The sequence below is a fragment of the Cornus florida genome, unplaced genomic scaffold (genome assembly GCF_030987335.1).
Source record: "Cornus florida cultivar Cherokee Brave unplaced genomic scaffold, ASM3098733v1 CherokeeBrave_3.0.0_Hap2_Chr02, whole genome shotgun sequence".
NCBI lineage: Eukaryota > Viridiplantae > Streptophyta > Magnoliopsida > Cornales > Cornaceae > Cornus > Cornus florida.
Genome location: NW_026775572.1, coordinates 109,756,696 through 109,828,784, shown reverse-complemented (window position 1 = coordinate 109,828,784; position 72,089 = coordinate 109,756,696). Strand labels below are relative to the sequence as shown.

General features: G+C 36.5%; 1 protein-coding gene and 1 pseudogene across 1 annotated transcript; one reads left to right on the top strand and one right to left on the bottom strand.

Moving 5' to 3' along the window:
* Positions 1-8,501: 8,501 nt before the first annotated feature.
* Positions 8,502-9,419, bottom strand: LOC132296595 (uncharacterized). The gene has a single exon (XM_059794781.1). The coding sequence runs from the start codon at positions 9,417-9,419 to the stop codon at positions 8,502-8,504; it is 918 nt and encodes a 305-aa protein (XP_059650764.1).
* A 24,558-nt stretch (positions 9,420-33,977) lies between these two features.
* On the top strand, positions 33,978-54,601 carry LOC132295545 (protein NRT1/ PTR FAMILY 3.1-like; annotated as a pseudogene).
* The last annotated feature ends 17,488 nt before the right edge of the window (positions 54,602-72,089 follow it).

Here is a 72,089-nt window from a genome sequence, read left to right as displayed (position 1 = left end):
AACGAACATTGTAATAGTACTGTAATATATAAAGAAAAACTTACAATAATGGTCCAAGCTCGAGGTATGGCTCTGATACCAGTTACAGTTACAAACAAATGCGGAAAGTTACAAAGATAAAAATTGAGAATATTTTACAAGAGAATGAGAGTATAATAAAGAGAAAGATAGAGAAACTTCAGACGCCGAAACCTTCTATGAGCTTCAGTTTAAATAGAAAAGAAAAAGATAAGGAACAGTGCAACAGATAAGAAGAATCTTGCTTTGTACTGTTCGTAAAATTGTTGTCGGCAACTTTTACTGTTAATGAATAGTTTGTCGGCTACTTTCACTGTTGATGAATAGTAGATATGACAGCTCTTCTTGTCGTGTGCTAGATGAACTGCAGTCGATCAGAAAGAAGAGTGACAGATTATCCTTCCATTGCATTTAGGAGATTATGGAGTTCATTTTCATCAAGTGGAGGAGTTTTTACCGGTGACTGAGCATCTGCGATGTCCCAATCAAGATTGATATCATCGGCACTGATCCGGACTGTTTTCAGAATGTCAATTGTATTAGCCACTATTTCTTTTAGAAACTCTTTGGCTGTCAAAATGTGGTTCTCTGAATACTCAGGATAATACATAGTCAGAGAGGTGACGAAAAGTCTTCTTCCATCACAGCAATATCCGATTTGATCATTATTAAAAGTTCCGTTTATGATTCTGCGGGCTTTATCTTGCAGGTGTATAAGACTGTGCATTGCAAGATAATAAGGATCGATGTTGTTGGCGATTTATTCTGAATTTAGATTTTGATTATGTTCAAGGTCTACTTCTTCAATAATTTTGAGGAACCAGATCTGGAAAGGTTGAAAGAAACGAGTTTTTTCTCGTCATCCAATAGTACTAGAAATCCAGAAAGTTAGATTACGACTGTATTTCCAGTGGGAAGTAACTTTGTAGATCATTGCTTTGATCATTGCAGGGAACGCAATCCAAGAATGGCAGTCGTGAGATCAGAAAGTAATTTTGTTAATTACTCCCTAATCGACAGGTTCCATTGACCAAGGAAATCCGGGAACAATGAAAAGAGTCATTTTTGGGATTGTTTTCCCGTTATAAATCATGTCGAAAGTATTAATTTCTTCATGATTTGAAAAATAAATTTTTTTTTTTATTGTAGCAGAATGAACCACTATTTTGGAGAGGATTATTCGAAAAAGTTCAGGAGGAAAAATTTTCCTTGCTTTTTCAAGAAGATATATACGATTGATCTTAGCAAAAGTATTTTGTGGAAAATCGTGTTCTCCAACTAACTGGGCAAGTTTACGAAAACAATTTATTTGTGATAAAGAAAAATCTTTTTCCCAGTTAATGGTGAGACAGATTTGGATGCAAAGCTGTTTAAGCTCATCAGTCATAGCTGTTTGTTCAGCTATACGAGAAGTAAGAGTACTCAGGTGTTGCCTGAATTTCTTATTTGCACCAATTTTGTGAGATTTCCAAACACTATTAATTTCATTATAAAAATTGTTTGGAAGACCGAGATTATAGAAGTTGTTTACCTCTATTTGCTCCTGGAAATGTGAAAACATTTTTTGTGAAACTTTACCCACATTATAAAAGACGGTTTGGGCTTCTATAAGTGTATCATAAGCCTTAAAGCATGAGCCAGAAAATGATCACAACTATTTGTGGCAGTCGTTCCATTCGGAATAGATGCCTGGTTGGTGACCAGCAAATACCACAAACCATTTGTTAGGCTGTGATGAAGTTGGTTTATCGATTGCCTTTTTAGCAATTGTGATCCAACCATCTTTATCAGGAGGAGGATTTTTGCCTTGAAAGTTGTTAAGGAGATCGTCTTTCTGCTCTTTGCCTTTAGCTATCTGATCCCACTGGCAAAGCCAATCAAGAGCATCACCTTGCAGGGTTGCTGCAATGTGCTCAAGAAAACGATCTTTTCCCCAAGAAGCTTTCTGGTTATTTACCAAAATGGCTAAGGACTGTGCCCATTCATCTATAGCTTTGAGATGATCTTTATAGGGGACATTAGTAAGATCTAGATAAGTACCATGTTGTGAAATAGGATACTTACTGAGGTCATCCTTTCTGGTAAAGGTGGGAAAGGTCATATAATCGTAATTATAGGACGTAGCTGATGCAGCAGGTTTTGTTTCTGCAGTTTTAGAAGACTCAGTAGGTATACCTGTGGTTGGAATAGCAGTTTCTTCTGCTGGATGCATTTATTCTGTTAGAGGAAAATCTCCGTAAAATGATTGATCTAAAACAGTGACAGAAACTCTTTTTCTTTGATGAGGGGAAGATATTTCGGGCTGTGGGTCAGCTTATATTTCTTCATCGATAGATTTTGAGCTGTCAGAATTGTTAAATTCTTCAGAATCAGATTGATCAGAGAAAACATGTATTTGTTCTTCTGATTCAGTGTCACTTTCAAAGAGATTGAAATTATATCCGAAGTGTATGAGGAGAGCTTCATTTTGTATAAAAGTTTCTCGTATCTGATTAATGATATGTATGCTTTCATCAATAGATAGTTGAGGATTTATGTATATCTCTCGTAGGCAACTCAGAAAATCTACAATGATGTCATATTCCTCTTTATTGTAACTTGATGAGGGTTGCTCATTAAGTACTTTAATATCTACATAACCATAGAAAAGGGATTTGACCTTATATATGGTTTGAGTAGACGTAGACCGGTTAACTTCCATTTCTGGAGGAGTAGATTGTTTATCTACTTTATCCGGTGGATCATCAGGAGGGTAAAGATTAGATAACTTTGCTTTTTTCAGTTTCGCTAAATTAATAGTCATCTGATGAATCTGATCTTTTAGATCCTTACTGTCAGATAGAGAGATAATCTGTGTGAGAGTATCAAGCTTATTGTTTAAGGAAATTACTCCTTGTTGCAAATCATCAAATGAGGTTTCCATTTGAGAATTTGTAGATTTTAGGTTAAGTTGGAATGAGTGTTTCCAGTCATTAACCATATCGATTTAAAAGTTCATTCCAGCCCCAATTTGGTTAAAATTGAGCGGATCTGAAGTTAAATAGTGTGGTATATGACAATATTTATTTGGGTCTTTCCCTACTATATTACAGATACATCCTACAAAGGTAGATTGTGCCATAAGAAACAGTTAAGGGTTCTTAAGACCTTTTGATTCCTGTTCTGGTGCTTTTTTAACAATCATTCAGACAAACAAGCGATTACAGGACAATATGGACTTTAAACAGTAATCAAACGTATGAGATTTATAACAGTAAATAAAGCACAAATGAACACTGCAATAATACTGTAATATATAAAGAAAAAATTACAATAATGGTCCAAGCTCGAGGTACGGCTCTAATACCAGTTACAGTTACAAACAAGGGCGGAAAGTTACAAAGATAAAAACTAAGAATGTTTTACAAGAGAGAGAGAGTACAATAGAGAGAAAAATAGAGAAACTTCAGATGCCGAAACCTTCTATGAGCTTCGGTTTAAATAGCAAAGAAAAAGATAAGGAACAGTGCAACAGATAAGAAGAATCATGCTTTGTACTGTTCATAAAAGTGTTGTCAGCAGCTTTCACTGATGATGAATAGTTTGTCGGCTACTTTCACTGTTGATGAATAGTATATGTGATAGCTCTTCTTGTCATGTGCTAGATGAACTGCTGTCGATCAGAAAGAAGAGTGATAGATTATCCTTCCTTTGCATTAATGAGATTATGGAGTTCATTTTCATCAAGTAGAGGAGTTTTAACTTGTGACTGAGCATCTGCGATGTCCCAATCAAGATTGATATCATCGGCACCGATCCGGACTGTTTCCGGAATGTTAATTGTATTAGCCACTATTTCTTTTAGAAACTCTTTGGTGTCAAAATGTGGTTCTCTGAATACTCAGGATAATACATAGTCAGAGAGGTGATGAAAAGTCTTCTTCCGTCACAGCAATATCCGATTTGATCATTATTAAAAGCTCCGTTTAAGATTTTGCGGCTTTATCTTGCAGGTGTATAAGACTGTGCATTGCAAGATAATAAGGATTGATGATGTTGGCGATTTCTTTAGAATTTAGAATTTGATTATGTTCAAGGTCTGCTTCTTCAGTAATTTTGAGGAACCAAATCTGGAAAGGTTGAAAGAAACGAGTTTTTTCTCGCCATCCAATAGTACTAGAAATCCAGAAAGTTAGATTACGACTGTATTTCAAGTGGGAAGTAACTTTGTAGATCATTGCTTTGATTATTGCAGGAAATGCAATCCAGGAATGGCAGTCATGAGATGAGAAAGTAATTTTGTCAATTACTCCTTAATCGACAGGTTCCATTGACCAGGGAAATCCGGGAACAATGAAAAAAGTCATTTTTGGGATTGTTTTCCCATTATAAACATGTCGAAAGTATTAATTTCTTCATCATTTGAAAAATAAATTTTTTTTATTGTAATAGAATGATCCACTGTTTTGGAGAGGATTATTCAAAAAAGTTCAGGAGGAAAAATGTTCCTTGCTTTTTCAAGGAGACATATACGATTGATCTTAGCAAAAGTATTTTGTGGAAAATCATGTTCTCCAACTAACTGGGCAAGTTTAAGAAAACAATTTATTTGTGATAAAGAAAAATCTTTTTCCCAGTTAATGGTGAGACAGATTTGGATGCAAAGCTGTTTAAGCTCATCAGTCATAGCTGTTTGTTCAGCTATAAGAGAAGTAAGAGTACTTAGGTGTTGTCTGAATTTCTTATTTGCACCAATTTTGTGAGATTTCCAAACACTATTAATTTCATTATAAAAATTGTTTGGAAGACCGGGATTATAGAAGTCGTTTACCTCTATTTGCTCCTGGAAATGTGAAACCATTTTTTGTGAAACTTTACCTACATTATAGAAGACGGTTTGGGCTTCTATAAGTGTATCATAAGCCTTGAAGCATGAGCCAAAAAATGATCATAACTGTTTGTGGCAGTCATTCCATTCGGAATAGTTGCCTGGTTGGTGACCAGCTAATACCACAAACCATTTGTTAGGCTGTGATGAAGTTGGTTTATCGATTGCCATTTTAGCAATTGTAATCCAACCGTCTTTATCGGGAGGAGGATTTTTGCCTTGATTACTCATCTGTGCTCAGAGAAATATCTTGGTTAGATACCTCATTGTAATTTTGCTTAAGAAATCTGCAAGAAAATTGTTAGTGCCTTTAATGTGTTTAATAGAAAAGGTTATTCAAGATAAAAAGCAGCTACAGAGCTTTTTAGGAATCTTGAATTATGGCCGCAACTTTATTAAAGACTTGTCTCAAAAAGAGCTTCCTTTAATAAAGAAGCTACAGAAAGATAAAGCTTTTGACTGGACTGATAAAGACACCACTATTGTCCAACAAATCAAACAACTTTGTATCCAAATCTGTCTCACCATTAACTGGGAAAAAGATTTTTCTTTATCACAAATAAATTATTTTCTTAAACTTTCCCAGTTAGTTGGAGAACACGATTTTCGACAAAATACTTTTGCTAAGTTCAATCGTATATGTGTTCAATAGAAAATGAATACTGGGCAATAACATTATACAATTTTAACCTGCGTCCGTCTAAACAATTGTTTTTATTTATTAGAAAGTCTTTAACTGCTTGATTATCAGTACGAATAATAAAATCTTCTGGAGCAAGATACATATGAAATCTTTTTATTGCCAATTTAATTGCCAGAAGTTCTTTTTCATAAATAATGTAATTCTGTTCGTTTGTTTTAAACTTTCCAGAATTGTAACCACAAATCAATTCTTCTTTTTTAAGCTTTTTTTGGAATAGGAGTTTTGCGTGCTCGTATCTGATGATTTGTGAAAATAGCTTCATCCCACTTGTCTTGTGGAATGGCTTTTAACACACAACCCCAACAAAAATCGGAGGCGTCAGTTTCAAGAATAAGTTTATCACCGTTTTGGGGAAAATAAACTTCAGGGATATAGACCAAATCGTGTTTTATTTGTTGGACAACAGTGGTGTCTTTATCAGTCCAGTCAAAAGCTTTATCTTTCTGTAGCTTCTTTATTAAAGGAAGCTTTTTTTTAGACAATGCTTTAATAAAGTTGCGGCCATATTTCAAGATTCCTAAAAAGCTCTGTAGCTGCTTTTTATCTTGAATAACATCAAGAAAGTCACGAATTTTAATAATAATATGATCCTGTAGTTTTAAACCTTTGTGAGTTAAAACTAGGCCAAGGAAATCAATTGATTCTTGTTCAACATCTATCTTTGTTGGAGATAGAATAATTCCATGGTTTTTCAATTTTTTTAAAAGACATTGGAGATCTTTTTTATGTTCTTCTCTTGTTTTAGAGAAGACCAGAATATCATCGATGTATACAATAACAAAATCTTTAAGGTCATTAAAGATCTTGTCCATCCATCTTTGATAGATCTGAAATGCAGTATTGAGACCGAATGGCATTACAGTCCACTGATAATGACCTCGTGGTGTACTAAAAGCAGTTAATGGCTTAGATTTTTTGCGTAATTTTATCTGCCAGAACCCTGCTTTATAATTAAACTTGCTGAAGAGTTTTACTCCACGAGTTTGATTAATGAGAACATCTTTTTTAGGAATAAAATATCCGTCAAAAATTAAATGTTCATTAAGCCGTTTATAGTTGATTACCATGCGGGCTTTACCTCTTTTGACCTCACTATGGTTTCTTACCATAAAAGCAGGACTGCTATGAGGGTAGGGATGGGAATGGGGCGGGTTTAGAGCGGGTTTCCCTAAATCCCGCCCTGCCCCTTTTAATTTTTGTCAAGTCCATGCCCACCTCGAGACCCGCGATGGGTTAGATTTTCATGTCCAGCCCCGCCCCGATGGGAAATACTGTGCCCCCGTGCTCGCCCGCTAGCAAAAAAATTTCTCCCACTTTTTGGAACTTAAGGTCCTGCTATTTAAATGTAGAAAGCCTGGACAACATAAATGAAATTATGTATCCCAACAAAAATAAAAAATAAAAAAAATAACATGCACATAACATAATTCAGATAACATAATAGACAAAAATAAAAGTTTAATACAACTAAATCACAAGAAGTTCTAAGCTCTAACTTCCACCATAACCAAAACAAAAGCAAATTTAATACCAAGTTTAGATCCCAAATTAGGATTGTAAGAGATGGGTAACTAGGTAAGTCGCTAAAATAAGTTATTGATATTATATTTATATATATATATATTAAATATAGTTATATGATTAGCGGGGCGGGGCGGGGCCCCTAAGATATGTATACTGAACCCTTACCCACCCCGTAACCCGCGACGGGTACAAAATTTGTATCCATGTCCGCCTCAACAGTATAAAAAGTGTTCTCATATCCGTTATTAAAGGAGCGGGACAGGGCGGGGTCCCGGCAGGGCGGTAAAAATTGACTTCCCTAATGAGAGCTTTTGGTTCTTTTAATGAGCTTCTTTTCAAGAAGATCTTGGAGTTGATCATCAAATTCGTCGATATCCTTTCGGAGATATATCATTGGTTTTACACGAATGATGATTTGAGCGTCTTTGAGTTTTAATCTGCAAAAAATAGAGTATAACCAGTGAGAAAGATATATCGAGGACTTCTACTCCATAGATTTAAAGGATTATCTGAAAAATTTTGTCTCAAAATAGAGTATAACCAGTGAGATTCATTTAAGACAAAAAGTTCATTATTTTCTCTTTTTGGGAGAGAAAATTTTTCACTACTAACAGAAGCTAAATTTTCTTGGATCAAAATTTCAATGACGGTTATGTCCTTTAACATTAAAGAAATTGCTTTTTCATTTAACTATAAATGAAGATAACTATAAATAAAGTTACATTCTAGAATGAAATCACCATGCATATATGGAAAGCAGAGTAATTTTGGTATGATAAATTTTTTGTCATTTAACCAAATAGCAATATCTTTTGCTTTAAATTAGATGACATTCATGGGAGCTTCAGCATCAATACCTTGAACACTAATGGGATGTTTCATTTATCGCCATTTTTCTGATGGTATGGCGTTATATCGACAACAACTGGTTGTTGCTCCAGTGTCTATGAGTATACAAAGACTATATGGTTTATAGCCTTTGAAGTTAAGGATACCATTGACATAGGTATACTTTTGCTTTTTCCCTTGAGAAGGAGCAATAAGGATTTCATCATTTCTGTGTTTAAAATGAAAAAATCGTACAGATTTCATGGATTGATTAGAGCCAGGAAGGAAAAGTGCATCAACGGTAGCTTTAGCTTTGCCTTTCTCTGTCCATGTAAACCGTCGGCGTGGAGGTAGTAGGTCGGAGGTTTGAGCATTAGATGCTAGTGGGGGAAGTATTTTATCCTATCCAGATGGGCTGCTAGATATGCGCGCTGAGGCTGATCTTTGCAACTATGGTTTCTCTTTATTGGTTATATAAAGATTGGAACTAGATGCTTGAATAGTGGTAACGGTAGGTTCAACTACGCGGAGTTTAGGTTCCGGATTGATGTCTTCAAATAACTAGTTGCGGGGGATTTCCAGATCTGTCCATTTTAATAATTTTGGTTCAATTACTGAGTCAAAGGGACGAGGTTCGAACAAAGTGACTAGTTTTGAGTCAATTATAGGAATGGTGGCAGTTTCGGGTTCACGAGTAAGTTCGTAAAGAACTTTCCACTGTATCCCAAGACTAGGAGAATCAAAGACCATTTTAAGATTTGAAAGTTGAAGTTTGACTTGGAGAACTTTCTCAATGTTTGGATCAGTGAGAGAAATAAAATAATTGGGTTTAATTTGGAACCAAATTACATTGTTAACAAGAGTGGATTGAATGCCACCGATGAAGGCATCAATAGGATTATGGAATCTATTATCCATAACAAGAGCTAGAATGGGTTGATCAGTTCCTTTGCAGAATAGAGAGGTAATTTTGATCTGAACCATGCCCATATGAATATATCGTGCGAGAGGATTCTGCTGTCGCCATATAGCAACCTTGTCGTTGTTAAGGATATTGAATCCATGTTTACCAGTAGAGGTGTAATCGATAGTGCTATCACCGCTGAATTGTTCAAGGATCCTTTTTGAAAAGATGGAGACCTTGGAAGTTTCGTAGACTTCTTCTTTCTTCAGCTTCTGGAGTTTAGCGAACTGAATGAGTTGTTCGTTCATAAACTGGACTTCTTCACCAATAACACTGCTTAATTTAATGTTAAAGGATTCTTCATCTTGATGAGGAGTAAACTGCATCATACAGATGTCTTCATCGCTATCACTTGATTCTGAGAATTGACTAGAAAATTCATAAAGTATATCGTCAGAATCGGAGAGGTCGCTGCCATAAACAACAAAGAGATCTTCTGCATTAAGGCGTTTGATCATCTTGGATGCACTTTTACCTTTATTTGGGTCAATTAGGTGCAATATGACCAGGTTCATTACAAATGTAGCATTTGCAATCTTTTTTGATTTCAGGAGTCTTTTTCCCTTTTCATTTACTTTGTTTAGAAATGGGGGACGGTGAAGATGGTTTAACATATTTCTTTGATTTCTGGATAGGTTTTTTACCTTTTTTCCATTTGCGCCATCTGAAGTATTTCTTCTTCTTGTACGGACGTCATGTAGTGGTAGAACTGCTTGGTGTACAACCAACCTTCCAGGTTTCTTGAAGAATCTTGTCGCAACAATGCTGTCCAGCAAGGGTGTTGCTGATTTGATTCTTTACCTATTTTTTGGCTTTGGTTTCTAAACATTTTTCGTTAATAAGACGATAAATGAAATTGGTACGAAAACTAAGGTTATTGGTTCGTTTGATTCGAATAAGAAAATCTGGGTAACCTTTGATGACTAACTCATCCCAAGGGTTTGGTAGTTTATGGAAGAATTGGGGCAACCAATGGTCCATGGCTGTAACACCCCCACATTTTCCACGCATAAGTTGATCAGGCTTATACACGAAAAACGAGGGATATAAAAAACAATTGGCAATATACAAGCATGGAATACAAAATGATGATAATAAAAGAATTTAGACAGGAAAGGAACACTAAATAATACAACATCCATCCATCCTTTATTTAAATACAGTACTCCATTACAACTTGGAAATCCTATATCAAGGATCCCTAAATATAAACCTAAGAGTTCAACGTCAAAAGTAAATAAAAACTGAAACTGAAGTAATACATAAAACTTCTACCCTGAACTGGATCGTAAGAGTAGATGAGTTCGGATGGTGGTCCCACACTGCTAACCTCAACCTTGGAACGGGTACTGATCGTATCCTGAAATAACAACAATGGTGGGTCAACCCCACGAGCAAGTCCTCTCTACTATGACCCAAATCAGAGAATCAAATAAATTAATCATTATGAATCGGATGAGTACTATATCTGTATACATCCTAAGGGAACTATCCAATGTATAACATGACCTCAACCAGAATAGACGGTGATCACTTAGACTCACACTAGGTGGTTAAGTGTCGCCTTTCCCTACCCGGGAAATTAGCTATTATACATGGTGCACGGTACTGACAACACAGACTATAACGAACTACACAGTGATAACACCTCTCAAAGTACTGATGAATATACTGAGCATATAAATTAGGCAACACATGCCAATAATATTACTAAACATACTGAGCATGTCAATTAGGCAACACATGCCAATAATATTAAACCACATACCCCGACAGCCACACATCTGTCTATAGCAACGAATGCATAAGGTATAAATGAGTCTAAACTTATTAGCCAGCTCACATGGTTCTATATGGCAACTCATCCATATAATATAAATGTGACATAATTAAACAGTCCATTTATTTCCTGAAATGCACACAGAATAATAATCATAGTTGATAAATGATTAACAGTATAAATATCCCATAATATATATTGGATAATTTATATGACTAAAACATGGCATTATTTAATTTAACAGTAATGTTTGATACTATTTAATAAGATATTAACACTATTTATCTTTAACAATGTCATTAAATAAATCACATTAATATCCGTACCGTAAACGAGCCAATAGATGCTTAGAAAAGATTAATTGGCCATAAGAATAATTAACGGGTATTAAAATAATAATTTCGTGGCCCGTTAAACCCGTAAATACCAACCCAGTATATAAAAATCCAAGTTTAAGGTTCTGGAATTTACAAAACAGGCCCTAGGGGTATTCTGGTAATTTCCAGCAGCTGACAGGGCCCCTCACGCGCCCCCACACGCCGCCCTAAGCTTCCCCACGCGCAGCCCAACCTTCCCCACTCTCCCACGCGCCTCCACGCGCTCCCACGCGCGCATTAATGCATCCTGATGACGTGGCTCGTCCTAATTCGTTGGCTGCATCATCCTACTATGGGCGCGCTACACTGAATCATCTCACCCTCTCATCACTCAATCCTATGCTCATAGATTCGAGTGTACCGCGGTAACATGGACCGCGATGCACCGGATCAATCAGCTTCATCTAAGGCCCAGGATGCGCGCGCACACCCTCCTATGGTGCGCCGCATCACACCGGATCACTCCGGTCATCTCCCCCATTGCCGGCGACCGGAAAACTCGCCGGAGGGTCGCCGGAAAATACAGAAAAATTCCGAAAATTGCCCAAAAATTCTAGAAAAAATTCTAAAGCCTTAAATAACAATTTCCTAAGTTTCAAATAATTACCTAGGCTAATAATAAATTATTTAACCCTTAAATAATTAATATCACATTATTTTAATAAATTAAATAATTAATTTTTTTCATTGTCCTAGCATGGTTTCTAACCTCAAAAAAAATAGCCGAATAAATGTAGTGAATAATTTATGGACTCAAAGGGGAAAAGTAGATAATAACTTGCCTTTTTGGATTTAAAATAAATCCGTCGGTTGCGCGTAATCGGGTAAATTCCCTACACCAGTCCAGGCTCCTTTCTTTCTCTCTTTTCCTTTCGGTCTTATCCAAGAACTCACTTTTTTTTTATTTCCTTCTTCAACTTATGTGAATCCTCAACTAAATGGCTAACTTCTATATATAAATAACTTATATAATTTAAATATTACAAATATCTATTTTTGCATTTAATTAACCACATTCCCAACCATAAGGCTTTAAGGCTAGCAAGCCAAGTCAAGCAAGATGTCCTAAGGTAAATCCTATCCTAAGATTTAATTTCTTCATCATTACATTGATTTAATACTATTATTATTTATTATAAATATTATTATTATTATTATTATAAATAAACTATTATAATAATTATTATTATTATTAATAAACTATTATAATTATTATTATTATAAATATTATTATTATTATATTATTATTATTATTATAAGTATTATTATTATTATTATTATTATTCAATACTAATTAAATACTTTAATTAAATAATAATAATTAATCTAAAACATAACCAATAAAAATTTCAAAACTAATCATTATACTATATAGAACATAAAAATCAATATTACATGCACAAATAAATAAAATTAATTAACTAATTTAACATATATAATTACAAGGTGAATAAATCTACACATTTAAAGAATTAACCTAATACAAAATTAATTTAAATAAATTCTTTAAAATTACGGGGTATTACAATGGCATTTGGAGGAAGATGCCTAAAATATTTGCTAAATATCTTAACGTATTCTGGAAAACGGCATATGTCGCATAATTCGATTTTAGAAAGAGCAAAATTTGCATCATCGGAAAGAAGTACTTCACCAGTATGGCCAATAAGTTCTTCTTTAAAGATTTGAACAAAGCCACGTAAAATTTCATGTATCTCGTGAAAGTTGTTAAGGAGATCGCTTTTCTGCTCTTTGCCTTTAGCTGTCTGATCCCATTGGCTACTTCTATAATCCCTGTCTTCCAAACAATTTCTGTAATGAAATTAATAGTGTTTGAAAATCTCACAAAATTGGTGCCAATAAGAAATTCAGGCAACACCTGAGTACTCTTACTTCTCTTATAGCTGAACAAACAGCTATGACTAATGAGCTTAAACAGCTTCGCATCCACATCTGTCTCACCATTAATTGGGAAAAAGATTTTTCTTTATCACAAATAAATTGTTTTCTTAAACTTGCCCAGTTAGTTGGAGAATACGATTTTCCACAAAATACTTTTGCTAAGATCAATCGTATATGTCTCCTTGAAAAAGCAAGGGACATTTTTCCTCCTGAACTTTTTCGAATAATCCTCTCCAAAATAGTGGATCATTCTGTTACAATAAAAAAAATTTATTTTTCAAATCATGAAGAAATTAATACTTTCAACATGATTTATAACGGGAAAACAATCCCAAAAATGACTCTTTTCATTGTTCCCGGATTTCCCTTGTCAATGGAACCTGTCGATTGGGGAGTAATTAACAAAATTACTTTCTCATCTCATGACTACCATTCCTGGATTGCATTCCCTGCAATGATCAAAGCAATAATCTACAAAGTTACTTCCCACTGGAAATACAGTCGTAATCTAACTTTCTGGATTTCTAGTACTATTGGATGGTGAGAAAAAACTCGTTTCTTTCAACCTTTCCAGATCTGGTTCCTCAAAATTACTGAAGAAGCAGACCTTGAACATAATCAAATTCTAAATTCAGAAGAAATCGCCAACAGCATCGATCCTTATTATCTTGCAATGCACAGTCTTATACACCTGTAAGATAAAGCCCGCAGAATCGTAAACGGAACTTTTAATAATGATCAAATCGGATATTGCTATGATGGAAGAAGACTTTTCATCACCTCTCTGACTATGTATTATCCTGAGTATTCAGATAACCACATTTTGACAGCCAAAGAGTTTCTAAAAGAAATAGTGGCTAATACAATTGACATTTCGGAAACAGTCCGGATCAGTGCCGATGATATCAATCTTGGTTGGGACATCGCAGTTGCTCAATCACCAGTTAGCACTCCTCCACTTGAAGGAAATGAACTCCATAATCTCATCAATGCAATGGAAGGATAATCTGTCACTCTTCTTTCTGATCGACTGCAGTTCATCTAGCACACGACAAGAAGAGCTGTCACATCTACTATTCATCAACAGTGAAAGTAGCCGACAAACTATTCATCAACAATGAAAGTTGCCGACAACACTTTTATGAATAGTACAAAGCAAGATTCCTCTTATCTGCTACACTGTTCCTTCTCTTTTTCTTTTCTATTTAAACCGAAGCTCGTAGAAGGTTTTGGCATCTGAAGTTTCTCTATTTTTCTCTCTATTGTACTCTCTCTCTCTTGTAAAACATTCTCAGTTTTTATCTTTGTAACTTTCCGCACTTGTTTGTAACTGTAACTGGTATCAGAGCCGTACCTCGAGCTTGGACCATTATTATAAGTTTTTCTTTATATATTACAGTACTATTATAGTGTTCGTTTGTGCTTTATTTACTATTATAAATCTCATACGTTTGATTACTGTTTAAAGCCTATATTGTCCTGTAATCGCTTGTTTATCTGAATGATCGTTAAAAAAGCTTTGTCACAGGGAATACCCGATTTTAGGCACCAGAACAGGAATCAAAAGGTCTTAAGAACCCTTAATTGTTTCTTATGGCACAATCTACCTCTGTAGGATGTATCTGTAATATAGTAGGGAAAGACCCAAATAAATATAGTCATATACCACACTATTTAACTTCAGATTTGCTCAATTTTAACCAAATTGGCGCTGGAATGAACTTTTTAATCGACATGGTTGATGACTGGAAACACTCATTCCAACTTAACCTAGAATATACAAATTCTCAAATGGAAACCTCATTTGATGATTTGCAACAAGGAGTAATTTCCTTAAACGATAAGCTTGATACTCTCACACAGATTATCTCGCTATCTGACAGTCAGGATCTTAAAGATCAGATTCATCAGATGACTATTGATTTAGCGAAATTGAAAAAAGCAAAGTTATCTGATCTTTACCCTCCTGATGATCCATCTGATAAAGTATATAAACAATCTACTCCTCCACAAACGAAAGTTAACCGGTCTACGTCTACTCAAACCATATATAAGGTCAAACCCCTTTTCTATGGTAATATAGATATTAAAGTACTTAATGAGCAACCCTCATCAAGTTACAATAAAGAGGAATATGATAGCATCGTAGATTTTCTGAGTTGCCTACGAGAGCTATACATAAATACTCAACTATCTATTGATGAAAGCACACATATCATCAATTAGATACAAGAAACTTCTATACAAAATGAAGCTCTCCTCACACACTTCGGATATAATTTCAATCTCTCCGACAGTGACACTGAATCAGAAGAACAAATACATGTTTTCTCTGATCAATCTAATTCTAAAGAATTTAACAATTCTGACGGCTCAGAATCTATTGATGAAGAAATACAAGCTGACCCACAGCCCGAAATATCTTCCTCTCAACGAAGAAAAAGAGTTTCTGACACTGTTTAAGATGAACCATTTACGGAGATTTTCCTCTAACAGAAGAAATGCATCCAGCAGAAGAAATTGTTATTCCAGCCACAGGTATACCTGTTGAGTCTTTTAAAACCGCAGAAACAAAACCTGCTGCATCAGCTATGTCCTATAATTACGATTATATGACCTTTCCCACCTTTACAAGAAAGGATGACCTCAATAAGTATCCTATTTCATAACATGGTACTTATCTAGATCTTATTAATGTCCCCTATAAAGATCATCTCAAAGCTATAGATGAATGGGCACAGTCCTTAGCCATTCTGGTCAATAACCAGAAAACTTCTTGGGGAAAAAATCATTTTCTCGACTACATTGCAGCAACCCTGCAAGGTGATGCTCTTGATTGGCCTTGCCAGTGGGATCAGACAGCTAAAGGCAAAGAGCAAAAAGGCTATCTCCTTAACAACTTTCACGAGATACCTGAAATTCTACGTGGCTTTGTTCAAATCCTTAAAGAAGAACTTGTTGGCCATACCGGTGAAGTACTTCTTTCCGATAATGCAAATTTCGCTCTTTCTAAAATCGAATTATGCGACATATGCCGTTTTCCCGAATACGTTAAGATATTTAGCAAATATTTTAGGCGTCTTCCTCCAAATGCCATGGACCATTGGTTACCCCAATTCTTCCATAAACTACCAAACCCCTGGGATGAGTTAGCCATCAAAGGTTACCCAGATTTTCTTGTTCAAATCAAACGAACCTATAACCTTGGTTTTCGTACCAATTTCATTTATCATCTTATTAACAAAAAAAGTTTAGAAACCAAAGCCAAAAAACAGGTAAAGAATTAAATCAGCAGCACCCCAGCTGAACAGCATTGTTGCGACAAGATTCTTCAAGAAACCTAGAAGGTTGGTTGTGCACCAAGCAGTTCTACCACTACACGACGTTCATATAAGAAGAAGAAATACTTCAAATGGCGCAAATGGAAAAAAGGTAAAAAAACCTATCCAGAAATCAAAGAAGTATGTTAAACCATCTTCACCATCCCCCTCTTCTAAACAAAGTAAACGAAAAGGGAAAAAGACTCCTGAAATCAAAAAAGATTGCAAATGCTACATTTGTAATGAACCTAGTCATATTGCACCTAATTGTTCCAATAAAGGTAAAAGTACATCCAAGATGATCAAACGCCTTAACGCAGAAGATCTCTGTGTCGTTTATGGCAACGACCTCTCCGATTCTGACGATATACTTTATGAAATTTCTAGTCAATTCTCAGAATCAAGTGACAGCGATGAAGACATCTGTATGATGCAGTTTACTCCTCATCAAGATGAAGAATCCTCTAACATTAAATTTAGAATTTGATTATGTTCAAGGTCTGCTTCTTCAGTAATTTTGATGAACCAGATCTGGAAAGGTTGAAAGAAAGGAGTTTTTTCTCGCCATCCAATAGTACTAGAAATCCATAAAGTTAGATTACGACTATATTTCCAATGGGAAGTAACTTTGTAGATCATTGCTTTGATCAAGCCGATCACTATGAAATCAAACCTGAGACCATTCAGTTATGTCCATTTTTCTATAAGTTAGATGGTGAGGAACCCTACAAACACTTGGATGAGTTTCTTGAGGTATGCTCTACCGTAAGATACATAAATGTCCCGAAAGAAGTCCTTAGGTTAATTCTCTTCCCTGTCACTCTTAAAAACAAGACGAAATATTGGTTTAATAATTTGGGAGTAAAGACAATAACTTCTTGGACATAAATGCAAAATGAGTTTTTGAAAAAGTATTGCCCCGTGAGCTTAACCAATTCAATGAGAACCACCATTAGAGAATTTTTCCACGGGAAGGGAGAACTTTTACATGAAGCTTGGGAAAGATTGAATGACTTGCTAAGGAAATGTCTATATCATGACATTCCAAAATGGCAAGTAGTTCAATATTTCTATGAGAGCTTAATCGATACCCACAAGGACATAGTGGATTCTTCATGTGGAGGTTCATATTTTGGGAAACATTAAGATGACATTTGAAATCTTTTTAAAAAAATGAGTGAAAGTTCAATGTATAAATCTCAAACCTCTTGGGCGAGTCATAATTCTAATGTAAGAGGGAACAACTTAAAAATGTGTCAAATTGAAAGTCCAATGGAGATTGTTGCCGAAGTCAAAACTCTTACCCAAAGACTTGATCAATTTTTATTGAGTCAAAAACCAGCAATTCAATCATCTTTCTCCCCTCATCATCATTATTCTAGTGAGTCTTGTATGACATATTCAAGTATGCTACATACTACTTCCAATTGTCCTCATGGACATGCTCAAACTACCCAATATAAACAAGTCAATGCTACATTTGCTCACCCTTATTCTAATGCTTATATTCCAGTATGGAGTGAGATTTCAAATCCACGTCAAAATCAAAATTTTCAAAGAAGGTATGTGCCTCCTCACATAAGAAATGCAAATTCTCAAGGATTTCATCCATCTTCTCTTCATCACCAAAGAATGAACCATTTTTCTCATCCTCAAGCTTATAATTCTCAAGTCTACTCTCATCAATCTCAAGCACTTTCTAGCAATCCCACATTTGAGGATAAGGTTTTGGTGGCCTTGGGTAGCTTAGACGCAAACACTAAATTATTGCATTCTTATTCTTAATCTATATCGAAACTTGAATCCTAAATCGGGATGATAGCTAACTCCATGAATGCAAGAGAAATTGGTAGGTTGCCTAGCCAACCCGAGAGAAACCCTGAGGCCCATTACATGGTGGAAGCAAATCCTACATCGGGATGCCCTTCCTATGAGAAAGTGCAAGCTATCACCACATTGAGAAGTGGTAGAAAAGTTAATAATATGGTAGAAAGGCCAAGTGAAGATAGTGAACCAATGCAACCAAGTGTTAGCACCCGTCCCGTTTCTGATCCTACTCCTACTTCCTTGGGTGAAAGTGGTCCCACTAAGAATTCTCCATCTTCTTCATCATCTCCTCAAGTAGGAAAATCTTACGAGCCAAAAGCTTCATTCCCATATGCTTTGAGAGATACTTCACCTTTTGAGAGACAAGAGGGAAAATTCATGACATGATGGAAGTTTTCAAGCAAATCAAAATAAATCTTCCTCTCTTAGATGCTATTAGGCAAATCCCACTATATGCAAAAATTTTGAAAGACCTATGCACTCAAAAGAGAAAAAATAAGGAACAAAGCCCTTAAAAAGTGCTCCCCACGAAGCAAGTGAGCTCAATTCTTTAACATAACACTTCTCTTAAGTTCAAAGATCCCGGTGCTCCGACCATTTCATGTGTGATTCGAAACCATAAAGTTCGTAGAGCTCTTCTTGACTTAGGAGTAAGTGTTAATTTGATTCCTTACTCCATGTACGTCCAACTAGGTTTGTGTGATTTAAAGCCAACTTCGGTTGTGCTTCAATTGGCCGATAGATCCATCAAAAAGCCTAGGGCCATGGTTGAGGACATTCTTATTAAGGTCGACAAGTTTTATTTTTCGATTGACTTTGTTGTTCTCAATACCGAAACGGTTTCCAACCCTACCAACCATATTCCAATCATCCTAGGAAGACCATTCCTTGCTACTGCAAATGCAACAATCAATTGTAGATCTGGGGTTATTAATCTTTCTTTTGGTAACATGATAGTCAAGCTTAATTTGTTCAATGCAAGTCGATATCCTATCGATGAAGATGAGTGTTGTCTTGTAGATGTCTTGGATGAAGTTGTAGAGCAGTCCATTCCATCCATGCTTCTAAAGAACACTTTTGAGGATAATCTTTCATCTCTCTTTTCCAAGGACCCTCTTACATTTTGTCTCTTAGAAATGTATGAAAATTGTGGGTATAATGATAAAGGATCTATGAATGAAGTAAGCACTTTGATGGAATCCATTGCTAGTTTGGATTTCCCACCTTGGAAAAATCAAAAAGAATCTCTCCCTCCACTCTCTAGCACTCCACCGGTTCCATCTCTAATCTCTTCACCCACTCTTAAGCTTAAAACACTTCCTTCTAATCTCAAGTATGCCTTTCTAGGCCCAAAAGAGACTCTACTGGTCATTATTTCTTCAAGTCTTGAAGAGACCCAAGAGAATGATCTTTTGGAAGTGCTTAAAAATAATAATGAAGCCATTGGGTGGAGTGTGGCCAATCTAAAGGGAATTAACCCTTCTATATGTATGCATTGCATTTTTATGGAGGAGGATGAGAAATCTTTTAGAGATGCTCAAAGGAGATTAAATCCAAATATGAAAGAAGTGGTTAAGAAAAAGGTTGTTAAGTTTTTGGATGTGAAAATCATTTATCCAATCTCTGATAATAAATGGGTAAGTCCAACCCAAGTAGTTCCTAAGAAATTGGGAATCATGGTGGTTAAAAATTCCAAGGGTGATCTAATTTTTAATTGGACCGCCATTTCATGGCGTGTGTGCATTGATTACCGTAAATTGAATGCCGCCACTAAAAAAGTTCATTTCCCTTTGCCCTTCATTGACTAAATTCTAGAGAGGTTAGCCGGGCAACAATACTATTATTTTCTAGATGGTTATTTGGGTTACAATCAAGTAGCCCTTGATCCCTTTGACCAAGAGAAAACCACCTTCACTGTCCCTTTGGCCCGTTTTCTTATCGACAAATGCCATTTGGTTTGTCCAATGTCCCTACCATATTCCAAAGGTGTATAATGTCAATTTTTTCGGACATGATGGAAAAATATTTAGAAGTCTTTATAGATAATTTCTTGGTCTTCAGGTCTTCTTTTGATTCATGTCTTCACAATTTATCACTCGTGCTTAAAAGATGTCGTGAGAAAAATCTCGTTCTTAGTTTGGAAAAGAGCCATTTCATGGTCAAGAGGGGATTATTTTAGGCCATGTCATATCTAAAAGGGGTATTGAAGTTGATAAAGCGAAGGTTAAGCTTATATCCGATCTGCCTCTACCTTCTACAGTGAGAGAAATCCGTTCTTTCTTAGGTCATGCAGGCTTTTGTCACCATTTCATCAAAGACTTTAGCAAAATTGCTAGACCCTTGTGCAATCTTCTTGCCAAGGAGACACCATTTGTCTTTGATCAAGCGTACTTAGACGTTTTCCACAAACTCCGTGATCTTCTATCATCTGTTCCCATCATGCAACCTCCAAATTAGTTATTATCATTTAAGATTATGTGTGATGCCTCCGACTGTGCAATGGGTGCTGTCTTGGGGCAGAAAGTAGGAAAACTTTCTTATGCCATATACTATGCAAGTAAAACTTTTTTAGGAGCCCAATTGAATTACTTCATTACTGAGAAAGAATTACTTGCCGTAGTGTATGCTTTTGATAAATTTAGGTCATATCTCTTGGGGTCGAAGGTCATTGTGTTTTCTGATCATGCCGCTCTTAGGCATCTCTTGACTAAAAAGGAAACTAAACCTCGCCTAATAAGATGGATTTTACTTCTCCAATAATTTGATTTTGAAATCAAAGACAAGAAAGGCTCCGAAAATGTCGTTGCCAACTATCTTTCAAGACTAATGGTTAAATCTAATCCAAGTCCTCCCATTCATGATTCATTTCCGGATGAGCAACTCTTCCAAGTTTCTAATGGAAAATTGCCTTGGTTCGCTGACATTGTGAACTACCTTGCAATTGGCAGGCTTCCAACTAATTGGTCAAGACAAGAAAAGGACCGTTTCTTTAAAAAATACGATTGGGAAGATACCATTTTGTTTAGATATTGCCCAGACCAAATAGTGAGGAGATGTGTTCCAGAGAGCGAAGTGTGAGAACTTGCATTTTTAATATTTTCCGGACATGTTGGCATTTATGCATTTTTATTTTATTATCAGGATTATTATTATTTTTGCAAATGTGTTTAATTTTATTTAAATGTCATTATTTATTTCAGAGGGGTATTACAGACTTTTATTATGTAAATAGCATATTTGGCATTTGATTATTTTATAAAGGGTAAAGTAGACTTTTATTATGTAAATGGCATTTATTTATTTTGTGAAAGGTATTGTGGACTTTTTGTTATGCAAATGGCATAGTTGGTATTTAATTATATTATGGAGGGTAGCATGGTTTTTGTCATGCACATGGCATGAACGAGATTTGGCAATTTTTAATGGATTTTCTTGTCATTTTACATAGTCCTACCTTTGACTATGTGTGTGGGCTTGACACCTAGGTGTGTGATGAGGCAACCTTTATATTTATTTGGTAAAATAATTCACCTAAAAGAAAAAAATTACAGAAATTCTTCTGTAGACATTTCATTCTTGTGTTATTTCTAGTGGTCCTTTCTTTACATGTCATTTTGAGGTCTTTGTGTTGAGAAATTGAGGGGGGTTTGTGAACGGAAAATGTTCCTATGGTTGTGAGGGTTCTTTTGATATCAAGTTTGGATTCATTTCTTTGTTGCTTATTTCAAAAAGGGGTTTTGTTGATTCATCCTTGGATTGCTTTTAATTGTGGTTTGGCAAGGTTTTCAAGCTTCTTGGAAAGACTGTGAACACAACCCGGAAGGATTGGTTAAGAAAATTGAATAATGTTTTGTGGACTTATCGGATAACATATAAGACTCCCATTGGCATGTCTCATTATAGACTTGTTTATGGGAAGCCTTGCCATCTTCCAGTTGAATTAGAACATAAAGCTATGTGGGCAATTAAAAAGCTCAACCTTGACCTTGATAAAGCCTGTGAGAACCGTTTACTTCAATTGAATGAGTTGGAGGAGTTAAGACATCATGCCTATGATAATGCCAAACTTTATAAAGAAAGGACCAAAGCTTTCCATGATAAATATATTGTGAAGAAATCCTTTGAGCTTGGACAAAAAGCATGGCTCTTCAATTCTAGGCTCAAACTCTTTCCCGGAAAGTTACGTACTAAACAGGAAGGCCCGTATGAATTCATTTCCATTGCTCCTCATAGGGCGATTGAGATCAAGAGCTTCAAAGATGGAAACACATTCAAAGTAAATGGTCAAAGATTGAAGCCCTACTTTGAAGGGCAAGTTTTTCAAAGAGATGTGGAAGCTTCCCTCTTGATGAATCCCATCTATCTTGATGATTGAGATCGTTTAAACATCGTCTAGAGACGTTAAACCTAGTTCTATAGAGTTTCCAACTCTATCCCTCTATTTTCTCTCTTTTGTTTTCCATTCTTGCCGCATCTAAATAAGGTCCAGGGTAAATTATTGAAAAATTCTATGCATTTTATGCTTTTTAGGAATTCTGCCTTAAAATAATGTCCATAAAGATGTCAAATTTCAAAGAATCATCATTCTGAACAGGACTTTTCGATTGATCGAAATTCCTTTCGATCGATCGATCGAACATGGTCTCAATTAATTGAAATTAATTTCAATCAATCGGTAACCACGTCAGAAATTTTTGATCCCAGGGCATCAATTTTCAAGCTTTCAATCGATCGTGGATCATCTCGATCGATTACAAGAAATTTTGATCAATCAAATCATAAAAAATATATATATATATATTCAATATTATTGTTCATATATCTTTGCATTTTGTCTTTCCTTGTTTTCCTAAAAATGAAAAACATAAAAACTTTTTAGCATTGTGCCCTTTTGGGTTTAATCTCTTATCTCTTATCCTGTGTTATATTGTCTTACGATGCATACCTTCACCTCGCATCCCATGATGATATTTGATGTGTGTTTGCTAGTATGACCATTTTCAAACAGGTTTTTGGAATCTAAGTTTGGGGGTGCACCTTCCAATGCTAAGCTTCCATTGTCGGGTCCTATTTGTTACACCCATTTGGCATACTCTTTCCATTATCTGTTGTTTTCTTTGTACATTGCGGACAATACACATATTAAGTTTCGGGGTATGTTAGCATATCAATGCATGTGATATGATTTGAGACTTTTAGCTATGATTTTGATCTTTTGAGGGCCATGATACTTAGAATTTAAAAATTGCTTGACTTAAGAGTTTAATACTCCTTGTATGCCTTGTGGATGCCATTTAAGAGTAAATTTTTTGAAAGATTGATATCATGCTTGCATTTGTGGTCCACGTCGTCTTGATCTTGTGATTATTTTGAGATTCATTCTAGGATTCTACACTAGCACAGACGTACACTAGCATTCATTTGTAGGGTACATGCTTAGTTGATTACTGAGTTGGTTATATCTCTCTTGGTTTCGTTTAAGATGAGCTTCAAAATAGAAGAGTTGTATTAGAATTCAGAAATAAGCACTTCTTTAAAGTTGATACATGACTTACGTACCCAACATATATAGGCATATTATTACATTTTTTGGTAAAAGGTTCTTAGTCCATCCCTATTTCAGAATTACTGACTTTAGGCGGTTTTTTAATCTCTATATATTGGCATTTTTGGTAAGAGGTTCTTACCCCCATGAAGCTGATAACAAAGAAAACAGATCATTTACAATAATTTTTTTTTTGTTATTTATATATAATGACATTGTATATAGTTTTTATTGATATGTGTTTCTAATCTATTTGAGACATGAAAGAGTAAGTCCTCACTATTATTATAAAATAGATTATTGACCACTATTACATAATTTTCAATTCTTATTATAACATTTACTTAAATTGCATTCATATATTTCATTTTGAATTGAAATATATATCAGTTGAAATAAATTCATTATGATTTATTAATATGGGAATGACATATACGAATATGATTTATTAATGTGAGAACGACATCTATCCACCAATTCACTGCAATGGGTAACAAGGCAAGATAAAGCAATATATATATATAGTGGGGAATCATTATAATAGTATATAAAATATACTTAATTCAGTCAAATATACAAGTCATGCCAAGTGAAAATTTGAGACTTTGTACACTGCCCACCCTCCTTTGTCAATGCTATCCTCAACCACGTTCTCATCAGCCCATTTTTGTTTTTTTGTTTTTTTGTTTTTTTTTTTTTCGCTATCATAGCCGACTTTTTTTCAACTAATTGATTTAATTGCCTTTGGCTTTTTCCAAAAACATTATTTATTTATTTATAACCTGGCAAACAAAAAGCCAACATTCCATTACAAGATCATCCAACAGCAAAAGCAAGTAAACATCACGAACCTTATAGAACCACATAACATCCAAAAGCAGACCACTCCATAGAAACCTAACACTAAGGGCCCGTTTGATTTCCTACTTCAGCGCTGAATGCAGAAGATGGTAAGTGATTTTTAAAAATAAGTGCGTTTGATAAAATTTTAGGAAACCGCTTAATATGGTAGGTATCGCTTAAACGAGGCCAAAATTTTTAGCGAGGAGAGGTTTGCTTATCGCTTATCGTAGAAGACGGTAAGTGATTAAGTTTTAAAACTATTTTTTTAATGACTACTCTACCCTCAAATAATCACGCTCTCTCATCTAGACTTCTCTTTGCAATTTCTTTAAAATTCTCTTTGCGATTTCTATCTGCATCTGGAAATAGAGTGAGTTCTCTCGTTGAAAAACTCTTCCATATATATTTGGTTGCTTGTTACTTTTTTTTTTTTGCTTTTACATTATAGAATAAATTCTTTAAAAAATATATAATTTTACCAAATTCCCAAAATAATAATTCTACGTATTATATTATAAACACGTCTCTTTGGTTACCTATTCAAATTGATTTAACACTAGTATTTATATAATAGAATTCTATTTCTAGATTAGAATTATTTTTCATCTACTTTCTTTAATATTTTTAACATCCTTTTCGATACCGTACATAAATATTATATAATTCAAATCCCATATATTTTAAATTTTCTATCACTTATTTATATAATAGAATTCTATTCCTGGATAAGAATTCTTTTTCACGTACTTTTTTTGTAACACCCTTTTCAATACCATACATAAATATTATGTAATCAGAAATCAATATATTTAAATTTTACTTTCTTTAATCTTTGTAACACTTTTTTCGATATCATACCTAACAATTTAACAAATGTTATGTAATCCAAAACTCATATATTTTAAATTTTACTTTCTTTAATCTTTGTAACACCTTTTTCAATATCCTACATAAATGTTATGTAATCCAAAATCCATTTATTTTAAATTTTCATCAATTATTTATATAATATAATTCTATTTCTAGATAAAAATTTTATTTTTTTTATGATTATTTGACATTATTATTCATTGTTAAATTGATATATTTCATTGAGTGAATTAATGTGGTTATTTTATTAATATTTTTATATTATAAATATAAAATTGTTATGAGTACCATATATTGAGGGCAAAAATGTAATCTGTACAACTTTCAAACTTCAGCTTTTGTATATAACAAACAATCTTAATGAATTCAGTACTTAAAATTAAAACATTATCAAACGGGTTTTCAAATTAATATATTCAGCACTTAAAATTTCAGTGCTTAAAATTCAATACTTAAGATTTTTAGTGCATAATTTTCAGTTTTATCAAACAACACCTAAGTTAAGGCATGACCACCGTCATGATAACTGAAGCTTTAACGGTTTCTGTAGCATTGGATTGTCCAGCGCCAACGAACATTGCAATTTTAGTAGCAAACGATTGAGACGAGTCCGAGCTAAAACCCCTGTCCTCCTAGACAAAGCTGATTTCGTACCCACTAATCCACTTGGCGGACTCAGATCTGCCATCTTACTGCACTTGCCCCCACACCTATAAGTATCTTATCCCCCTCAAGTTTATGTGCATGAGAACCACTGGAGATAGATTGACGACGTTTACGGCCCTTACGAACCGGAGAAGATCCTTGACTATTAGATGTGGCAGAGGAATCAAATCTATTCCCTTTACCCTTACTTGACTTCGCCTTCCCCTTCTTCCAATCCTTCGACATTTGATCCCAGCGTTCCAATGGCAATATCCTGCCTTTAATGGGAGACGTAACCTGAGCACAATTCACAGCCTCATCATACTGCATTGAAGCCACATGGCTCTGAGAAGAACCCGGAAGCACTCCCCCTTCGAGCATAGGAAATTGTTCCCTAACAGGATTAAAGTCCTCAACCACCCCTTTTCCTTGAGGATCCACAACAGTCAAAGTTTGTATATCAATAGCCCCCGTGGATCCCTCCCCATGACCATCCCCACTAGCAACCCGAGTCGGGTCACCAACACTCGATAAAGCAACCATTGCAGGTAGTAAAGGAAACACCTGATGAAACCCTGGTGCCCATGAAGGACTCCCAAATATCCCACGAGAGTCAATAGGCCATCATTGAAGTTGACGAGACATAGAGGAAGTATTAGGATTACCCACGTCCTCAGCCCCATCCGAATCAGTGTCGTCAACATACAACCACTTTTTACTTAAGTTGTCACCCCAAGAATCACCTATGCCTTTCTCCGGGTGCCGAAGATCCTTCCCAATAAAGCCTTCAACCCCTAACCATCCTCCACGCTATTTTAAATCCATCAGAGAAGAAACCCTCTCTACTGTGCATACTTTCCAAGTGATATCCAATAATACCACACGTGTAACAAAAAGAGGGCAACTTTTCATACCTTACTTGAGTCCTCGATTCAACCCCAGTAGGACTGTTAACACAACATGACGGCGAAGGGGCTGCAAAATGTCCAACTCCACTTTAAGTCGCAAGACACGACTATCCGCAACAACCTTTTTTGTACCATGAACCATACTCTTATCGCGTAACTCCACCTTTAAGCACCTCCCAAAAGAGGCTGCAATCCGTTCTCCCACCTTCTCTGAAAAGAGATTCGCCTTAACATCTGAAATCTGGACCCAGAATGGGGACACCTGGAACGAAGCTTTAGAAATCAACAGCCCCTCCTCCCACGCCTTAATCACCACCATGTGCCCATCAAACAACCACGGGCAGCCATGAAGAACATTGTGACGAACAAGAGCATCCGGAATAATTAATTGGAATAAGTTCGTCGCCACTTTAAACACTTGAAGTCGCTGTGGAAGGATATTCTGATGTTTGTCTTTTGGACACAACTCGTTAAATAATTTACCAAAAGTAAATTTTACCCCTGTAAGAGTAATGGTTTTAGATGTCCAGACTTTAGCAAAAAGACTACCATTACAAACCTGAACCCCTTGAGCAGTTTCTTCTTCGGATAGCTGAATGGGTTCCTTCTCAGCCGTAGTTTTTTCCCTAAATACTTTGTCGTAGTTAACGTCAAGCCCCTGCACTGATCAAGGACACCTTGCTCCATCACGCCCTCAGGCGAAGAACCCAGACAACGAAAAACGATAAACACAATCACACACCACCGTGGATACAGAGAAAAGAAAATATATGTATAACACACACATGGAAAGAACTGAAATAGCACATGATATATAGCCATAGTAGGGCATATTTCCCGATAAATGATAATCATCACCATAGCCCCAACTCCAGTTAAGTACAACTGACACAGTTTGAAATCAGCTAAGTTTATGTATATATCAGATAACAACATCTATCAATTCTTCACTTATTATACTTAAATGGCACTATTAAGTAAGACATAGAAAAGTAAGAGACATAGCATTCGTATATTTCAACTTGAAATCAATCATTCCTATGTTAGGAATGGAGCCTCTTTTTTTTTTTTCATTTACTATTCCCTTTTTTTTTTTTTTTTTTTTTTTGATGTATTCTTCTTAATTAACCTTCCTAGTGCACCTATTTATCTCTTAAAATGATTCCAATTCTGTTTATATACAATGCCTATTGGACATTCTAGTTATTTTGAACTTTCGAGTTATTTACAAATTCTGAATACATGCTATCACTAATAAATCATACATATCATTTAAATTCAGATATTCCAGCACTTTGGTGAAATCGATTACTCCATTTGAATTTACCCTTTTATCTACTAAACCCCATGTACAGGATATTCCATTTCTCAATTCTTTCTTGGTATAACCCCTTTTAACTTTTTGATTTACCAACATGGCAACTTTCTTCTTGATAAGATTTGGTAGTACCATGGGGATGGGTCACTAATCCAAGCCCTAGATAAAATTGAAGCCACCCACACCTTTAATTTGGTGTTAGGAACTTATGGAAAGTATTCAATTTGACATGCAACTAACCTATACCAACTACTCCAATGGAATTAATTGAGGTGTAAAATCAATTTATTGTAACAACAAAATACAATGGAAATTATGGAATACATCAAAAAGTTGCCATTTATGGAAATTATGGTATCACAGGATTCTGGCTTGGAACAGCAGGAGGGAGTTGAGAAGCAGGTGGTGGGGGAATAGTAGAAGAACAAGGCAGGGGTGCATGGTGAATAGATCGAGAGGAGGCTAGGTGTTAGCGGGAGGATGGATAGGTGGTGGAGGAGGAGGAGGGGGAGGAGCTTTTTTTCTCTTTACTCAAAAGATTCAACTGCAAAAATTAATACAAATTGTTTTATCTTTAAAATAAATAAAATAATAAGTAAATAAACAAAAATATCATGACTTGAACAAAGAACAAGAAATTTTACTAATGGACAAGGATAATACACAACAATGCACACTAGTATTTGGACACTTTACAACACACCCACACCAAAGCTTTGTATATAATTGTTGAACCACACCAGTTTGTGCCGGTGCTTGGAGGGTAGAGGTTGTGAAATGGCTTTGAGGGTATGCTTGAGTTTGTATATCTTTGTGGGTGATGGTGTCCATTGAATGAAATCATTCGGTCTTCATTATAGGCTTATGTTTAGGGATTTGATTTTTTTTCTTGATTTGATTTTTAATTTCTTTCCATATTTGTAATTTTCCACTTGTATATAATTTTCCATTCACTATAGTAACAACCGATGGTGAGAAAAGAAATATCAGAAAGAAGAGATGGGTTACCTGTCATGTGATCGGATGCCCCTGAATCAATGATCCAAGGTGTAGAAGATGAAGCATGGAGACGCGTATTACCTGAAGTAACGATGGTAGCGATGGAGGAGGGCTAATTTGCACGCTCATGCTTTACCAGAGAATCATAGTCGGCTTTGGAGAGAATGACTTGTTCATTCACAGGAGTGGTAGTAGTCTCCTCTGAAAGGGAAGCTTGATTAATCCAAGCTAGCTTGCCATGAAGAGCCCAACAAAAGTCAACAGAGTGATTGTTTTAGCCACAATGAGTACATTTCTTGCTGCCGCAACCCCCTCTGCCGTCACGAGTACCACGGCCTGCGTTGGAAGGACCTCTGCCCTCTCGCCCTCCACGGAAAGTATCATGTTGCTCAATAGGAACAACAAGAGCAGAGTGGTTGTCCTTCTCAATCACAAGCGCATGAATAGATGCTCTTTGAACTTAAGCAAAAGTCTCACTTGTCGTGGGTATCTTCTTGCCAGACAAAATCTGAAACTGATCGAAGCGAGTTCGAGTTTAAGTCCAATAAAAATTTTACCACCCGAAACTCCTCCCTGTGCCCCTTTTGTTGTTCTATGTTTGTAGTCAATGGTTAGTAGACATTTAATTCTTCCCACACGCCCTTCAGTTTTGAGTAATAATCTTCAACAGAACGATCTCCCTGCTAGTGAGTAAAAATATCCTTATACAGCAGATAAGTACGAGAAATATTTTTCTCTGAAGAATACATGTTCCTGATATTTTCCCAGATATCTTTGGCAGATTCTAGGAATGACACGTTGTTGAAGATCTCAGGCTCCAAGCTGTTCCATAACCAAGTCATAATATAACATCTTCTTTATCCTAAGCCTCAATAATCTTTTCATCACTGGTGGGTTTGGTTGATTTAACAATATATGACAGTTTCCTCGAGCCCGTAAGAACACCTCTACGGCTTGAGACCATTGAAGGTAGTTTGAGCCTTTCAGTTTGGTGCTAGTGATTGACCCAATAAGATAGGATTCCTTAGTATCCATCACAAGAGCTGCCGAACAAATGAGATATAGTAGCGAGCGGGAGCCGAGATAAGAGAACCATAATCTAGCCGAGATAAACCCGAGAGAAATTATAGAGGAGAGAGCCGAGGAGGGATCCGAGAGAGATTACCGAGACGAGAACTGAGATCACCGAGAAGAGATTGCTGAGAGAAAGCCGAGATGGAATCAAGATCGGAGAGTCTGAATTAGACTAAAGAAAAAAAAATTTTAAGAGGGATCGATTTCTGCTCTGATACCATGTTAAGAGAGAGAGAGAGAGAGAGAGAATATATGAAAACGTATATATTATTGAGTGAGTAATACAATAATATAAAGATCTAGCCGAGATAAACCCGAGAGAAATTATAGAGGAGAGAGCTGAGGAGGGATCCGAGAGAGATTGCCGAGACGAGAACTAAGATCACCGAGAAGAGATTGCTGAGAGAAAGCTGAGATGGAATCAAGATCGGAGAGTCTGAATAAGACTAAAGAAAAAAAAAAATTTAAGAGGGATCGATTTCTGCTCTGATTCCATGTTGAGAGAGAGAGAGAGAGAGAGAGAGAGAGAATATATGAAAACGTATATATTATTGAGTGAGTAATACAATAATACAATGGTGTTTATATAGGAGAGGCTACGGGAGTAGGTGAGTGGAGAACAAGTAAACCCTATACATGGTAATTCTATATATGGCAATCAAGGGTAGGCGACAACTCATACAATACTAACTGTACACGTGCGACTACTCATACAATACTGTACAACACACTTTAACCTAACTTTCTTTCTAAAACTTTCTTAAAATCCCCAAGTGCCTTGCTTATATAAAAAAAAATCATGGCGTGTCCCTGCCGTGTTCGAATATTCAAAAAAATAAAAAATATCCAAGCACGTTTTTTGGCGTGTCCGACACGTATTCGTGTCCAACACGGATTCTTTGCCTTTTTAGGCGTGTCCGTGCCTCCTAGGTTCCAATCTTAGTTTCAAGGAGTCCAACACAATTAAGATGATTTTCCATCAAGAAGTTTTTAATTTCTCTTTGTCTTAAGGGATTGTTCACCCCTCACATTCCAAGCAGCAGAAATTGTTACTTTGTTGGGGTTTGTAGGTCCTCAAAGAACCTATTATAAGCCTTTTTGGATGCAGACTGAGCTCCCTTAGCAACTCTTCTACCATTATATCTCAATTACTTTCTCTCCTTAGGAGTGATTCTTGACTGACCATCAAGTGCAGTACAGTCATTCCCAGAAACAGTGAAGTATGTCAAAGGAGCTTTTCCATTTGAAGTTTTAATGGTGATTTGGCCCTCCTTAGATGCGTGGCAAAATAGGACACTGAATCTGTTAGAGGACTAGGATGATGAAGATTTAGAGGATGAACACTTGTTAGAAATAACATGGACCCGTGGTGGAGGATAATCATTGGATGTAGTCATTGCCCCACTGGCACATGTCTTTTGGCACTGGAATGGGATCCAGGGTTAGATGGTGAGGTTTGAGGAACTGGGAGTGGTGGAATAGGCTGAAGAGGGTTTCACTCACAGGTCATGGTACAACAGATGTGTCCTTCTGTTGGAAAGAAGTATTGTTAAGCAGGGGTAGGTCCATACCATCAGAAACAGATGTGGCCTTATGGTGGGAGGATGGATTCTCAAGGTTAGCTAGTGTGCCCTTAACAATATCAAGAACAGGGGACTTCTTTTTTACCCGAGTCCACTGCCTCAGAGGTTGTCCCTTATTTGGTTGTTGAATTGGCACCCAACATTTGGTAGATTTATTGCATTTTGAATCTGGATGATTAAAACAATTGAATGTCGTGCAAGACTGTGGTTTCCATTGGTATGTAACATCAATATTGATGAACTTATCCTTACTCACTTTCAATAAGACAGAATCACTCAGGTCCTGGGATGCTTTTACCTCAATGCAAATCCTAGCATAGGAAAGTCTTTTTTTGGTCTCGGTCATTTTGATCAGCAGAGAGTGGTGTGTCAATGGCACTAACAATACTGCTTAGGCCTTTGTTAGTCCATGGACCCTCATCTAACACATTAACACATGCCTGCAATCAGTTTCATTTCTAAAATTGAAAATTAGAAAGCCTGATGCAATTCCAACTGTGTTCACTAGGCCTTTAGAAGTCCATAGATTTTTAGCAATGGTACTGACCAATTTAAAATGAAGATTCTTTTGGAGAAAGAAGCCAATAAGGCAGCTTTTTCATTCCGGAGTGCCTTCAGTTTTAGTACATGGTGGTGGATCCACATAAGTCCTGCCATTATTGGTAACTGGCTGAAGAAATTCAAAATGGAGTTTGGAAGGGGCTGCAACATGAGACCAGAGAGGGGGAGTAAGGGTGGTATAGGAAAGGGATGGGTGTGATGTGTCAGGAGGTGTGATCAGATATGGTGGCAGAGAGTCCTGCTGGGTAGGTGGTAAGGCTGGGTGAGACATACCAAGCCCCCATGGTGGTTAGGTGTCTCGAGATTTGGGAAAGAAAGGTTGTTCACAATGGGAAGGGGTTGGTCAGAGAGAGCCTTAGCATGAACACATTCAGTGTATGTGCAGCAGCATAATGAGAATTTAAAGTGTCTTGTAAATGAGAGATTACCTTCAAAAGCTTGTTAATTTCCTTTTGCAGCTCAATAGGATGCTTGAAATCTTTATAGATCTGAATCTGTCGTCAAAGAAGTTTAACCTGGTTCCTTAAGCTCTTGGGAGAGTTTAATTTTTTCTCGTGGTGTGATGCAGATTTCTTAAGCCACATGCAATTCAAGAAGCCACAAGCAGAACCCAGAAGTTGCAAGAAGATGCTAGAAGCAACCAGCCACCGCCATGGAAGGTGCCGTGAAGAACCATCCGGTGTAATTCAACCTGGACAGGTTTTACTCGTTTTGAACACTTATTTACTGCCTATAAATAGATTGTATCATATGAAGATATAGTAATATATGCACCTTTAATTTTTTTAATAACTAAAAATTAACTTACTCACTAGCCTTTTGAACTTTTTGATTGCTTTTGTAAACTTTCAATACATGTAACATGCAATTAACTTTGCTTTTGTAAGCTATCAGGTGCCTGGTCATACAAGAACTCAAGATATCCAATAAGCATGAAGGGCGGACTATGGCACGAGCCAGAAGACAGTGATAGGAATTGTGGCATGTTTACGCATCACTTCAATGAAGCCAGCAAATGAAACAGCCAATACCCATCCGCACCAGGAAGGAGATGCCCCGGTCTACACCCGTGAATCTACGGATAATAGGTACGAACACACAGACATAGAAGATTACTGTGACAAGCATGGAGGTGACTGTGAAGATGGTCATGGAGCTTTCAGGAATTTGAAATGACCTTGTCAGGTATCTATCCATGGTGTGGGCTTGTTTGATTGAGAATGTGATTTGTTGGGCATAGGCTGCACTCAGGATGATTCCAGCTGCCCATATCGGTCCCATTCGAATAAACGTTTTCAGTTCTTCAACTCTATGGATGGTGTTTAGCCTCCACAGGTTGGGTGATTGGAGGTTGTCTTCTTCAGTGACAATGGCTGCCTTATCAAGAAATCTGCATCACACCACGAGCAAAAATTAAACTCTCACCTAACATTAGGAAATTGACGACAGATTCAGATCTATAAAGATTTAAAGCATCCTATTGAGCTGCAAAAGGAAATTGACAAGCTTTTGAAGGTAATCTCTCATTTACAAAGACACTTTAAATTCTCATTATGCTGCTGCACATACACTGAATGTGTTCATGCTAAGGCTCTCTCTGACCAACCCCTTCCCATTGTGAACAACCTTTCTGTCCCAAATCTCGAGACACCTAACCACCATGGGGGCTTGGTATGTCTCACCCAGCATTCCCACCTACCCAGCAGGACTCTCTGCCACCATCTCTGATCACACCTCCTGACACATCACACCCATCCCTTTCCTATACCACCCTTACTCCCCCTCTTTGGTCTCATGTTGCAGCCCCTTCCAAACTCCATTTTGAATTTCTTCAGCCAATTACCAATAATGGCAGTACTTATGTGGATCCACCACCATGTACTAAAACTGAAGGCACTCTGGAATGAAAAAGCTGCCTTATTGGCTTCTTTCTCCAGAAAAATCTTCATTTTAAATTGGTCAGTACCATTGCTAAAAATCTATGGACTTCTAAAGGCCTAGTGGACACAGTTGGACTTGCATCAGGCTTTTTAATTTTTCAATTTTAGAAATGAAAGTGATTGCAGGCATGTGTTAATGTGTTAGATGTGGGTCCATGGACTAACAAAGGCCTAAGCAGTATTGTTAGTGCCATTGACACACCACTCTCTACCGATCAAAATGACCGAGACCAAAAAAAAGACTTTCCTATGCTAGGATTTGCATTGAGGTAAAAGCATCTCAGGAGCTGAGTGATTCTGTCTTATTGAAAGTAAGGATAAGTTCATCAATATTGATGTTACATACCAATGGAAACCACAGTCTTGCACGATATTCAATTGTTTTGGTCATCTAGATTCAAAATGCAATAAATCTACCAAATGTTGGGTGCCAATTCAACAACCAAATAAGGGACAACCTCTGAGGCAGTGGACTCGGGTAAAAAAGAAGTCCCCTGTTCTTGATATTGTTAAGGGCACACTAGCTAACCTTGAGAATCCTTCCTCCCACCATAAGGCCACATCTGTTTCTGATGGTATGGACCTATTCCTGCTTAACAATACTTCTTTCCAACAGAAGGACACATCTGTTGTAGCTGTGCTTAGCATAGCCATGACCTGTGAGTGGAACCCTCTTCAGCCTATTCCACCACTCCCAGTTCCTCAAACCTCACCATCTAACCCTGGATCCAATTCCAGTGCCAAAAGACATATGCCAGTGGGGCATTGATTACATCCAATGATTATCCTCCACCACAGGTCCATGTTATTTCTAGCAAGTGTTCATCCTCTAAATCTTCATCATCCCAGTCCTTTTACAGATTCAGTGTCCTGTTTTGCCATGCATCTAAGGAGGGCCAAATCACCATTAAAGCTCCTTTGACATACTTCACTGTTTCTGAGAATGACTATACTGCACTTGATGGTCAGTCAAGAATCACTCATAAGGAGAGAAAGTAATTGAGAAATAATGCTAGAAGAGTTGCTAAGGCAGCTCAGTTTGCATCCAAAAAGGCTTATAATAGGTTCTTTGAGGACCTACAACCAACAAAGTAACAATTTTTGCTGCTTGGAGTGTGAGGGGTGAACAATCCCTCAAGACAAAGAGAAATTAAAAACTTCTTGATGGAAAATCATCTTAATTGTGTTGGACTCCTTGAAACTAAGATTGGAACCAAGGAGGCACGGATACGCCTAAAAAGGCAAAGAATCCGTGTTGGACACGGATACGCATCGGACACGCCAAAAAACTTGTTTGGATATTTTTTATTTTTTTGAATATTCGGACACAGCATGGACACGCCGTGGACACGCGTCGGACACACCATATATATTTGGACACAACAAACTTTCAGGCGACATCTTCGGCGAGCCGAGCCGAGCCGAGCTACCATGCCGAGCCATATTCTGTGCTGAGCCGCCTAAGCCAATCCAAGCCGAGTAGAGCCAAATTTCTGAGCTAAGCCGAGCCAAGCCAGTTCCTGAGCCGAGCCGAGCCGAGCCGAGCCAGAATTTGTTTTTTTGGCTGTTTCAAGTCATTTTTAGGCCGATTTTGACCGTTCAAAAACCCGTTCTTAGCTAAACGGACCGTTCCGACGCAACCGCAAAGTCTGTTTTTTCAAATTCAGCTATGATTTGTCAGAATCAAGCACCCAAAGTGCTAAAGCAAATCCGATGGCATCCTCCAACAATTTCTTCCAACCCCAGCTTCTGCGTTTAGAGAAAGACAACTACGAGAATAGGTGTATTCAAATGAGAGTCCTTCTTGGCTCACAAGACTTGTGGGATTTGATTGAAAATGGATATGATGAACCAGCTTCAAAAAAGGAACTAGATGACTTAAGTGAAGCCCAGAAGGCAGCGCTCAAAGAAGCCAGAAAGAAAGACAAGAAGGCGTTATATCTCTTTATCGAAGTGTCGATGAAGCAAGTTTTAAAAAGATCTCCGCCGTCAACACCTCCAAGCAAGCATGGGAAATCCTTTGCAAAGCACATTGATGGATTGAAAAAACAATCAAAGTTCGACTCCAAGTTCTAAGGGGTGAATTTGAATTGTTGCACATGAAAGACGAGTCAATTTCTGAATACTTCACCAGAGCATTGACTATCATTAATCAGATTAGAAGATATGGAGATAAGATCGAAGATGTTCGTGTGCTCGAAAAGATTATGCGATCTCTCAACTCAAAATTTGATCACGTTGTTGTTGCTATTGAAGAATCGAAGGATCTTAATGCAATGACAGTAGACGAGCTAATTGCCACACTAGAAATCCATGAACAGAGAATTAATAAAAAGGTCACCTTAAGTTCCCTAGATCAAGCTCTTCAATCAAAGCTTTACAATCAATGAAAATAGAGAGGAGCAATGGGGAACCTCACAAAGAGGACAAGGAAGAAGCCGAAGCCGAGGCCGAGGCCAATGCCGTGGCTATCAAGGACGAGGTGCTGGATTCAAAGGCGGCGGTGAAAGAAATAATAATCAAGGCAGAAGAAGTCAGCCATCAAGAGGAAGATCTAGATGCAGAGGAAGCACCTTCAATAATCGCCAAAGTTATGACCAAAGTAATGTGCAATGTTATAACTGCAACAAATATGGCCACTACAGCAATGAATGCAAAGGAAAGCCTGCAATCGAAGTTGGAGAGCAAGTGAATTTTGCAGAGAGAGATATAAATGAGCCAAGATCACTAATGGCTCAAGATGCGCATCCTAAAGACGAAAATATATGGTTTCTAGATTTAGGAGCCAGTAATCACGTGTGGAAAAAGACACATGTTTGTCGAGCTTGACGAGACTAGGCAAGGACAAGTCTCATTTGGTGATTTCACAAAAATCCCAGTAAAAGGAAAAGGTAATATTCTGATCAAGCTCAAGAATGGAGATCATGACTTCATATCCAACGTCTTCTATGTTCCAGATATGAAGAACAATATTTTGAGTCTAGGACAAATCCTAGAGAAAGGATACGACATCAGCATGCAAAATTTGTTTCTAATCATCAGAGATATAAATGGAAATCTTATTACTCGAATAAAGATGTCCAAGAACAGAATGTTTGCTATTAAAATTCAACACGATTCAGCAAAATGTTTAAGTGCTGTTGTTAAAGACAAAGATTGATTATGGCATTTGAGATTCGGACATCTCAATTTTGTAGGCCTAAAGTTGCTAGCAAGCAAAAATATGGTAAAAGGTTTGCCTTATGTCAATTATCCAGATGAAGTTTGTGAAAGCTGAGTACTTGGAAAACATCACAGATTGAGCTTTGCTAAAGAAATCAAGTGGCAAGCAACAAAGCCACTGGAGCTCGTTCACACAGATGTGTCTGGTCCATTGAAGCCAAAGTCAAATGGACAAAAAAGGTATTTTCTTACATTCATTGATGATTATAGTAGAAAGACTTGGGTCTACTTCTTGAAGAAGAAATCAGAAGTATTCAATATCTTCCAAGAGTTTAAAGCTCTTGTCAAAAAGCTAAGCAACTACTATATCAAGACATTGTGATTAGATCAAGGAGGAGAATATATGTCGAATGCATTTCAGAACTACTAAAAAGAGCACGGCATCCGACAACAAACAACACCATCCTGTACGCCACAGCTAAATGGTGTTGCTGAAAGGAAAAATTGCACTATCTTAGATATGGTGAGAAGCATGTTAAAAGGAAAGTTATTACCCAAAGAATTTTGGGCTGAAGCAGTATCTTGTGCTGTTTACTTGTTGAATAGGTGTCCAACCAGAAGATTTCGTTTCAAGACACCTGAAGAAGCTTGGAGTTCATACAAACAAAGCGTTAATCATTTCAGAATTTTTGGGTGTATTGCCTACACTAAAATCCCAGAAGCCAGAAGAACCAAGCTTGATGACAAAGGACAAAAATGTATCTTTGTCGGTTATGGTAATAGAACAATGGGATATAAGCTGTTTAATCCCATCACCAAAGAAGCTATTATGAGTATAGACATAATTTTTGAAGAAGATGAAGCTTGGAATTGGGATCAGGACCAAGCAGTTAAAAATATAGAGCTCGTTCTTGAAGAAGATAAAGAAAATGCAGCAAGAGAAGTTGTAACGGTGCCACAGATTCTTCCATACCGATCTCCCGTACCTTCTAGAAATGATCCCTCATTATCATCATCAGAGGAGAGTTCAAGTGAAAGACCCAGAAAAATGAGAAGCCTTGGGGAAATATATGAAGCTACTGAAATGGAGGAAGATCAGAATTTGTTATGTTTATTTCTGGATAGTGATCCTGTTAGCTTCACAGAAGCTATCCAAGAGAATAAATGGAAGACGGCCATGGATGAAGAAATCGAAGCTATAGAGAAAAATGATACATGGGAGCTATCTAGTCTACCAAAAGGTCATAAACCTATTGGAGTGAAATGGGTCTACAAGACAAAGAAAAATGAAAAAGGTGAAGTTCAGAGATATAAAGCACGCCTCGTAGCAAAGGGCTACAAACAAAGAAAAGGATTAGATTATGGTGAAGTGTTTGCTCCTGTTGGCCGACTAGAGACAATCAGACTAATGATATCTCTTGTTGCCCAGAATAGATGGAAGCTTTACCAACTCGACGTAAAGTCAGCATTTCTGAATGGATTTCGGGAAGAAGAAATCTATATTGAACAACCGTTGGGATACGTAAAAGTCGGGCATGAAGACAAGGTGTACAGGTTGAAGAAAGCCCTCTATGGGCTAAAGTAAGCTCTACGTGCATGGAATACAAGAATTGATAAGTATTTTCAGGATAATGGATTCGAGAAATGTCCATACGAGCATGCTGTATACATGAAGAAAGATGCAAAAGGAGGCGTACTATTTGCATGTCTGTACGTTGATGATTTAATCTTCACAGGTAATAACCCAGCTATGTTGGATTTCAAAAAGACCATGATTCGAGAATTCGAAATGACAAACATTGGTCTAATGGCACACTTCCTTGGAATAGAAGTGATACAAAGAGATAAAGGAATTTTTATCTCCCAAAGTAGATATGCAAAGGAGATCCTCAAGAAGTTCAAAATGGAATCATGCAATTCGGTATTAACCCCAGTAGAAAGCGGACTGGAACTCAGAAAGAATGAAGATGGAGGAAATGTTGATCCAACATACTTTAAAAATTTATTTGTAAATTTACGATACCTGACTTGTACCAGACCTGTTATACTTACGGAGTTGGATTGATCAACAGATATATGGAAGAACCAGATCAATCACATCTAGATGCTGCAAAGAGGATACTCCGCTACATCAAAGGCACAATCAATGATGGTTTGTTATATACCTCAGCTGATGAGCTTAGTCTTACTGGCTATTCAGATAGTGATTGGGGTAGAGATTTAGATGAAAGAAAAAACACAACTGGATTTGTCTTTTTCATGGGAAATACATCATTCACAGGGTTATCCAAGAAGCAACCCATAGTGACCCTATCTTCATGTGAAGCTGAGTACGTAGCAGCCAGCTCAACTGTGTGTCATGCTATTTGGTTGAGAAATGTGCTGAAACACTTGGGATATCCACAAGAAAATCCTACGGACATTTACATGGATAATCGTTCAGCAATCGCTCTAGCGAAGAATCCAGTATTTAATGAACGAAGTAAGCATATCGACACACGTTATCATTCCATCAGGGAGCATGTGCAGAACAAGGAAGTGGAATTAATATCTTGCAAGACGAATGACCAAGTTGCAGATATTTTTACAAAGCCGTTGAAGCAAGACCTATTCAATAGACTGAAGATGATGCTGGGAATGCAGAAATTTGGAGAAGCAAGTTTAAAGGAGGATGTTGAAAGTAAACTTGGCTTCTCCTCAATTCCAGATGATGCAAGAAGCCACATGCCAACTCAAGAAGCAACAAGAAGAACCCAGAAGCTGTAAGAAGATGCTAGAAGCAACTAGCCACCGCCATGGAAGGTGCCGTGAAGAACCATTCGGTGGAATTCAACCTTGACAGGTTTTACTCATTTTGAACACGGATTTACTACCTATAAATAGATTGTATCATATGAAGATGTAGTAATATAGAGAAGAGAAGAAAGAGTGGCAGAGAGAAAAAGAGAGAGAGAGAAAAAGTTATTCTGTATTTGTTTTTGTTTTTCTTCAATGAATTGAGTTTGTTTCTCTCCTGTGGGTTATAACAAATCACCATAAGTGATTTGTGAGTGATCTTTGCCACCAACACCTCTTTGTTGCTCATCTTCATCAAATATAGCATTGTTTGGCTTCAATCACCATTTTCTCTCTCTACTTTCTTTATCTAATAAAGAACTCCTCTTTGTTGCTCATCTTAATCACCCCCCAAAGAATTCTGAGCTCACCTTTGTTGCTGCTCATCTTCATCAACCCAAAGAATTCTTTTGATCCAGCTAGCTCAACTCTCAAATTCTCGGAGACATTTCCGATCCAGCGGCCCATTAGCTAGCTCCTCAAAGAATTCTGAGCTCAACTCTCTGATTCTCGGAGACATTTCAAATTTAGCAACCCATTAGCTCCTCAAAGAATTCTTAGAGATATTTCCGATCTGATTACCTCCTCAACTCTCTCATTGTTGGAGACATTTCAGATCTAGCGACCGAACCACTACCTCCTCATTCAAGGTAAAGTAGCATTTGAGCCCAGTGGGTCTGGGCTTTTCCATGCCTACTCCTACAGTCTAAAAAGCAACACGCATGTTCTAGTCTCTCTACTTTAAGTGTGCTCCTCCTATGTTTATAAAATCTTTTTGTTTGCCAAAAAAAAAAAAAAAAAAAAAAAAAAATTGTTCTGCATAGCACATCATTCCAAATACATTAGTACTCTTAAAAAAAAGTATATAATAAAGGTTATAGATCGGATCGGATCATATTTTTGAAACGTGATCCGATCTGATCTTTACGAATTACTTTTTTATAAACGGCCATCAATCTGATGGATTAAAAAGCCAATCCAGTCCACAGATCGGATTGGACTCACAAATTTGCAGATTTAATGGACAGCCCTAGTTTCGGCTAAAGTAATTGTCTAGTGTATTACATTCCTTTCTTGATACTTGCTCTTGCACTTGATAAACAAGGTTTAATATTATTATTATTTTTTGATGCCTCGAGTTAGCATCAATTCAAAACTACTAAACTCTAAAATTGTATTCAATCACCAACACTGCATTGATTAAGTTTCAATTTCAGACATTTGACACTAACCATCACCTCTAGGTTAATTAATTTAGGAACCAAATTGATTTGTTATATGAAAATTGATAGCCCATTTGACACTTACCATCACATTATCAAAGTGCTTACACTAATACAGCAGTAGGGATGAGCTTAAAAGGTGTACCAACTTTAGTTTGTAGTTCTTCAATGCTCTCATAGATGCTAGGGAATAAACCAAATCACACATTTAGGTCATAGGCTCTAAGCACTTCTGAAATAGGGATGGACTAAGAACCTCTTACCAGAAATGCGAATATAAAGAGATTAAAAAACAGCCTAAAGTCAGTAATTCTGAAATAGGGACGGACTAAGAACCTCTTACAAAAAATGGTAATAGTATGCCTATATATGTTGGGTATGTAAGTCATGTATCAACTTTAAAGAAGTGTTTATTTCTGACTTCTAATAAAACTCTTCTATTTTGAAGCTCATCTCAAACGAAACCAAGAGAGAATTTTGTGTCCGTTGCTTTCACAGTGACCAGAGAGAATTTAGTATTCTGAAGCTCATCTCAAAAAAAAAAAAAAAAAAGAAGTGCAGAGAACTTGTGAAGATATGGACCATGTAAGTGTCATTCTCTCATCTAAATTAACTCTTTGATTTTTTAACGTGATTATTGCTCTTTTCTTTCACATATTTGGACCAAATGTAGCAATATTTTGCTGTCAATCTTAACTTTTCACTCTGTAATCTTAAACTTACCTTTGAAATTGCTGCTTCAATTACATATCTATGTGTACTTAAATTCTTAAGTGAGTTTATAATGATGATCATGTTTGTGATCCATCTTTGGGTTATATATGGAGATCTTATAGGCTTAAGTCAAAGTTTTGTTTTTTCTCTCTTAGACCAAATATATATATATATATATATTATAATGACAAGTACTAAATGATGCAATGGGCTTTTGTGGGGGTTGATTGGCAGCACAGTGAGAAGCTTTAAGAGAGGAATGGTATGCCAAGTTGAATTGCACATTTTAGTGATACATATGTATGCTTAAGCCTGAAGTAGTACTATTTTTTAAAGCATCTTAATCTATTTCTAAGCTTCTATGTTATTCTATAAATCCCTTCAATTTAATTTGACAAATATTGAACTATATATCTATATATATATATATAGAAGTGGAGTCAATGTTAGTGCCTCAGAAAATAAGTGAACTGTATGAATGTGGATCGGCCCCACATTTTTTTAATTTAGTTGTGTTGTATGAATTCAGGATAAAATTATAGAGGTACCGGAACTCAATGAACAAATTATTGAGGCACTGGAGATCATAGAAGACATAATTGAAGAGATAATTGAAACAATTGCACAGGCCCAAGAATTCAGCCAAGAAATCATAGAAATAGAGGAAATTGATGTAGTCAGAGAAGAAATTACCCAAGAAATCGGCCAAGAAATAGTAGAAATAGAGGAAAATGATGAAGCTAGAGAAGAAATTACAGAATAAATAGCTCCAAAGAAAAAGGGTGGATTAATCACTATGCCCTTCATTTTTGGTAATCATTTATATAAGTTTGATAACAATAACATGAAGTTTCTTTCTCCAAATGTTGTTTTTAAAATGATGGCATTGTTTAATTTGTGCAGCAATTGATGCATCAGTGAAGTTTGCTATGCTAGTTCTTAAAGTAAATGAGATTATTCACTTAATCAAGCAGCTTCAGATGCCGATTACCAAAGCATTCAACACCTTCACCATTTTTGATATCCTTACAAGCTTGACACCATTGCTCGGGGGCTTCGTGGCCGACGCAGGTGTAGAACGGTTCTGGACCATAATAATTTCCTCCATAATGTACTTAATGGTAAGACACACACTCTCTTTCTCTATGTGAATAAAGAAACTAACAGAGTAGTGCTTTAATTTGAATGTGTTTTTTATTCTGTAATTTTTAGATATAACTATGTTCAATTGAAAATAGTAGAGCTTTTGAATTAAAAAAATAGCTCTACTTGGCTCAATGCCCTATCACTAGACAGTTTGAACTGTTGACAAACTGTTATTTGATTTTCCTTGGGCTCCGTTCGGTAAGAATGAAGAAAATTCGATGGAAGGGAGAGAAGAAGTGAAGGATGAGACATTCCTAGGGAAGAGATTACAAACTTCTTTCGTTTTGTTCGGTTGAATGGAAGAGAAGAGAAGAATCTCACAACTTACTTTGTTCATCAGGAGAGAGAAGAGAGAAAATTTTAAATTATTTTTACCATTATACCCTCACTATTTTTTACCATTTATTTAAACTTTTATTATATGAAAAGGACGATTAAATTTGTTACTTGTCATATATATATATATATATATATATATATATTTCGATTTGTTCAATTTTTTTTTTTTTTTATAAATTTTTGGCTTAACTTCGGCCGTGGATCAATGGTCATCCTCGAAGGGTTTCATCACCTCCTGTTTATCAACTTTGACTACCATATTCCCATTGCCCCAGAACGGATCTATGGTGATGCACTAACTGTTTTAATCTTTTGATAATAATATCATCATAGGTGCAATAATGGTGCTACTAAAGTGAATAGATATTCATTTATTACTATTTGGGTAAATGATATGGAGAATGAAATTGTAATGAAGCAGACAAGAAAACTCTCCTAAACCATGATGTCAACGGAGATCATACTGCCTTAGCAGACTCTACCATAACACATGAATCAAATAAGTTTGTAAATAGACCATATTTATGTGTAGGTATATGCATGTGTATAGAGTGGGAGCAAGAGACTGATCATATTTATATATAGATCTGTGTATGTGTATAGAGCGGGAGCATGAGAGAGTTTGGTACCTGCAGAGATTGCTGAAGGATTTGGTTGACAGAGTCCAACTAAGGAGAGTCCTTCTCCATAGGGTTTTTCTTGAGATGAGATTGTGAAGTTTATTAATATTTGTGAAGGATAAGTACGTAATTTGAATTTTATATAATAACCCCGCTTTTTTTCTCTTCGGTCTTCCGCCCAAATTTGGGCAGATGAAAATTTGTAAAGGAGGAGGGATGCCTCCTATTTTCCTTTCTCACCGTGTCTCCTTCTTACCGAACGAATGAATTTTGTTCCTTCCCTTCTATTTTCCCTCCACCCATCTTCTTTCCTTCCTAACGAACAGAGCATTAAGCTAATCGCCATAATAATAAATACATAACATAACAAAAAAAAGAAAAAAAAATACATGTATAATTGGAGCATACCCCAAGGCCCGAACATTAGAGGCCAAGCAAGGCCAAAGGGCACAAGTCAAAAACAAAACAAGAAATAGATCCCAAAGATCCACGACAAAAGTCCAATTGCTCATTTGAAACTAACCTAACAAAACCTAAGACCATAGCCCAGTCAGATGAAAACAAAACGCACTAACTGAACCATAAACCTGAGCTGGAGAATCAACAAACCCGAAAGCATACTATATAATGGTGGTTATGGTGGTTAAGGCGCTAAGGTAAAGATGAAGAAGGGGTTGGAAAGTGATGGTTCGAAGAAGGAGCTGGGAAGGTTCCATTCAGTGGTAATGGTTTCTGCATATGGACTTCTACATTTCTTAACCATGAACAGCTTCAATGAGACGGCATTGATCACTGAATTCAAAGTTTGTAACGGAGGTAAGGATTTGTTTTCTAAAAATTTATGTTGTTCCTTTCCCTCCACACATAGATGATGCCCAAATGAGGAAGTCATTCCAAGAATTAGGGCTTGTGTAAAAATCCACACTTATTTTATATCCCATTTCTTATAGTTTTAGAGTAAGAGCATTGATGGAAGAGGTGCTCATGACTCTCTGCTACATTGAGACACAGTGCACACACATTTGGCTGCGTTGTGAAATAAAGAGGGTTTATCTTGAGTCAATAACTTCTCTCGTATTGCTAAATATTGGCAGAAAGAATGTTTGGGTATATAATTGCTGAACCACACCAGTTTGTGCCAGTGCTTGGAGGGTAGAGGTTGTGAAATGGCTTTGAGGGTATGCTTGAGTGTGTATATCTTTGTGGGTGATGGTGTCCATTGGATGAAATCATTGGAGTTAATGTTTGGGGAAGGTAGGTTTGAGTTGTCACAGAGACAAGGTTAGAGAGATCATCATTCCCTGTCTATGAGCAGCAGATTTAGATAATACCTGGTAAAGGGGGCCACATGGGAGTCAATTGTCAAAGAAGACCATACTTGTAGCTCCATTGTTGATCTTGTGCTTGACTAAATGTTGACCAATGTGCCTATTTTGTAACTATTTTCTCTAGAACCATGAACTATCATTTAGTATACTGATATCCCAAATGTTCTGTTTGATGAGATGCTTTAGACTCGATTCCTTTGAGATGCTATTTGACTCATTTGAGCAAAGTGTCCACAGGTGCCTTAGAATAGATGCCTTGTTCCACTGTGGGATGTCATAGATGCCAAGACCTCCAGCCTGTTTTGGGATGCAGACCTGATTCCGTATAACCTTGGCTCTAAATTTGGCTACATAAATCTATGTAGTATTTGAGCAATTTGGTCGCACACTTTAGCAGGCAGCATCAGTAAATTTGTCCAGAAGATATGAATGCTGAAGAGAGTAGCTTGAATCAGTTGTAGTCTCCCTGCAAAAGAAAGTGCTCTAGCTGTCCAATTTGTCACTCTTGATAGCATTCTATCAATGAGTGCTTGGAAGTCACTAGTAGTTAGTCTTGAAGTAATTAGGGGTAGCCCAAGGTACCTAATTGGGAGGGTACAACATGGAAACTGGAACAAGCTGCAAATGGCATTTGGGATGGCAGTAGGTACTCCACTAAAGAAAAGATGACTTTTGTTTGGATTAGGGGAGAGATCAAAGAGCATGCTAATATCAATGGACTTTTTAATAATCCGTGTAAACCTGAAATCACCATGACAGAACATAAAGATGTCATCAACATATGAAAGGTGAGAGAATTTGGTATCCTTACACCTCCAATGGTATTTAAAATAATTTTTAGAAGAGGCGAGCTGCTTAGTTGTGGATGATAGAACATCCATAGCTATGATAAAGAGAGGTAGGCGGATAGAGGATTCCCCTATCTACCATTAAAAAAACCACAGGGTTCTTCATCGATAGACACAGAGAAGGAGGTAGTTGAGATACAAGATCTGATCCAAGAAATGAAAATGGGAGGAAAGTGCATTGGCTTAAGGACATTAAGAATGAATTTCCAATGGCGACAGTCATAAGCTTTATGTAGGTCAACCTTGTGTGTCCATCTAGGAGGATGAAGGTCCTCATGATACCCTCTTAACAGTTCTTGGGCCAATATGATGTTGTCCCCAATTTTCCTACCTTTAATAGAGGCATTTTGTGCTTTGTCAATAATGGTAGGCAGAATGGGCTTTAACTTGTTAGCAAGGAGCTTTGAAATTCTTTTTTACAAGACATTACAACAAGATATATAGGTCTATAATCAGAGGGTGAAGTGGGATTAGGAAGATGGAAATCATATCTATAGGTTTACTCGATGATTGTGGCAGATTTATTGGGTCTTTATTATAGGCTTATGTTTAGGCTTTTGTTTAGGGATTTGATTTTTATTCTCTTTCCATATTTGTAATTTTCCACTTATAGATAATTTTCCATTCACTATAGCAACAACCAATGGTGAGAAAGCATGAGAAATATCAGAAAGAAGAGATGGGTTACCTGTCATGTGATCGGATGCCCCTGAATCAATGATCCAAGATGTAGAAGATAAAGCATGGAGACACGTATTACCTGAAGTAACGAAAGTAGTGGTGGAGGAAGGTTGATTTGCACACTCATGCTTTACCAGAGAATCATATTCGGCTTTGGAGAGAATGACTTGTTCATTCGCAGGAGTGGGAGTAGTCTCCTCCAAAACTGAAGCTTGATTAGCCCAAGCTAGCTTGCCATGAAGAGCCCAGCAAAAGTCAACACAGTGATTGTTTTGGTCACAATGAGTACACTTCTTGCTGTCGCAACCCCCTCTGCTGCCATGAGTACCACGGCCTGCGTTGGAAGGACTTCTGACCCTCGACTTCACGGAAAGTATCATGTTGTTCAGTAGGAACAACAAGAGCATAGTGGTTGTCCTTCTCAATCACAAGGATATAAATAGATGCTCTTCGAACTCAAGCAAAAGTCTCACTTGCTGTGGGTATCTCCTTGCCCGACAAAATTTGCGAACAGATCGAAGCGAGTTCGGGTTTAAGTCCAATAAAAATTTTGCCACCTGAAACTCCTCCCTTTGCTGTTTTTGTTGTTCTATGTTTGTAGTCAATGGTTAGTAGACATTCAATTCTTCCCACACGCCCTTCAGTTCTGAGTTATAATCTTCAACTGAACAATCTCCCTGCAGGAGATTAAAAATATCCTGATACAACTGATAAATACAAGAAATATTCTTCTCTAAATAATACATGTCCCTGAGATTTTCCCAGATATCTTTGGCAGATTCTAGGAATGACACGCTGTTGAAGATCTCAGGCTCCAAGCTGTTCCATAACCAAGTAATAATATAAGCATCTTCTTTCTCCCAAGCCTCAATAATCTTTTCATCACTGGTGGGTTTGGTTGATTTAACATATGACAGTTTTCCTCGAGCCCGTAAGAACACCTCTATGGCTCGAGACCATTGAAGGTAGTTCGAGCCTTTCAATTTGGTGCTGGTGATTAACCCAAGAAGATAGGATTCCTTAGTATCCATCACAAGAGCTGCCGAACAAATGAGATATAGTAGCCAGCGGGAGCCGAGATAAGAGAACCAAGATCTAGCTAAGATGAACCCGAAAGAAATTATAGAGGAGAGAGCCGAGGAGGGATCTGAGAGAGATTGCTGAGACGAGAATTGAGATCACCGAGGAGAGATTGCCGAGAAGAGATTTTTGAGAGAAAGCCAAGATGGAATCAAGATCGGAGAGTCTGAATAAGACTAAAGAAAAAAAAAATTTAAAGAGGGATCGATTTCTGCTCTGATACCATGTTGAGAGAGAGAGAGAGAGAGAGAGAGAAAGAGAATATATGAAAACGTATATATTATTGAGTGAGTAATACAATAATACAATGGTGTTTATATAGGAGAGGCTACGGGAGTAGGTGAGTGGAGAACAAGTAAACCCTATTCATGGTAATTCTATATATGACAATGAGGGGTAGGTGACAACTCATACAATACTAACTGTAAACGTGCGACAACTCATACAATACTGTACAACACACTTCAACCTAACTTTCTTTCTAAAACATTCTTAAAATCCCCAAGTGCCTTACTTATATATAAAAAATATCATGGCATGTCCCTGCCGTGTCCGAAATCCGAATATATATGGTGTGTCCGCCGTGTCCGCCGTATCCGAATATTCAAAATAATAAAAAATATCCAGACACGTTTTTTAGCGTGTCCGACACATGTCCGACACGTATCCATGTCCAACACGGATTCTTTGCCTTTTTAGGCATGTCCGTGCCTCCTAGGTTCCAATCTTAGTTTCAAGGAGTCCAACACAATTAAGATGATTTTCCATCAAATAGTTTTTAATTTCTCTTTGTCTTGAGGAATTGTTCACCCCTCACATTCCAAGCAGCAAAAATTGTTACTTTGTTGGGGTTTGTAGGTCCTCAAAGAACCGTTTATAAGCCTTTTTGGATGCAGACTGAGCTGCCTTAGCAACTCTTCTAGCATTATTTCTCAATTACTTTCTCTCCTTAGGAGTGATTCTAGGATTAGATCTTGACTGACCATGAAGTGCAATACAATCATTCTCAAAAACAGTGAAGTATGTCAAAGGAGCTTTTCCATTTGAAGTTTTAATGGTGATTTGGCCCTCCTTAGATGCATGGCAAAACAGGACACTGAATCTGTTAGAGGACTGGGATGATGAAGATTTAGAGGATGAGCACTTGTTCGAAATAACATGGTGGTGGAGGAGAATCATTGGATGTAATCATTGCCCCACTAGCACGTGTCTTTCGGCGCTGGAATGGGATCCAGGGTTAGATGGTGAGGTTTGAGGAACTGGGAGTGGTGGAATAGGTTGAAGAGGGTTCCACTCACAGGTCATGACTGTGCTAAGCACAGCTACATCAGATGTGTCCTTCTGTTGGAAAGAAGTATTGTTAAGCATGGGTAGGTCCATATCATCAGAAACAGATGTGGCCTTATGGTGGGAGGATGGATTCTCAAGGTTAGCTAGTGTGCCCTTAACAATATCAAGAGCAGGGGACTTGTTTTTTACCCGAGTCCACTGCCTCAGAGGTTGTCCCTTATTTGGTTGTTGAATTGGCACCCGACATTTGGTAGATTTATGGCATTTTGAATCTGGATGACCAAAACAATTGAATATTGTGCAAGACTGTGGTTTCCATTCATATGTAACATCAATATTGATGAACTTATCCTTGCTCACTTTCAATAAGACAGAATCACTCAGCTACTGAGATGCTTTTACCTCAATGCAAATCCTACCATAGGAAAGTCTTTTTTAGGTCTCGGTCATTTTGATCAGTAGAGAGTGGTGTGTCAATGGCACTAACAATACTGCTTAGGCCTTTGTTAGTCCAGTATTCCAGTGGAATGTTATGAAATTTAATCCATAAAGGGATGCAATTGTAGGAGTCCTTAGTAAGCTGCATGTTGTGATGCCATTGCTTTAGGACAAGAGGTCTGTTAGAGAAGGTCCATGGACCCTCATCTAACACACGCCTGCAATCACTTTCATTTCTAAAATTGAAAATTAAAAAGTCTGATGCAATTCCAACTGTGTCCACTAGGCCTTTAGAAGTCCATAGATTTTTAGCAATGGTACTGACCAATTTAAAATGAAGATTCTTTTGGAGAAAGAAGCCAATAAGGCAGCTTTTTCATTCCAGAGTGCCTTCAGTTTTAGTACATGGTGGTGGATCCACATAAGTCCTGCCATTATTGGTAACTGGCTGAAGAAATTCAAAATGGAGTTTGGAAGGGGCTGCAACATGAGACCAGAGAGGGCGAGTAAGGGTGGTACAGGAAAAGGATGGGTGTGATGTGTCAGGAGGTGTGATCAGAGATGGTGGCAGAGAGTCCTGCTGGATAGGTGGTTAGGCTGGGTGAGACATACCAAGCCCCCATGGTGGTTGGGTGTCTCGAGATTTGGGAAAGAAAGGTTGTTCACAATGGGAAGGGGTTGGTCAGAGAGAGCCTTACATGAGTAGGATGCAGCATTAGTGAAGCATGAACACATTCAGTGTTAAGTGGTGGAAAATCATGATTCCTTGATCCTACCAGAGGATCAGGGGAGGGGAAGAGATGATGTGGAACCATGGGACTGAGTGAGATCATGTGCAGCAGGATAATGAGAATTTTAAGTGTCTTGTAAATGAGAGATTACCTTCAAAAGCTTGTCAATTTTCTTTTGCAGCTCAATAGGATGCTTGAAATCTTTATAGATCTGAATCTGTCCTCATAGAATTTAACCTGGTTCCTTAAGCTCTTGGCCTCTTCAACTTGGTTCACAGCTCTCTTCAGCTCCAATACATGGTCCACATCTGGTTGGAATTGCTTGAGTCTCCCGTTGAGTAACAAATTATCCCTTTGAAGGACATCAACAAATTTCTCAATAGCAGAGAGTTCACGTGTAAGGGCATTCATCCTGGCATTATACTGCCAAGTCAAGGACACTTCATTGTTCTCAACCCCAGACCCCTCAGCATTGTCAACGAGGTCATTACAATATAAGGTCAGCTGAGGTTTGAAAATGTAAGAGCATTATTTTACTAATGTATTATACTTGTCCATTAGTAAAATAAAATAATAAATAAATAAATAAAAATATTATGACTTGAACAAAGAACAAGAAATTTTACTAATGGACAAGTATAATACACAACAATGCACACAAGTATTTGGACACTTCACAACGCACCCACACAAAAGCTTTGTATAGAAGTTGCACACACCAGGACTCACTCAATCACACTTATTCACAGAATGTCACTTGGTGTTTCTCTACCCAAATCTCTTATTTATACTAGGTCTCAACGACTTACAAAGTCGATTGGATTGGTCTTCAATATAATATCCTACAGAGAAGTTTCTTAGAGGGAGACTTCTAGAAAGAGAGAAGGAGATAATTTGTGGAACTTTCTACTAACAGAGAAGTCAGTGTCAACTTCAACAAACTAACCAAGAGAAAACAGAGAGATGGTTAGTTTACCTCATGGGAGAATTCAAATGAGTACATGAATGAATAGTGGACAAAATACGTTGTATATACAGTAGTTGATTCATCATCTGTATTTTAGAAAGTCCTCTAAAATATTTTCACATGTCACTGATGCATGTGGTAGGTTGTTTGCATATGCATTCAGTGCTTATGAATCAAAATATGATTTTTATTTTTTATTTTTTATGGTACAATCAAATATAAATTATCAAAACAAAATGTACAAATTAATGCATGCGTACATTTATATTAGCGAACCAAATTGTTGTCAAATTGTTGAGCTTCTATTTGTTGTTTGAATATAAAATTTAACTCTTACCATATTTTTGTGTAATCAGGGGATGATATGTTTAATTTCATCATCAACACTACTGGGATGGAGGCAGGCCAATTTTGGCCAATTGGCAACCATTGACATCTCTCCCCTACTGACTGCTTTGGGGTCTGGTGGAATTCGGGCTTGCGTGGTACCATTTGGGGCAGATCAGTTTGAAGAAACAGACCCTCAAGAAAAGACTAAGATGGGGAACTTCTTCAATTGGTACTACTTCTTCATGGGGTTACCTACCGTGTTAGCAACAATAGAAGTGGTGTATGTTCAACACAATTTTGGATGGGCATAGGGATTTTGAGTCCCTACCATAGCAGTGTTATTATCCGTCATTGCCTTCATTTCCAGATATCCTTTGTACCGAAAACTAGACCCCGTAGGGAGCCCATATACACGGTTATTAAAAGTCTCCTTTGCTGCAATAAGGAAAAGAAGTGTAACCATGGTTTTGGATCCTAGAGGGTTGTATGAGAATGAGGAGCTTGATGCTTCTATAGCTGGCAATCGGAGGCTTCTTCACACTCAACACATGCAGTAAGTCCCTCTGCCTCTCTCTGTTTGTTTTGTGTAGATGTTATGAAGTACACTGGACATATGAGAATATGGGTAGATATTGCGTGAATTGAAACTCAAAGATGGTATTTTCAATAACAAATGACTTTCTTACTCTTTGGGAAAACTTATAAATTTTGGATCTCTTTTCACTTCAAGGAAATTCTGAAAGGTAATATGAAGTTATTTTTAAAATCAACAATTTAAAGTTTATTAATTTTTTTTTTTTTTTTTTAATGTAATTTCGTATTTAATATGAACTGACTTATTAATAACATTAGTCAATTACATTTGGCAAAAACATGTGTATGGTAGAATTCAGAGTGATGAAGACCACTGTATCCTTTGTCGTCATGATCGTTATATGAGAGAGTCCTTATGATTCAGCCATTTCCCTCTATGTAGATAACTGGATGTGTGAGAATGGACTAGTAGGACTACCATTCCAAGCATTCTTGCTTGTTCGAAAAGGAAAATTATGAATTATTTGTGCCTCATATTCATAATTCTAAGCCTTGTACAAGGTCATTTCATAATTATAAGCACTCCGGTCCTTCATTAGATTATCCCCACTCCACTTGTACTAGAAGAATTAACTTCGACATCTTATATCAATCACTTTTGTTTTATTCATTGCATTGGTTTATCAGTTTGTTGAACTGTCAAATCACCTGGTATTTAGTACATTTATATTGTAAAGCTTGGTTCAAATTGTCATTGGTTAAAAATGATCGAAATTTTCTTCTCAAAAATAAAAAAATTTATTTGAAGATAAAATTGGTGACTAATAAATGTTAGGTGAGAGTTTAATTTTTGCTCGTGGTGTGCTGCAGATTTCTTGATGGTGTGCTGCAGATTTCTTGATAAGGCAGCCATTGTCACTGAAGAAGACAACCTCCAATCACCCAACCTGTGGTGGCTAAATACCATCCACAGAGTTGAAGAACTGAAAACGTTTATTCGAATGGGACCGATATGGGCAGCTGGAATCATCCTCAGTGCAGTCTATGCCCAACAAATCACATTCTTAGACAAACAAGCCCTCACCATGGATAGACACCTGACAAGGCCATTTCAATTTCCTGAAGGCTCCATGACCATCTTCACAGTCACCTCCATGCTTGTCACAGCAATCTTCTATGTCTGTGTGTTCGTCCCTATTATCCGTTGATTCACGGGTGTAGACCGGGGCATCTCCTTCCTGGTGCGGATGGGTATTGGCTGTTTCATTTCCATACTAGCCACCCTAATTGCTGGCTTCATTGAAGTGAAGCATAAACATGCCACAATTTCCATCACTGTCTTCTGGCTCGTGCTACAGTCCGCCCTTCATGGCATCTCTGAGGCCTTCATGCTTATTGGATATCTTGAGTTCTTGTATGACCAGGCACCGGATAGCTTGAGGAATACTGCTTTGGGGTTGTTTTCGATAGCCAATGCAGCTGGGGTTTATTCCAGTGCCCTTTTGGTGTCACTAGTGCACAAGTTTAGTGCTGGTCCGGGTGGTTCAAATTGGCTTCTTGAATAAAGGGAAGTTAGAATACTTTTACTGGTTGATAACATAGCTGCAGCTTGTGAATCTTGTTTATTACATATGCTGCGCAATGTTCCATACCTTCAAGCCATTGAGACGGGAAGATAGTGGTGGTCAGGAAAGAGGTTGATTCGGTTCATTTTACTGTTCCCACCTCCTCTCAAATTGGCTTCCCGGGGCTACCATGACTGATTTTGTTCATTTTATTGTTCCCACCTCCTTTCAAGAGACTATTCAAGATGGAGGCTTAGACGAATTGAAATGTTGAACACACAAGACATTTGAGTCATTTTCAAAAATCTTAATGCCTTTATGTTTTGTTATTATTTTTTTATTATTATTTTTTAAAGATGCATATATTTATATTATATTTTTTTATTATTATTTTTTAATCATTGATAAAAATTTCACATACATCACTCGCACACATAGTTTACTGTGTAAAATGTGAACATAGGTATTTGCTAAACCATTCAAAAACATGTTACACCCAACCTAGCTTAGGAGAATTCGGAAGGTATTTGCTAAACCATTCAAAAACATGTTAAATGTGAACATATGTATTTGGGTCGTGCTCTATTCCTTCACAAAAGTCACCCGTTTGCCACCATGCACCCACGTGCACTGCAAACCCGTGTTTCTTTCTGCAGCTTTGCCACCATGCACTGCAACTCTCTCTTTCTCCACGCTTCATTCGTCAAATTTGAATACATTCATAATTCAACATCAATTAAATATCACTCCAACCTTGGCCTAATAAATATTTAAACAAAAATATTAGATGTTTGGTACAGAAATAGTGTATTGAAAACTAGCTATGGACAACTTTTTCATTCATTTCGGCCGCATTAACATTTATTCTCATTATATATATATATATATATATATATATGACTTTTCTGGTATGTATGCTTGTAAAGATTCCACTATTACCAAAAAAAAAAATTTGATTTCCGAAATAGTAATGTTACAATTGTAATTTTTGTGCCATTCCAATATTACATAATGCTACAAGGACTCTTGTAAGTATATCAGATTTTTCTAAAATATTTTATGTCATTGATGAATACATTATATTACAACCTTACCAAAAGGTAAAAGTTAATATATATATATATATACATATATATATATATATATATATATTTTTTTATCAGACTCGCATTCAATTAGGAGCGGTTGGGTTATTGGTTTTTTTTCTGACCGTAATTTCTTAAAGCAATTATTACATAGGTTCAATAAGGTAAAAGTGCGAAATACTCTATTAAACTCTCAACAAATGAGCAAAATACTTCCTGAACTAAAAAAGTGAGTAAGTCACTCGTAATACTTCCAAAAGTGAGCACTTTGCCTCCTCCGGTCATCGAAATCCAAAGAGTGAGCACTTTCCGTCAATATGATCATGCACGTGACTAACTCTTTATAATTAATTCCAAAAATACCCTCGAAGATGACCATTACGCCCTCACTCCCCATATAAAGCATTTTGCTTTGTTTTTTACCCCAGTCAAACCCATTTGCCCAACTGTCTCTCCATTGCTCATCATTGTCTCTTTGCTTTCTCCCCAAGTCCGTATATATATATATATATATATATATATATATATATATATATATATATATATGAACATATTGTTACTACGTACTATTTTTAAAAATTCATATTGATTCCGGATTTTTTTTTCCCCTAATAATATAGTGCAGTTTGAGAGCTCTGATTCATCAATGAGAATCAATAACATGAAAAGCAACCAAAAATAAATAAATAAAAGACAAACCCATTTGAGGATATTAACATTTAATGGTGAACAAAAAATTAAAATAAAGTGAACTAAATAAGCCAAAATCTAAATAATAATAAAAAATTTTAATTTTAATGGTGAACAAAAAATTAAAATAAAGTGAACTAAAAAAGCCAAAATCTAAATAATAAAAAAAAAAAAAAATTTAATTTTTAAATTCTCTAATTTATTTTCTCCCTCCCTAGACTTGAACCCAAGGTCAAGTGGGTTCAACCCATAGGTCAAGTGGTCTGAGCCACTTAGACCATAATCTAATTTCACCGAGTTATATTAAAATTTGTCTGAACCATTTAATTCGGATTGCACTCATTCAGCAATTATATAGTAGAGATGCATTTTTGAGTACAAGAGAGTATTACACAAAGGAGGTCCGCCGTATCCACGAGTTTGTAGTGCTGCTACTGGTGGAAGTTGTTATATCTCTAAATTTTCACGTGTAGGTTGGCTAGTCCCAAATCCGAAAGCCCAGGGATATCAAAACAATTGAGAAATAAATGAACACAGAATACAAGAAGGAATAAAAATAGAATAAATAATAATGATGAAAGAAAAATAAGTTAATAAATATAATAATAATCCCTGATACAAAAATCCGGATGATAAGATAATGAATCTCCAACGCACAACTCGAGAATCCGAATATCATGGACCCCTAATAAATCTCATACGAGAAACAACGCCTAAGTCTTCTGAGCAATAAATACATAGACTAACTTAACTGAGCGAAGATGAACTCATATGTCAACGACACCGGAAAAATGATGAGCACTGATCTCTGATCTGCATGAACAACCTCTACGCCTAGTACTGACAAGGATCTGAAAAATATAACAACAAAGGTGAGTCAAAACCCACGAATAAGTCATTTTCATTACAAACCTAACTAAGACCCGATGAACGATACAACCCTAGCCAACTCATGCAATATTTACATAGTCGATAAGTATATATATACACACTAAATTCTCTCACTAGACTAAGACAGACTCAACTGGATAGTGAGTATCTCATGCAAAGCGTACACAAGATGGTCACGAGTCCTCTTTCTACCAAGGCATACACATCCATAAATCCAGCTACCCATCTTAACTGGCAATATACGCCTCAGTCCTAACCATTGATCACGAGACCTCAAACTCGTATTATGGTACATATAATAACGATTTATATAACTAGCCATATCCTGACAATGGCACACCAAAAATAAACTACCGTAATCATATCATGACAATGGTTCGGGAACATATAAAATAATATAGCTATATCCTGACAATGGAATGTTATCCGTATCTTAACAATAGCATGACATATAACCATATCCTGACGATGGTCCCGAAACAATCCACATATATAGATCAGTATATGATCATAATACAACTATGAACATGATTATAATCATACTATCAATTACTGCAATTATTACAGCAATTTAACATTTAGACATCACAGAAATAAACTATTGAAGTCCTTTATATAAACCATGACTACCAAAAACCCAGTTAAGAAACATTATGATAATTTATAATTCCAGGAATTAAGATAATTAAACCATAATCTAATGCTAAACATTTAAATCCCAATATTTAAACAATACAACACATTCAAATTATTATTTAATAATTGAATAAATCCCCTGCTAACATGCATGCTTAAATTTCATGCCATTAAATCCACCTATCTCTATTTCCGAGTCGTTATAATATGATCGGGACCTTAAATAATCAATTCGAGGCTGAACGGAACATGTTCGGGCCAAAATCACGCATCAGAGCTCGAGCACCCCATCACTTAGCTCGAGCACTGTTTTCCAGAAAATGGCACTCGACCCTTGTAGACAGAGCTCGAGCGCTATTTCGTGGCTAAAATTTGTGCTCGAGCTCATCGCTAAAATTGGAAAAGATTTTAATTCTGGAAGTCATTGGCTCGAGTCAAATGCATTTGGAATAAGTAATTCGGTATTAAAATGACGCTTTATTATAGATTAACACAAAAATTGTGAAACAGTGACCATTAGCTGCTTTATTTCACAATGAAAGAAAGTAAGGAAAAAAGTAAATATTAAACAAGCAACATCAATATAATAAAATGTAAATAAAAGTAAAATATAGGTTGTTTATTCATCATATTTAATAACTATATTTTTAGCCTCCTTGGAAGTTCTAGTTTAAACTATATTAAAGAATATTATTGTTGAAGTTCCTTTCAATATGAAGTAATTGCATTGCAATTACATATTCCTAAGGCTGCAATCTGCATCAGAACAAGTGGTGTATATTTATCAAATATAAGCACTATACTTTTAGATATTTCTTTATTTTACTCATTGTGAATTGATGGAGAGACAATGAATGAATTAGTTGAGTTTCCCTTTTCATTCAAATGGCAGGTCCTTGAAATCCTAAAAATTAGAAAGTGTCTGCTAAACAGGGAGAAAGGAAAACACAATTAATATACCAACCCTACATGGGCAAAGGTGCCAAATAAAAATAAAAATACCATTTACCTTTCTGAAAGAAAAAAATATAAAAATCTAAATTCATAATCAAATGAGCCTTAATTAAATAAACTTGAACTTTTCCTTAATCTCTCAATGCACTCCAATTGCAACTTTTCCTTAATCTCTCACTGCACTGTGTAGACACTAAAATTTTAGTGGGCTTTGGTATTGACAAATGGACCCATTAAATATGGGCCTAATGTTTTAATTAAGTTATTTAATTTGGCCAAGTTTAGTCCACTTAAATTATTTAATTAGCCCAGCCCAGATGGTTAAATAAAAAGATAATTATTCCTAATAAAATACATTAAAAAGAGTGCACTTACGTACACTTTGCATATACGAATCAACGAATAGAAGTTTAAACAAATAGGGCTACAAAGAGGCATCTTATGCTAACACTTGCATAAAATAGAAACTTAGAAACTGTAAGCCATCCAAGGAGCAATGGAATCTTCAAATCCTGAGTCCTGTACCTGAAATATGCCCCAGTATCGTAGGGGTGAGTAACATAAAGCTACTCGTAGGAGATGAACATGTATCGACCTAGAATTTTACAATTTTATCACCTTATGGTGAAACATGTTAAAGGGGCTCATGCCACCTAACATTTATGTCAAGATGAGACCCAGGGAGCATCCTAAGCTACCTAGATCATTTATATCATAATCACATTGTTCATGCAATTCAAACAACATGGAAACATGTTATATAAGACAACAAGATATAGATTCTCAAAGTCTTCAACTTGAAATCCAAAATACGAAAACAACAAGTGTGGGTCATGCCACCTAACGTCTATGTTCAAAATGAATCTATAAGGTCATTCCTAAACTACATTTGAATATCAAAACACAAATTATGATATGGATGCAATTTAACCAATAATGGAACTTCCAATACAACGCATGAAGCATGCTTTCACAAAGCTACATCTTAAGCTCAAAATAGGAAATCAAATAAGGAACAATAAGTTACGATATCATCTAGTTATCAACTTGAAATGAAATACGAAATCAAATAAAGTGGATACTCGGACGTCACGCCGGATCAGACAGACAACATAGTAACTTTAGGGTTACTCACCCATGGGTAACCTCCCTATGTGCGCACTAGACTATATAGAGGGACAATCCCTCGTACTAGAACCAAGTCCTAGCCGTAGCCAAACAACGACATCCCCAAGTTTCCAAAATCAACAAATTATGCAACAACGTATATATATCAACATGTACATACAAGATATCAACTATTTACCAAGCACAATCCAAATTTTGGAAACTTATACAATACATGCTCAAAATTCACAACTACTATGGCATATAAGATGTCAAATATAAAGTGTGCAATTCCTTACACATAGCAACAATATATTCAATAAGGAAAAACATATTCTCATGAATATAAAAGTAACAACTGTGTTATCCAATGCTCAAAAGTAATTAAGTGAACATACATCAAATCACAATCCATGATTTAAATATAGAAACAACTTCCAAAATGCAATTAAATCCATAGAGTAATAAAGTATAATTTAATTAAACATAAATAGTTAAATTCTCTAAATTCTAAGTTAATTCAAATAACCTCAATTTAATATATATTGAAAGACATGTCATGGTCATCATATATATAACATCAAATGACAAGTTAAGTGATTAAAACACTTAAAATAAAATTAATCAAGCTAATTAATTAATTTCATCTAGATTTTTAAACAATTCTAAATGCCCTCAATTTAATCTATGTTAGAGAATATGCCAAGGCCTATTTAAATACCACATTACAACTTGATTTAATGCTTAATACAACCATGTGAATTAAACTTTCACTAAAGATAAATATTAAATAAAAGTTATAATTCTTAATCAAATGATCCAAATTTAATATATGTTAACCAACATATCTAAGCATAATTTCCTAACATGTTACAATTCAAATCAAAGTTATACATCATCAAAAAATTTAAATCTTATACAAAGAAATAAAAATTACTAACTTCCTAAATTTGATACAAGGCATACATATATGTTGTATAATCATGACAAACATACAATACAACACACAAATAATCCTAAAACATTTCCTACCTCAATTGGAATGAAAATCCCAATTACCACCGAAATGAAATCGCCCCAAATTTTTGGTCCGCAAAACAGATTTTTCAGCTTGTTACCTTCAACTTGTAAAATTCATAAAAAAATTCAATTCTAACCCAAATTGAATGAATCCAAAGCCCAATGAAAGCTTAAACACTGTAATTTGATAATATCAATTTAGTTTAACAAAATATTTTCCCAATTGAAACAGTTTTGAACCATAACTTTGAAACAAATTCTGCCCAGAAAACACATTTTCAGCCTATAGCTTCCAACTTTGAAAATTCATGAAAAAATCATTTGACATCAAAATTGGGCAAACCTAATTTATTTTGGAAGTAAACATATGAGAGTGTAAAACTAAAAATTTAAGCCATGATCCAATGTCAAAAGGTTAGTGAAATAAATCATCTAAAAATATGTTTTCCAGCTGCAATAAAAACATGGACAACAGATAGTTCAGATTTTTTAAAAAATTTAGAAATGCTCTAAAATCGTAAAACAAATTCTAACTAGTGTAAAACCCATGGGGGAAGTTCTAGCAAAAATTTCAAGGCAATTGAAGCACCACAGCTCCATATAAAAAATTCATTTCCGAACCGAAAAAGAAAAGCTTCAAATTTCCAGCAACTAGCTTGCAACTTCAAAAATTCATAACTAATTCATTTTAAATCCAAATTACATGAAACCAAAACTAAATGAAAGCTAATTGAGTATATTTTCATATTCTATATTTAATTTGACAAGATTAATTTCAAGTTAAAACATTTTAAGGGCAAAATACAAGTCCTTCTCTTCCATGCATGTAAAACACTCAATAATGACATAAAAAAACTTCAAAATAATAGATCAATACCTCACTAGAGAATTGAATCTCCAGATACCAAAGCAAAACTAAGAGTTAGGCTAGATCCTTCAAGGGTTTTGAAGAGGAGGATGAGAGGAACAAAAAGTATTCCAAACTTTATGGTCTAAAGTAAGTGGAAGGGCCTTAAAGATCAAGGTCAATGCCTAAGGCTTCAAGTTCCATCCATGGAGGCTAGGGTTTTCTTGTAAGGAAGAGAATGAAATAATGTGGTTAAGTGTGAGTGGAGGAAATAGAAATCCTCCACTCACTATGTGCTCTTACACCATAGTCAACACACACATCTATGGTCAATTGCACAAAAACCCTCATTTAAAACCATAATCTCAAAGTGGCCCAAAGAAATTTGCAAGACTAAATTGTGAACCTACACTTGTCACCAATCCATGGCTCCTTCCTAGGCTTAATCCCACACCTTCACTTGTCAACCATCCAAGCCAACAAGTGCACCAATCCTAGGCCAACAAGTGGGTGAATCCTCACCCTCCAAATGTCATCATCCAATGCATTAAAGTGTTTCCACACAAATGTCAACAAGTGGACCAATGAGAGTTCACTTGTCACACTTTTCAAAAATTACAAAAAGGTCATTTTTGAAAATATCTTCCAAATTTAATTACAAAATGGTCCCCAAGATGAAAAATAATTACTTTATTTAATTACACTAAAACCCCACAAGTTAAGAATAATTACACTAAAGTATGCATTAATGCCCATTTATGAAAGAAGTAAGCAATCAACATGCTTTTCTAGAAAAGTAAAGATACTACTATCATGGAAATCAAATATTATGAATGCATGCAAAACCGGAATCAAATCCGAGCACAAAAAGTGAGGTTGTGCAAGGAAAAAGGATAAACGAGAAAAAAAACAAAATGTGAATAGTGTTCGGAAAAAATAAAATATAGAAATGGCACAATCCCCAAAGGAAGTTGTCAATCCAAGGAAAAAAGTCTCAAAAATCATTCCAGAGCACTCGAGACGACATCAAGTGATGAAAAACCGAACCCAAAAAGGAAAAGACAACGGAAAAAAAATATCCGTTAAAATCTGAGAAAAAGAAAAGGAAGAAAAATGACCGGGTCATTACAGTACTATAAGTATGCTGGAGCTTACAAACATAAAACAGATGAAGGGTGAACTCGTGATTAACTATATCAATCGTTGGCGAGCTCTAAGTCTTGACTGCAAAGATCATTTATCTAAAATTTCTACAGTTAAAACATGTATGCAAGGCATGCGCTGGGAGTTTCTTTACATCTTACAAGAGATTAAGCCTCGCACATTTGAAAAGCTTGTTACTCGAGCCCACGACATGGAGTTTAGCATGGAAAATCATGGTGCTAGGAAAGATGTTCCAGATATACTTGACAACCTTCAAGAAGATGAGGGAAGTGAGTTAGAAGAAGAAAACAATATACTTTTTAACTCAGACGACGAAGTAGCATCATCTTTCATTATAAGCATCAACTCAAGAGACTTGCATCAAGAAATGCACCATGCTATAACAATGACTTCAACCAAAAGTACAAAATCACAGGGGGCATTAAGTCAAGGAAACCAAGAAGAAAATTCTCAAAGTAACGACGAGATAGTCTGTGCCCTTCAGCATAAGCTTGGATTGTCGTCTAACTCTTGCAAAGTTGAAGAAAGTTATTAAAGTCGATGATGCTCCCAGATACAAGCCTAAATTGTCGATGATGCTTCCAGATATGAGCCTAAACTGTCGAAGTGCTCCCAGATACGAGCTTAAACTGTCGATGACACTCCTTGACACGAGTTTAAACTGTCTACCTGAAAAAAGAATCAAGAACTCCTTGATACGAATTTAAACTGTCTCCCAAAAAAAAAAATTAATAAATAAATGACACACCCTGACATGAGAATAAACTGTCAACTTGGAAAGAAAAATAACACTCCTTGACACGAGTTTAAACTGTTTACCTGAAAAAAAAATATCAAGAACTCCTTGATATGAGGTTAAACTGTCTCCCAAAAAAAAAAAAAAAAAAAAAAAAGAAGACACTCCTTGACACGAGTTTAAACTGTCTACTTGAAGAAAAAAAATAACACTCCTTAACACGAGTTTAAACTGTCTACTTGAAGAAAAAAAATAAAGAACTCCTTGATATGAGTTTAAACTGTCTCCCAAACAAAAAAAAAAAAATGACACTCCTTGACACGAACTTAAACTGTCTATCTGAAAAAAATTGACACTCCTTGATATGAGTATAAACTGTCTATCTGAAGAAAAAAAAAAAACACTCCTTGGCACGAGTATAAATAGTCCGCCTGAAGAAAAAAAAAAAAAAAAAAAAAAAAAAACTCATTGACATATAAACTGTCTACCAAAAAAAAAAAAAAAAATTGTGAACTACATGATAACTTGATCCCTGTTTAGGGTATGTAGGCATCTTGGAAGATTGTTCCAAGTTCAGTCAACCGAAAAAAAAAAAAAAAAAAGGGCAAAGTGTGTTCATCACATGATATCAAAAGTGCTCGTCGCACCTGTCAACTTGGCATGCCACTAAAGTGTAGTTGCAAAGAAAATTTTGGTCTGTCGCCAAATTGTAGTTGCAACGAAGAAATTTGGCCCACTGCCAAAATGTAGCTACAAAGAAGAATTTTAGTCCCTCGCCATAATTGTAGCTACAAAGGAAATTTTGATCTGACAAAGTGTAGTTGCGAAGAAATAAATTGGTTCGTCTCCAGACTGTAGGTGCCAAGAAAAGTTCTGCTCGCCGCCGAAGTATTGCTGGAAAAGATTTTCATTGAGCTATCGTTAAAGAAAAAAAAAATTTGTTCGTCATCGAGGTATGGCTGGAAGAAATAAATAAAATTGACTTGCCGCCAAGGCGTCGCTGAAGAATCCGGGTAGTCGCCAAAGTGTTGCTGCAACAAAGTTTTAACTCATCGTCGAGGTGTCACTAAAATTTTTTTTTTTGCCACCGAGGTGTTGCTGAAAGAGAAATTTGGTTTTCTATTGAGGTATTGCGTCAAGAAAAATTCACGGCATCGCCAAGATATTGCTGAGGTAAAAAAAAATCACCACACGAAGGCATAGGCATCCAAGCTTTGTTTGTCACATCGTTACAGCATCTACAACAAAGCTCTATCTTCAAGACAGATATGCACAAGCACACTTGCGTAACTCAGTAACTTTATGTCAAGTGATTACTGGTGTCTGGTGCATAAGTAAACTTATACACTGAGTCAGATCTTTTAGTGGAGCTTCGGCTTAAAATCATCATCAAAACTGATAATGGCTAATGATGCTGGTGGTATGACCTCTCGAAGTATGGTCTCGCTCTATCAGTGGCTGTTAGATGATCCATGGCTGATGAAAATGTTTTGGCGATGGCTAACAATGCTAGTGGTATGACCTCTTGGAGTTTATTTTTACTCTCTGAATGGTTATTGTCTGATCTGTGGCTAATGAATACTACATCTGTCGTTGCTCTCTAGATTGATTTATGACTGTTGACGACACTATCTGTGCTGGTCGCATGACCTTTCGGAGTATGGTCTCGCTCTATCAATTGCTTCTGGATGATCCATGGTTGATGAAGACGCTTTGGCAATGGGTGTTGATAACGTTGTTTGAGCTGTTGGTAAAGCCTCCCTGCGTCTACATATCTCGTTGTTCTTCGAGTCGATTCATGGTTGCTGACGACACTGTCTGTGCTGGTGGCATGACCTTTCAGAGTTTGTTCTCTCTCCAAAATGGTGATAGTATGGGGCTTGAAACTCTTGAAAAACACCATGGTTGACTACCACTCCTTTAAAAATAATAATAATAAATAAATAAAAATAAATAAAAAAATTAATCATCAAAAGTGTGGATTGGCATGGATGGAAGATTTTAGTTCCGAAGGAACAATGGGTCCTTACGGACTAGATGCGTTCCGAAGGAATAATGGGTCCTTACAGACTAGTTAGGTTCCGAAGGAACAATGGGTCCATAAGGGCTAGATGCGTTTCGAAGGAACAATGGGTCCTTACGGACTAGTGGCGTTCCGAAGGAACAATGGGTCCCAAAGGGACTAAAAAAATAAAAATAAAAAATTGGTTTCTCCAGCAAGCGTGGAGAAGAAAAAAAAAATGGTTTCTCCAACAAGCGTGGAGGAAAAAAAAATATATATATATTCTCTTCCAATAAGCGTGGAGAGAGAGAGAGAGAGAGAGAGAGAGAGAAAAAAAAAAACTTCCAGGAAGCGTGAAAAAAAAAAAAAGAAGAAAGAAGAAGAAGAAGAAGAAACAGAAAAGGCCTAAATAAAATAAAATAAAATAAAATAACTGTCATACCTATGTGTTTTAGCAGATCCCGCAATCCAACACAATCTTCAGAGGCTGTAATCTTACAAGTCCTTCAGAGCCGATTGAAATTGATGTCAAACCCTATGACTTGGGTGGTATATATAGGCAAGGGATTTGTATAAATTGGAAAGTAAAATTCCAATCCAAAGTTAGATTAGAAAGCAAAAAAAAAAAAAAAAAAAAAAAAAAAAAAAAAAAGGAAAGTTGGATACTTCAAGTCCCACTTGAAAAATGAGACAAGTCCTGTCAAGCTTGGGACTCGAAGTATGGGCAATTTGTAGACACTAAAATTTTAGTGGGCTTTGGTATTGACCAATGGACCCATTAAATATGGGCCTAATGTTTAATTAAGTTATTTAATTTAGCCAAGTTTGATTCACTTAAATTATTTAATTAGCCCAGCTCAGATGGTTAAATAAAAAGATAATTATTTCTAATAAAATATATTTGGAATAATTATTTTTAAGGATAATTATCATAATATAATCGGCCCGGCCCAGTTATAATTTTATCCTTATCAGGAGATAACACGTGTCATCATCCTATCAATCCAAAAAGCCTATAAATAGAGGCCTGGAGGAAGGGAGAAGGGGACAAAATTCAGAGTCCAGAAATCCAGAGACTCAGAAGTCCAGAAGGTCCAGAAATTGGGAGAATCAGAAATTCAGAGGGCCAGAAATCCCGAGGGCAAACCTGAAAACGAAGAACACCAAGCACATCCAAAGTCGGTTCTTCACCAAATTCAATAAATTCTCTTATCTCTGAATACGAAGAACAACAAGCACATCTAAAGATGTGCCGTTCTTCCTCAAATTCAACAAAGGACACAAATTCAGAATTCAGAAGTCCAGAAATTCAGACATAAATTCCGAATTCAGAAGTTCAGAAATTCAAACACGAATTCAGAAGTCCAGAAATTCAGACACAAAAATTCAAAATTTAGAAGTCCAGAAATCCAGAGACTCAGAAATCTAGAGACTCAAAAATCCAGAAACTCAAATTCAGAATCCAAACCCAAAAGCAAAGAACATTAAGCACATCCAAAGACGTGTCGTTTTTCATCAAATTCCATGGTGATCAACAAGCACATCCAAAGACGTGCCGTTCTTCATCCAAATTCCACCGTGACTCAAGATCAAGCTTATGCAGCCCTTGGATTCAACCAACCAAAAAGGAGATCGAATCAGAGGACCTTATTCATTGGAATATTATTACAAAGGATTGTACTCCAAATTCACAAATTAATAAAATTTTTATTTTGCCCATATTTTGTTTCTTATTATTCAGATTACAAAATTTGTGTGTACAACAACTTTCCTTTTTTTTTTTTTTTTTTTTTTTTTTTCTCTCTCTCTCCACGCTTATTGGAAGAGAATTTTTTTATTTTTTATTGTTAATTTTTAATTTTTTTTAATTTTTTCCTTCTCCACGTTGGAGAAACCAATTTTTTTTTTTTTCCTTCTCCACGCTTGCTGGAGAAACAAATTTATTTATTTATTTTCTTTTTTTTTTGTACCCTCCACGCTTGCTAGAGAGACCAAATTTTTTTTTTTTTTTTTTTTCCTTCTCCACGCTTGTTGTAGAACCCATTTTTTTTTTTTTTATTTTATTATTTTTATTTTTCCTCCACCTTGCTGGAGAAACCAATTTTTTCCTTTTTTAGTACCCATTGTTCCTTTGGAACGCCACTAGTCCGTAAGGACCCATTGTTTCTTCGGAACGCATCTAGTCCCTAAGGACCCATTATTCATTTGGAACGCATCTAGTCCGTAAGGACCCATTATTCCTTCGGAACGCAACTAGTCCGTAAGGATCCATTGTTCCTTCCGAATGCATCTAGTCCGTAAGGACCCATTATTCCTTCGGAACCCAACTAATCCGTAAGGACCCATTGTTCATTCGGAACGCATCTAGTCCGTAAGGACCCATTATTCCTTCGGAACCCAACTAGTCCGTAAGGACCCATTGTTCCTTCGGAATGCATCTAGTCCGTAAGGACGCATTGTTCCTTCGGAACGCAACTAGTTCGTTAGGACCCATTTTTCCTTCGGAACTAAAATCTTCCATCCATGCCAATCCACACTTTTGATGATTTATTTTTTTATTTTTTTATTTTTTTCAGGGAGTGCTAGTCAACTATGGTGTTTTTCAAGAGTTTTAAACCCCATACTATCACCATTTTGGAGCGAGAACAGACTCTGAGAGATTATGCCACCAACACAGACAGTGTCGTCAGCAACCATGAATCGACTCGAAGAACAACGAGATATGTAGATGCATGGAGGCTTTACCAACAGCTCAGACAACGTTATCAACACCCGTTGCCAGAGGGTCTTCATCAACCATGGATCATCCAGAAGCCATTGATAGAGCGAGACCATACTCCGAGAGGTCATGCGACCAGCACAGACAGTGTCGTCAACAGTCATAAATCAATCTAGAGAGCAACGACAGATGTAGTCTTCATTAGCCACATATCAGAAAACAACCATTCAGAGAGTAAGAACAAACTCCAAGAGGTCATACCACTAGCATTGTTAGTCATCGCCAGAACGTTTTCATCAGCCATGGATCATCTAGCAGCCACTGATAGAGCGAGACCATACTCCGAGAGGTCATACCACCAGCATCATTAGCCATTATCAGTTTTGATGATGATTTCAAGCCGAAGCTCCACCAAAAGATCTGACTCAGTGTATAAGTTTACTTATGCACCAGACACCAGTAGTCACTTGACATGAAGTTACCGAGTTATGCAAGTGTGCTTGTGCATATCTGTCTCGAAGATAGAGCTCAGCTGCAGATGCTGCAAGGATGTGACAAACAAAGCTTGCATGCCTATGCCTCCGTATGGTGATTTGTTTTTACTTCAGCAATATTTTGGCGACGCCGTGAATTTTTCTTGACGTAATACCTCAATAGAAAACAAAATTTCTCTTTCAGCAACACCTCGACGGGAAAATTTTTTTTTTTTAGCGACACCTCGACGATGAGTCAAAACTTTGTTGCAGCAACACTTTGGCGATGACCCTGATTCTTCAGCGACGCCTTGGCTGCAAGTCAATTTTATTTATTTCTTCCAGCCATACCTCGATGACGAACAAAATGTTTTTTTTCGTCAACAATAGCTCAACGAAAATCTTTTCCAGCAATACTTCGGCGGCGAGCAGAATTTTTCTTGGCACCTACAGTCTGGTGACGAACCAATTTATTTCTTCGCAACTACACTTTGCCGGATCAAAATTTCCTTTGTAGCTACAATTATGGCGAGGGATCAAAATTCTTCTTTGTAGCTACATTTTGGTGATGGGCCAAATTTCTTCGTTGCAGCTACAATTTGGCGACAAACCAAAATTTTCTTTGCAACTACACTTTGGTGGCATGCCAAGTTGACAGGTGCGTCGAGCACTTTTGATATCATGCGATGAGCACACTTTGTCCTTTTTTTTTTAGTTTGACTAAACTTGGAACAAACTTCTAAGATGCCTACATACCCTAAACAGGGATCAAGTCATTATATAGTTCACAAATTTATTTTTTTTTATTTATTTTTTATTTATTTATTTTTTTTCTGGTAGACAGTTTATACTCATGTCAAAGAGTTGTTTGTTTGTTTTCTTTTTTTTTTTTTTTTTTTTTTTTTTCCAAATAGTTTATACTCGTATCAAAGAATTCTTGATTTTTTTTTTTTTTTCTTCAGGCGGACAATTTATACTCGTGTCCATGAGTGTTGTTTATTTTTTTAGGTTGACTGAACTTGGAACAAACTTCCAGGATGCCTACATACCCTAAACAAGAATCAAGTCATCATGTAGTTCACAATTTTTTTTTTTTGGTAGACAGTTTATACTCATGTCAAAGAGTTTTTTTTTTTTTTTTTTCTTTAGACGGACAATTTATACTCGTGCCAAGGAGTGTTGTTGTTTTTTTTTTTTTTTTTTCTCTTCAAATAGATAGTTTATACTCATATCAAGGAGTGTTAATTTTTTTCAGATAGAAAGTTTAAGCTCGTGTCAAGGAGTGTTATTTTTTTGTTTTTGTTTGGGAGACAGTTTAAACTCGTATCAAGGAGTTCTTGATTTTTTTTTTTTTTCAGGTAGATAGTTTAAACTCGTGTCAAGGAGTGTCATTTTTTTTTTTTTTTTTTTGGGAGACAATTTAAACTCGTATCAAGGAGTTCTTGATTTGTTTTTCAGGTAGATAGTTTAAACTCATATCAATGAGTTCTTGATTTTTTTTTTTCCAGGTAGATAGTTTAAACTCATGTCAAGGAATGTCAATTTTTTTTTTTTTTTGGAGACAATTTAAACTCGTATTAAGGAGTTCTTAATTCTTTTTTTTTTTTTTTTTTTAAGGTAGACAGTTTAAACTCATGTCAAGGAGTGCTTGATTTTTTTTTCTAGGTAGACAGTTTAAACTCGTGTTAAGGAGTGTTTTTGACAGTTTAGGCTCGTATCTGGGGGCACTTTAACTTTAATAATTTTCTTCAACTTTACAAGAATCAGACAACAATCTAAGCTTATACTGGGGGGCACGAACTATCTCACCGTCACTTTGAGGATTTTCTTCTTGGTTTCCTTAACTTAATGCCCCCTGTGATTTTGCACTTTCGGTTGAAGTCATTGTTGTAGCATAGTGTGTTTCTTGATGCAAGTCTCTTGAGATGATGCTTATAATGAAAGATGATGCTACTTCGTCGTACGAGTTAAGAAGTATATATTGTCTTCTTCTTCTGACTCACTTCCCTCATCTTCTTAAAGGTTGTCGGGTATATCTGGAGCATCTTTCCTAGCACCATGATTTTCCATGCTTAGCTCCATGCCATGGGCTCGAGTAACAAGCTCTTCAAATGTACGAGGCTTAATCCCTTATAGGATGTAAAGAAGCTCCCAGCGCATGCCTTGCATACATGCTTCAACTGCAGAAATTTCAGATAAACGATCCTTGCAGTCAAGACTTGGAGCTCGCCAACGGTTGATGTAGTTAACCACGGGTTCACCCTTCATCTGTTTTGTATTTGTAAGCTCCAGCATACTTACAATACGATGAGTGCTGTAGAAACGGTTGAGAAATTCTCGTTCCATCTGCTCCCAACTATCAATACCTCTAGCTTTGAGGTCTGTGTACCAATCAAATGCATTCCCTTTGAGGGAACGAACGAATTACTTGACAAAGAGATCTCCGTTTGTACCAGTATTGCCGCAAGTTTCTACAAAATGTGTGACATGTTGCTTGGGATTTCCTTTTCCGTCAAATTATTGAAGCTTTGGAGGTTGATACCCAACCGGCATTTTTAAGATGTCAATTCTTTCCGTGTAAGGCTTTGAGTACATGCAAGCACTTTGAGGAATGCCACTGTATTGTTCATTTATGCAATTCACTGTCATGTCTTGAAGTTGTTGAACAGAAAGTGAGGTGACGGAGACAGCTTCGATTGTTAGATTAGCAGACATGTCATTTTGATTGTCAATTGGAGTGGCCTCTGGTATGGAATCAGAATAAGGAATTTGGCCTTTGCTTGACTCAGCATTGTCGTCACGCAATTTGAACTTTTCTGTCAACGAGGCAATTTTCAGATCTTGCTCCTCGAGAGAGTGTTGTAATCTTTCAATTGCACGGGCCATAGTCGTCAATTACTCTTTATACGAGGTAGTACTCGTCATCATGACTGGCATAGTGATGGAATCAGAAAAAATCTTTGGTGTACTAGCCTTGAACTTGTGACTAGAGCAACTTTTGAGGTTGTAGGAACCTTCCTCCTTGCCCCCAGCGAGATGAAGGCGGTATGAGTTTGAGTTGTTAGTTTGACAGATTTGACTGAATTGACTCTCATCGCATCGTGTTGTCTTTTGGGAGGAACGGATGACTTGACCATGCTCCATATCATTGAACTTGCAGAGGTGTTTGTACCACTTGACGAAGTTGCAACCTTCTTGCCACCTTTTGTGATGGTATTGATGTTGTCCGTCATGACAGCGATGTCTTTGGTGGTATTCTTGCTCTTTGTCTGAATCTTATTGGAAGTCATAGAATCCGACGATGAATTTGTTGAAGATTTGATGTAGGAGAACTTAAATTATTTAATTAATTATGTGCTTGTCACCGTGGAATTGAGAGAGAACTTAATATATAGCAAGGGACCAAAATTCTTCTTTGTAGCTACATTTTGGCGGTGGGCCAAATTTCTTCGTTGCAGCTACAATTTGGCGACAGACCAAAATTTTCTTTGCAACTACACTTTGGTGGCATGCCAAGTTGACAGGTGCGACGAGCACT

Bases quoted from the DNA above. Each gene is read 5' to 3' on its own strand.
- LOC132296595 (XM_059794781.1), bottom strand. From the start codon at position 9,419: ATGAACCTGGTCATATTGCACCTAATTGACCCAAATAAAGGTAAAAGT.